Raw genomic sequence first — 58,515 nt, 5'->3', positions numbered from 1 at the left:
AAAATTAAAACATTTAGTAGATTCATAAACTATCCTGGATTTTTTCCAAACTTGGACAGATGCTTCTTACACTTACAAGATAGTATAGAGAGGAATATTATTATTGATTTTTTTCCTCAATTTTGTTTATGAACAGCAAAAGTAGGCCATATACCGGGTTCCGGGGAACACTTACGATTTTTTCTGTGATCTAACTTCAGTTTGCTTCAACCAAATGTTACAAAACTTATACACAATAATTTTAACCACAAAACCAAGATCAAGTTTGAATTAAGGTGACGTCATTTTACTGTTATGGTTAGGGTTACAGGTATGCCCAGTAACAAATTGAAAAAAATAAAATCACAGGCCCTAGATATGGCATGGGCATATAAAGAAATTAATAGAGCTTATTGTATATTTGATTATTTTAGAACAACAGTTTAAGGTTGCAATAAAAAATATCAAAATTTTATATGACAAACATATGAAAAAAAGTGATTTTTGATAATTGCTAAAAAGAAAATGGTTTAGTTAAAACATCAAAGCTGTGATTAAATACATATTTGAAATAATACACACATCTATAACCTATTTGAAATAATACACATCTTGTAATTTTAACAAGAAAGGATAATTTTATTCAAATAAATATCACCCAATGTTAATCCGTTTAGAAGGAAGTTCAAATCTGTGTTCACCCTGTTGAATTATTATAATTGTTTATTTTGTATACAATTTATACTGTAAAGATTACAAATCAAGATAGATAAGTTAAAACAAACACATTTAAATTTCTATAACACAAGGAAATAAGGTAAAGCGGAAACATAATATAGTGTTTTATTTATAAAGTAGCACAATAACTACTCACAAAAAAAAGATTCTAGTGTTGAGGTTGCATTTTATCTAGATTGGTATAAAGTCGAAACAATCGGATTGCTACTAAATACAATTTAACAAAAAATCTGAATTCTGCAAATGCATGTAAATAAATAAAAAGAAAAATTGTATTTGATAACTTTATTAATATTGATTACTAGTACTGATACCTAAACAAGAAAAAATGTCATTGTTGTGAATATGAACAGGACAGAAAAATATGTACCATAAAATTGTTATTGAAATTCACATTTAAGTGTGTAGTTGTTGTGATTGCTATCAGTTTTAGAGAAACAATTGACAAGTTTGAGTGAAACATGTTTTGTGGATCTTCTTCCTTGCAGTTGATAACATTTAGTTTTTTCTTTTAAAATAGGCATGAACAGTTCATAGAAATTGAGGTTGTTTTTATAAAACCCATATTTGTACTTTGACATGTTAAACAAAATATCTTGGTTAGAGTGAAAATACAACTACGCATGTCAGTTTGAAAGTAAATAAATTTTTCACAGCCCATAGAATCAGTGAGGTTTTCAGTAATTCAATAAACTTTTATTCAAATTATGTTTTTCAGAATTTGTGTAAACGATATGATGCAGACATGAAAGTTTTGATATGTTTAAAGTACTCAAAGAATTGATGTATGATAATGGTAATACTAGACTATGTAAGTATAACATTTAAATTTATTAACCTTTAATAAAGTCATATTAAACGAGTGACTTGTGAAAAATAATGTTTATCCAATTATTGAACCAATGCATGTATATATCATAAACTTCTAAGTCTTCTGTGCACGATTTTTGTGATGTATGTTCTTGCAATATCGAGAGTTAGATAGTCAGCACTTCGGTGTTGACATGAATATCAATTATATGGTCATTTTTATAAATTTTCTGTTTACAAAACTTTGAATGTTTCGAAAAACTAAGGATATTTTACCCCAGGAGTAGATTACCTTAGCCGTATTTGGCACAACTTTTTGGAATTTTGGGTCCTCAATGCTCTTCCACTTTGTATTTATTTGGCTTTTTAACTATTTTGATCTGAGCGTCACTGATGAGTCTTATGTAGACGAAACGCGCGTCTGGCGTATAGAATTATAATCCTGGTACTTTTGATAACTATTTAGATCACTTCCTTCTTTTATTAGTTTTTCTCTTATTTTCTGTGATTTAATGGTAAATACTATTTGGTCTCGCAACATTTCTTCTTTTTGTTGATAGTCACAATCATTAATTAATATTCTTAAATTGGTAACAAACTGTTCGAAAGTCTCTACGTCCGACTGCTTTCTTGTTGTGAATTTGTACCTTGCATATAATTTATTTGATTAGGGCTTTATATAGTTTTCGAACTTCTCTTAATGAGTCCTTAAAACTTTTGCCTCTGCAACTTGTAAATACCACGTGGAGTAAATATCCCGGCCTTTATTTCCAACCCATATCATGAGGTAGTTACATTTCGTTTCCTCGTTCTTTGCTTTAAGTAGTCCTTCGAACATAAACTGCACGTGTTGTTTGAACGTTTTCCATGCTGTCGGTAAGTCACCATTTTCTTAGTCCAATTTGGGCGTTGATCCTATTGTGGATTCCATCTTAAATTCCTTTTTACAGAAGCTTGACAATTGGCACAACTTTTTATATTGCGTATCGAAGTGTTCTAGATGGATAGTCCTCCTCTCCCGATGATTTACAATGGATTAATCTGACACCATGTTATGTATGGCTTATTAAACAGACAAGTTCAGTTCCAGATCTAGTTTAAATTCTAACTTCATAATGACGTGTACATATATGAATCAGAGGCTCTAACCGAGTATAAATAGAATACAGACTTAGCACACCTGACAATTTTTTTCATTTTTTACGCCAAAATATCGTATAATCGTCATTTTCTCTCTCTCTCTCTCTCTCTCTCTCTCTCTCTCTCTCTCTCTCTCTCTCTCTCTCTGTCTGTTATGAAGTGAAAAATATGGCAGCTCATTAATTGTCGTGTTTTGAAGCATTAGTTTACGATTAGTAAACAATCAACAAAGAAGCATGGATATTGAGCACGTGTATAACATGTACAATTAGATAATAGTTTATTAAAATGACAGATCCATGCGTATTGCGATCACCGGATTTTTACGAGAAGGGTCACGCTTAGGTCACTTTGAATACGGAAAATATATAGGCGAATTGCTTCCTGGAAGCAAACAATTAAAAAGGTAAACTTCTTCTAAATGTGGACAGATTTTCTTCAGAAAAAAGTATATGTACATAAGTTTTATATTGACAACTATCCATTTTGTTATAAAAAAAACATATGCATCATTTTTTTTAATATGAGGTTTCATATGACTTTAATAAATGTCATATGATTGGAACTAAACTAATTTTTATCTAAAACTATTTCATGAATAAAAAATATATGGCTGTAGATTTTGAGAAAGAGGTCTGAGTTCTTTAGTTAACCTGTATAATGATTAACATTTCAGGTTAGTGTTCTCTTCTGGCTAAAATGTCTATGACGTAGATAATTTGTATAATGATGACTGACAAATCATACTTATTTATGTTGACATTATTGACAAATCATATATTTTGTATATTTATATTTGTTATAATCAAAATAGCAATGTAACATGAATTTTGATGTGATTTAATTTGAAATTGTTTGTACTTTGTTATTTTCTGTAACGTTTAGTTCCCTATTTTGACCTTTAAAATCTGCTTAATAGACTTTAGAAAAATACAAGTTTCTACTATCACATTAAAACAAAACGCTTCATAGTATCTTGATTTTAAAGTATTTAAATTATTTTCTTTCAGTTTACAACTACTTCAGTATTTTCCATAGTCATTATATTTCTTTGGATTATTTCCCTTTCATCAGCTGATTACAATTTGGTGAATGGTGAAACAGGAAAGTAGTAAGTTCCTTGTATTACTAATCGACTACACACTTTGTCAAAGTACAATAGATCCTCTTCCAAGTACCGAAAACATGTGAAAAATATTATACTACTAGAGCGTAAACAAAAATAATGTGGAAAAAATTGTTAATATATCCGCTTAAAGTTGAAGATCTGGCTATAGCTGAAGGAAGCTAACACAAAGTTTTTACAAAAATAAATAGGAAGTAATTCGTTCATGTACAGGTTAAAGTAAGCATACAAAGAGTTGTAACAAGGGCTTATGCAGTTGAAATAGAATAGCTGACACAACACCGCAATAAAATTAATACAAAAATAAAAAATATATAAATAAAATAATATCAGTTGTTTAGGTTTAAAGAGCTCATACAGGTAAACTAGTGTTTTATTTTCTAATCCAGGTTCACTGGGGTAAAGCTGATGACCGTAACTGCATTCACGGTCATCCCAAGATGTCGGATGAAAAATTAGGTCAGTTTCTGTATTGTCTGTTAGAGTGTTTCTATATCATTTTCTTTACAAATCATACATTGAAACGATGTAAATTTATAAAAGAATCACTCGAAAATTACTAATTACTTCCGACAAATGTGCATGAAACGGGAAATTCGATTTGAAAAAATCGTTAAGATGACCGTAAATCATAATTAAAATATTTTCAAGATGACCGTAACATAAAACAAGGATGACCGTGATTGGTAAAAAGATGACCGTAACTTGTAAAGGATGACCGTAATTTGTAAAGACTGACTGTAATTTATATAGGACGACCGTAACTTCAATAGGATGACCATCAATTCTAAGAAATATCCGTATTGTATTAAGGTTTTTTGTTGAGTTTGTCGATCTCAATAGGGCTCGGTTAGCGGATATAAATATGTTTCATAAATTTCTTTTTTTAAACTATAATATAATTGGCCATATTTAGGATTTATAACAATGATAGTAAATTGCATATTTCTCGTAAACAATGAAATATTTAATTGATATCGACGTTAAAATTTTAACACACATTGACAGCGATACGACGAAAATTTGAAGAAACATGAATGTGTCCCTAGTACACGGATGCCTCATCTACACTATGATTTTCTATGTTTAGTGGACTATGAAAATGGGATAAAACTGTAATTTGGCATTAGAATTAAAAAGATCATACCATAGGGAAAAATGTGTACTAAGTTTCAATTTTATTTAACTTGAAGCTGGACAAACGGACAAACAAACAGACGAACGGACGAACGTATGCACAGACCAGAAAAACATAATGCCCATAAATGGAGCATTAAAAACATTAATAATACATACGAATATTTGGTAATCGAGCCCATGTGTATGGTTCCAGAGGAAGCAGATTAAAATCTTAATTTGTCTTGATATATGCACACGGAAACACTTTTGAAATAGAACAAAAGAATCGAAGCTCTGTGTTTATCGAGAAAGCGATAAATGTTAACTGTAATGTTTGATATAGTAACAAAATTTTAAAAAGTTAATAGAAAAAAATAAAACGACAATTTTCTTATTTTAAAAACACCATTTGCATAAGTTTTCAATGTATCTATTACATAGTAATGCAAAGCAATAAGATATCAAGTCGACGACATGGTTCTTATCGGGGCCTTTTGTAGCTGACTATGCGGTATGGGCTTTGCTCATTGTTGAAGGCCTTACGGTTACCTATAGTTGTTAATGTTTGTGTCATTTTGGTCTTTTCTGGATAGTTGTCTCATTGGCAATAATACCACATCTTCTTTTTATATATAGTATCTATAAGTTGAATGTAGAAAATGCATAACCTCAGATTTTTTTTTATCACGGACGGAGAACATATCAATCTTTTAGTTCAAAAATTTTCGTGTCTGCCCTTCCATTATGTGAATCAAGAAAAAATTCCCCAACACAGGTAACGATTGTATCGAAAAGAGAAAAATCGAGTGCACCTTTTTATGTTAGGGCATGTTTGGGGTGTATATTTTGTCTTTAAAACGTACAAAGCAAGAGTATTTTATATAGCATGTCGCTTCAGTTTCTATCATTATTATATATCAAAGCTACAGGTTGACTTTATAACGTAAAAAAATGACAGTACGAAAAGATGAAATATATGGGTCAAGTGAGACACCTATCTAATGAATCACAACAGAGTAGGTGTGTTAATAGCTGTTTTTTCTAAAAGTACTTGACGACAGTCTTTTAATTTGGATGATGAAAATGGATATCTTCGAAAAAATTTGATTTTCTTGTGTGTGATAACTAGGGTTTATAATCTTCAACCACTGAAAATGTTTAGTCTGCGCTTCCACGAAATATTTAATAAGAATTTTTTTAAATGCTTAAGAATTTTCAAAAATTCCATCTGACATCCGAACAGACAATATTTTTAAGTTGAATCAATGCAGACAAGATCATTAACTAATGCTCATGAGCTAGTAGATACATTTGTCTTTTAAAATATAACTGACATATAACGATCGATCGTAATGGTGCTATGTTGATAAATTTATCAGTTTTCAAGGGCAAAATTGGCAGAGCGTCATCCCTACAATGGCTTCCATTTCTACGTTCTACGATAATTTTAACGTCGATATCAATTAAATATTTCATTGTTTACGAGAAATATGCAATTTACTATCATTGTTATAAATCCTAAATATGGCCAATTATATTATAGTTTAAAAAAAGAAATTTATGAAACATATTTATATCCGCTAACCGAGCCCTATTGAGATCGACAAACTCAACAAAAAACCTTAATACAATACGGATATTTCTTAGAATTGATGGTCATCCTATTGAAGTTACGGTCGTCCTATATAAATTACAGTCAGTCTTTACAAATTACGGTCATCCTTTACAAGTTACGGTCATCTTTTTACCAATCACGGTCATCCTTGTTTTATGTTACGGTCATCTTGAAAATATTTTAATTATGATTTACGGTCATCTTAACGATTTTTTCAAATCGAATTTCCCGTTTCATGCACATTTGTCGGAAGTAATTAGTAATTTTCGAGTGATTCTTTTATAAATTTACATCGTTTCAATGTATGATTTGTAAAGAAAATGATATAGAAACACTTTAACAGACAATACAGAAACTGACCTAATTTTTCATCCGACATCTTGGGATGACCGTGAATGCAGTTACGGTCATCAGCTTTACCCCAGTGAGGTTGTCGTCAGTATTAAAAACAATAATTCCAGACTATTGAGGCATAAATGCATATGTTGACATCCCTATACTAGATACATATATACATACATAAATTTAGTTTTTACATCCAATTTCTGACCTTAGATCACCTTCGAAATGTACTTGTTCATGTTTTATTCATAAGACATGTACCGCGATGGAATGAGTGAAATTTATTACTAAAAACATTTGTCAATAATTTCAAGGTCATTTATGTTCTATTTGTTCAATTTTAGACGATCAGGTACTTATTAAGTTTCCTGTTGAATTCATTGTATAGACTCTTAATTATGCATATATTAATTTTATCTGTATACATAGATGATATAACATGTGAAAAGCTAAAAATATATATGAATTCCAAAGGTTTTTTTTATTTGGACTATATATAATAATGAAAGGAGATGCAGGGTTTAATATATATCTCTTTTTATTTAACTAATTGATAATCTTTCAAATTAATAAAGAAATTCACTTAATCGTATAATAACAATTATGATAACATTCTTTGATTTTTACCACAAATATATTTCCTACACAGCTACAATGTACGACCAGAACAAAGGATGGACAACAACATATGATATGCGTTCTACCCTTTAGACAGTCTTTAACTTTTTATACCTATTCTGCTTAGTCTTACTAAGCAAGTCCTGTTTCAACAGAAATAGGTGTACTGTTCAAAAATCACTAAAAAGGTTTGAAAATGAAATAACAGACAGACCGTCGTAATGTGTGTCTAACTATAACTTCTCAATATGAACCTAAAAGAAATCCGTTTGTTAATCATTTGAATATATATTGAACTTTTACCAGCAAATCCAAAACAAATTAATCCCCACTAGTACTTATAATCGAGAGTAAATAGTTAAGATGACTTTTTTTGTATTCTCTTTTAATCATAGAAGCACGGTTAGGAAAATGCAAGTTAATTTTCATTTGTTAGATGTGTATTAGCTTTTATTTTTGTCATTTGATTAAGTACCTTCGGTATAAATTTTCCTTGGAGTTTGTTATTTTTGTTATTTTACTTAATGTCATTCAAAAGATGAAAATTGCAAGTAAACTAGTTGTAAGAAACATTATTTCAATGAAAGATATAGTAGTAAAGGAATAAGGAACTAGTGAAACCAAATTTTTACTCTATATTAAAAAAAATGAAAGTGAATTATTATTTTTTTAAATACTTACTCAATGCCTGGATTTCGATGAGATTGATCTGTACAGTTATTTTAGATTTCACACAGAATTAACTGATGATTTACTGTTTTTGTAAGTTTATTGGTTAAAATATCTCCAATTGGTTTTGTAGTCGTTGGTTTGACACAGCAGCCCAGATCCATAGAGTATGCTGTTATTGTCCTATTGGTTGATATATATCTTTGATTTATTGTATAGTCGTTGGTTTGACACAGCAGCCCAGATCCATAGAGTATGTTGTTATTGTCCTATTGGTTGATATATATCTTTGATTTATTGTGTAGTCGTTGGTTTGACACAGCAGCACAGATCCATAGAGTATGTTGTTATTGTCCTATTGGTTGATATCTATCTTTGATTTATTGTATAGTCGTTGGTTTGACACAGCAGCACAGATCCATAGAGTATGCTGTTATTGTCCTATTGGTTGATATATATCTTTGATTTATTGTATAGTCGTTGGTTTGACACAGCAGCACAGATCCATAGAGTATGCTGTTATTGTCCTATTGGTTGATATATATCTTTGATTTATTGTGTAGTCGTTGGTTTGACACAGCAGCACAGATCCATAGAGTATGTTGTTATTGTCCTATTGGTTGATATATATCTTTGATTTATTGTGTAGTCGTTGGTTTGACACAGCAGCACAGATCCATAGAGTATGTTGTTATTGTCCTATTGGTTGATATCTATCTTTGATTTATTGTGTAGTCGTTGGTTTGACACAGCAGCACAGATCCATAGAGTATGTTGTTATTGTCCTATTGGTTGATATATATCTTTGATTTATTGTGTAGTCGTTGGTTTGACACAGCAGCACAGATCCATAGAGTATGTTGTTATTGTCCTATTGGTTGATATATATCTTTGATTTATTGTGTAGTCGTTGGTTTGACACAGCAGCCCAGATCCATAGAGTATGTTGTTATTGTCCTATTGGTTGATATATATCTTTGATTTATTGTGTAGTCGTTGGTTTGACACAGCAGCACAGATCCATAGAGTATGTTGTTATTGTCCTATTGGTTGATATATATCTTTGATTTATTGTGTAGTCGTTGGTTTGACACAGCAGCCCAGATCCATAGAGTATGTTGTTATTGTCCTATTGGTTGATATATATCTTTGATTTATTGTATAGTCGTTGGTTTGACACAGCAGCCCAGATCCATAGAGTATGCTGTTATTGTCCTATTGGTTGATATATATCTTTGATTTATTGTGTAGTCGTTGGTTTGACACAGCAGCCCAGATCCATAGAGTATGTTGTTATTGTCCTAATGGTTGATATCTATCTTTGATTTATTGTATAGTCGTTGGTTTGACACAGCAGCACAGATCCATAGAGTATGTTGTTATTGTCCTAATGGTTGATATCTATCTTTGATTTATTGTATAGTCGTTGGTTTGACACAGCAGCACAGATCCATAGAGTATGTTGTTATTGTCCTATTGGTTGATATATATCTTTGATTTATTGTGTAGTCGTTGGTTTGACACAGCAGCACAGATCCATAGAGTATGCTGTTATTGTCCTATTGGTTGATATATATCTTTGATTTATTGTATAGTCGTTGGTTTGACACAGCAGCACAGATCCATAGAGTATGTTGTTATTGTCCTATTGGTTGATATATATCTTTGATTTATTGTGTAGTCGTTGGTTTGACACAGCAGCACAGATCCATAGAGTATGTTGTTATTGTCCTATTGGTTGATATATATCTTTGATTTATTGTGTAGTCGTTGGTTTGACACAGCAGCACAGATCCATAGAGTATGTTGTTATTGTCCTATTGGTTGATATATATCTTTGATTTATTGTGTAGTCGTTGGTTTGACACAGCAGCACAGATCCATAGAGTATGTTGTTATTGTCCTATTGGTTGATATCTATCTTTGATTTATTGTGTAGTCGTTGGTTTGACACAGCAGCACAGATCCATAGAGTATGTTGTTATTGTCCTATTGGTTGATATCTATCTTTGATTTATTGTATAGTCGTTGGTTTGACACAGCAGCCCAGATCCATAGAGTATGTTGTTATTGTCCTATTGGTTGATATCTATCTTTGATTTATTGTGTAGTCGTTGGTTTGACACAGCAGCACAGATCCATAGAGTATGCTGTTATTGTCCTATTGGTTGATATATATCTTTGATTTATTGTGTAGTCGTTGGTTTGACACAGCAGCACAGATCCATAGAGTATGTTGTTATTGTCCTATTGGTTGATATATATCTTTGATTTATTGTGTAGTCGTTGGTTTGACACAGCAGCACAGATCCATAGAGTATGTTGTTATTGTCCTATTGGTTGATATATATCTTTGATTTATTGTATAGTCGTTGGTTTGACACAGCAGCCCAGATCCATAGAGTATGCTGTTATTGTCCTATTGGTTGATATATATCTTTGATTTATTGTGTAGTCGTTGGTTTGACACAGCAGCACAGATCCATAGAGTATGTTGTTATTGTCCTAATGGTTGATATATATCTTTGATTTATTGTGTAGTCGTTGGTTTGACACAGCAGCACAGATCCATAGAGTATGCTGTTATTGTCCTATTGGTTGATATATATCTTTGATTTATTGTATAGTCGTTGGTTTGACACAGCAGCACAGATCCATAGAGTATGCTGTTATTGTCCTATTGGTTGATATATATCTTTGATTTATTGTGTAGTCGTTGGTTTGACACAGCAGCACAGATCCATAGAGTATGTTGTTATTGTCCTAATGGTTGATATATATCTTTGATTTATTGTATAGTCGTTGGTTTGACACAGCAGCACAGATCCATAGAGTATGTTGTTATTATCCTATTGGTTGATATATATCTTTGATTTATTGTGTAGTCGTTGGTTTGACACAGCAGCACAGATCCATAGAGTATGTTGTTATTGTCCTATTGGTTGATATATATCTTTGATTTATTGTATAGTCGTTGGTTTGACACAGCAGCACAGATCCATAGAGTATGTTGTTATTGTCCTATTGGTTGATATATATCTTTGATTTATTGTATAGTCGTTGGTTTGACACAGCAGCACAGATCCATAGAGTATGTTGTTATTGTCCTATTGGTTGATATATATCTTTGATTTATTGTATAGTCGTTGGTTTGACACAGCAGCACAGATCCATAGAGTATGCTGTTATTGTCCTATTGGTTGATATATATCTTTGATTTATTGTGTAGTCGTTGGTTTGACACAGCAGCACATATCCATAGAGTATGCTGTTATTGTCCTATTGGTTGATATCTATCTTTGATTTATTGTGTAGTCGTTGGTTTGACACAGCAGCACAGATCCATAGAGTATGTTGTTATTGTCCTATTGGTTGATATCTATCTTTGATTTATTGTATAGTCGTTGGTTTGACACAGCAGCACAGATCCATAGAGTATGCTGTTATTGTCCTAATGGTTGATATATATCTTTGATTTATTGTGTAGTCGTTGGTTTGACACAGCAGCACAGATCCATAGAGTATGTTGTTATTGTCCTATTGGTTGATATCTATCTTTGATTTATTGTATAGTCGTTGGTTTGACACAGCAGCACAGATCCATAGAGTATGTTGTTATTGTCCTATTGGTTGATATATATCTTTGATTTATTGTGTAGTCGTTGGTTTGACACAGCAGCACAGATCCATAGAGTATGCTGTTATTGTCCTATTGGTTGATATATATCTTTGATTTATTGTATAGTCGTTGGTTTGACACAGCAGCCCAGATCCATAGAGTATGTTGTTATTGTCCTATTGGTTGATATCTATCTTTGATTTATTGTGTAGTCGTTGGTTTGACACAGCAGCACAGATCCATAGAGTATGTTGTTATTGTCCTATTGGTTGATATATATCTTTGATTTATTGTGTAGTCGTTGGTTTGACACAGCAGCACAGATCCATAGAGTATGCTGTTATTGTCCTATTGGTTGATATCTATCTTTGATTTATTGTGTAGTCGTTGGTTTGACACAGCAGCACAGATCCATAGAGTATGTTGTTATTGTCCTATTGGTTGATATATATCTTTGATTTATTGTATAGTCGTTGGTTTGACACAGCAGCCCATATCCATAGAGTATGTTGTTATTGTCCTATTGGTTGATATATATCTTTGATTTATTGTGTAGTCGTTGGTTTGACACAGCAGCACAGATCCATAGAGTATGTTGTTATTGTCCTATTGGTTGATATATATCTTTGATTTATTGTATAGTCGTTGGTTTGACACAGCAGCACAGATCCATAGAGTATGTTGTTATTGTCCTATTGGTTGATATATATCTTTGATTTATTGTGTAGTCGTTGGTTTGACACAGCAGCACAGATCCATAGAGTATGTTGTTATTGTCCTATTGGTTGATATCTATCTTTGATTTATTGTATAGTCGTTGGTTTGACACAGCAGCACAGATCCATAGAGTATGCTGTTATTGTCCTATTGGTTGATATCTATCTTTGATTTATTGTGTAGTCGTTGGTTTGACACAGCAGCCCAGATCCATAGAGTATGTTGTTATTGTCCTATTGGTTGATATATATCTTTGATTTATTGTGTAGTCGTTGGTTTGACACAGCAGCACAGATCCATAGAGTATGCTGTTATTGTCCTAATGGTTGATATATATCTTTGATTTATTGTGTAGTCGTTGGTTTGACACAGCAGCACAGATCCATAGAGTATGTTGTTATTGTCCTATTGGTTGATATATATCTTTGATTTATTGTATAGTCGTTGGTTTGACACAGCAGCACAGATCCATAGAGTATGTTGTTATTGTCCTATTGGTTGATATATATCTTTGATTTATTGTGTAGTCGTTGGTTTGACACAGCAGCACAGATCCATAGAGTATGTTGTTATTGTCCTATTGGTTGATATATATCTTTGATTTATTGTGTAGTCGTTGGTTTGACACAGCAGCACAGATCCATAGAGTATGTTGTTATTGTCCTATTGGTTGATATATATCTTTGATTTATTGTGTAGTCGTTGGTTTGACACAGCAGCACAGATCCATAGAGTATGCTGTTATTGTACTATTGGTTGATATATATCTTTGATTTATTGTATAGTCGTTGGTTTGACACAGCAGCACAGATCCATAGAGTATGCTGTTATTGTCCTATTGGTTGATATATATCTTTGATTTATTGTATAGTCGTTGGTTTGACACAGCAGCACAGATCCATAGAGTATGCTGTTATTGTCCTATTGGTTGATATCTATCTTTGATTTATTGTGTAGTCGTTGGTTTGACACAGCAGCACAGATCCATAGAGTATGTTGTTATTGTCCTATTGGTTGATATATATCTTTGATTTATTGTGTAGTCGTTGGTTTGACACAGCAGCACAGATCCATAGAGTATGTTGTTATTGTCCTATTGGTTGATATATATCTTTGATTTATTGTGTAGTCGTTGGTTTGACACAGCAGCACAGATCCATAGAGTATGCTGTTATTGTCCTAATGGTTGATATATATCTTTGATTTATTGTATAGTCGTTGGTTTGACACAGCAGCACAGATCCATAGAGTATGCTGTTATTGTCCTATTGGTTGATATATATCTTTGATTTATTGTGTAGTCGTTGGTTTGACACAGCATCACAGATCCATAGAGTATGTTGTTATTGTCCTATTGGTTGATATATATCTTTGATTTATTGTATAGTCGTTGGTTTGACACAGCAGCACAGATCCATAGAGTATGCTGTTATTGTCCTATTGGTTGATATATATCTTTGATTTATTGTATAGTCGTTGGTTTGACACAGCAGCACAGATCCATAGAGTATGCTGTTATTGTCCTATTGGTTGATATATATCTTTGATTTATTGTGTAGTCGTTGGTTTGACACAGCAGCACAGATCCATAGAGTATGTTGTTATTGTCCTATTGGTTGATATATATCTTTGATTTATTGTGTAGTCGTTGGTTTGACACAGCAGCACAGATCCATAGAGTATGTTGTTATTGTCCTATTGGTTGATATATATCTTTGATTTATTGTGTAGTCGTTGGTTTGACACAGCAGCCCAGATCCATAGAGTATGTTGTTATTGTCCTATTGGTTGATATATATCTTTGATTTATTGTGTAGTCGTTGGTTTGACACAGCAGCCCAGATCCATAGAGTATGTTGTTCTTGTCCTATTGGTTGATATATATCTTTGATTTATTGTGTAGTCGTTGGTTTGACACAGCAGCCCAGATCCATAGAGTATGTTGTTATTGTCCTATTGGTTGATATATATCTTTGATTTATTGTGTAGTCGTTGGTTTGACACAGCAGCACAGATCCATAGAGTATGTTGTTATTGTCCTATTGGTTGATATATATCTTTGATTTATTGTGTAGTCGTTGGTTTGACACAGCAGCCCAGATCCATAGAGTATGTTGTTATTGTCCTATTGGTTGATATATATCTTTGATTTATTGTGTAGTCGTTGGTTTGACACAGCAGCACAGATCCATAGAGTATGTTGTTATTGTCCTATTGGTTGATATCTATCTTTGATTTATTGTGTAGTCGTTGGTTTGACACAGCAGCACAGATCCATAGAGTATGCTGTTATTGTCCTATTGGTTGATATATATCTTTGATTTATTGTATAGTCGTTGGTTTGACACAGCAGCACAGATCCATAGAGTATGTTGTTATTGTCCTATTGGTTGATATATATCTTTGATTTATTGTGTAGTAGTTGGTTTGACACAGCAGCCCAGATCCATAGAGTATGCTGTTATTGTCCTATTGGTTGATATATATCTTTGATTTATTGTATAGTCGTTGGTTTGACACAGCAGCCCAGATCCATAGAGTATGCTGTTATTGTCCTATTGGTTGATATATATCTTTGATTTATTGTGTAGTCGTTGGTTTGACACAGCAGCACAGATCCATAGAGTATGTTGTTATTGTCCTATTGGTTGATATATATCTTTGATTTATTGTGTAGTCGTTGGTTTGACACAGCAGCACAGATCCATAGAGTATGCTGTTATTGTCCTATTGGTTGATATATATCTTTGATTTATTGTATAGTCGTTGGTTTGACACAGCAGCACAGATCCATAGAGTATGCTGTTATTGTCCTATTGGTTGATATATATCTTTGATTTATTGTGTAGTCGTTGGTTTGACACAGCAGCACAGATCCATAGAGTGTGTTGTTATTGTCCTATTGGTTGATATCTATCTTTGATTTATTGTGTAGTCGTTGGTTTGACACAGCAGCACAGATCCATAGAGTATGCTGTTATTGTCCTATTGGTTGATATCTATCTTTGATTTATTGTGTAGTCGTTGGTTTGACACAGCAGCACAGATCCATAGAGTATGCTGTTATTGTCCTATTGGTTGATATATATCTTTGATTTATTGTGTAGTCGTTGGTTTGACACAGCATCACAGATCCATAGAGTATGTTGTTATTGTCCTATTGGTTGATATATATCTTTGATTTATTGTATAGTCGTTGGTTTGACACAGCAGCACAGATCCATAGAGTATGCTGTTATTGTCCTATTGGTTGATATATATCTTTGATTTATTGTATAGTCGTTGGTTTGACACAGCAGCACAGATCCATAGAGTATGCTGTTATTGTCCTATTGGTTGATATATATCTTTGATTTATTGTGTAGTCGTTGGTTTGACACAGCAGCACAGATCCATAGAGTATGTTGTTATTGTCCTATTGGTTGATATATATCTTTGATTTATTGTGTAGTCGTTGGTTTGACACAGCAGCACAGATCCATAGAGTATGCTGTTATTGTCCTATTGGTTGATATATATCTTTGATTTATTGTGTAGTCGTTGGTTTGACACAGCAGCCCAGATCCATAGAGTATGTTGTTATTGTCCTATTGGTTGATATATATCTTTGATTTATTGTGTAGTCGTTGGTTTGACACAGCAGCCCAGATCCATAGAGTATGTTGTTATTGTCCTATTGGTTGATATATATCTTTGATTTATTGTGTAGTCGTTGGTTTGACACAGCAGCCCAGATCCATAGAGTATGTTGTTATTGTCCTATTGGTTGATATATATCTTTGATTTATTGTGTAGTCGTTGGTTTGACACAGCAGCACAGATCCATAGAGTATGTTGTTATTGTCCTATTGGTTGATATATATCTTTGATTTATTGTGTAGTCGTTGGTTTGACACAGCAGCCCAGATCCATAGAGTATGTTGTTATTGTCCTATTGGTTGATATATATCTTTGATTTATTGTGTAGTCGTTGGTTTGACACAGCAGCACAGATCCATAGAGTATGTTGTTATTGTCCTATTGGTTGATATCTATCTTTGATTTATTGTGTAGTCGTTGGTTTGACACAGCAGCACAGATCCGTAGAGTATGCTGTTATTGTCCTATTGGTTGATATATATCTTTGATTTATTGTATAGTCGTTGGTTTGACACAGCAGCACAGATCCATAGAGTATGTTGTTATTGTCCTATTGGTTGATATATATCTTTGATTTATTGTGTAGTAGTTGGTTTGACACAGCAGCCCAGATCCATAGAGTATGCTGTTATTGTCCTATTGGTTGATATATATCTTTGATTTATTGTATAGTCGTTGGTTTGACACAGCAGCCCAGATCCATAGAGTATGCTGTTATTGTCCTATTGGTTGATATATATCTTTGATTTATTGTGTAGTCGTTGGTTTGACACAGCAGCACAGATCCATAGAGTATGTTGTTATTGTCCTATTGGTTGATATATATCTTTGATTTATTGTGTAGTCGTTGGTTTGACACAGCAGCACAGATCCATAGAGTATGCTGTTATTGTCCTATTGGTTGATATATATCTTTGATTTATTGTATAGTCGTTGGTTTGACACAGCAGCACAGATCCATAGAGTATGCTGTTATTGTCCTATTGGTTGATATATATCTTTGATTTATTGTGTAGTCGTTGGTTTGACACAGCAGCACAGATCCATAGAGTGTGTTGTTATTGTCCTATTGGTTGATATCTATCTTTGATTTATTGTGTAGTCGTTGGTTTGACACAGCAGCACATATCCATAGAGTATGCTGTTATTGTCCTATTGGTTGATATCTATCTTTGATTTATTGTGTAGTCGTTGGTTTGACACAGCAGCACAGATCCATAGAGTATGTTGTTATTGTCCTATTGGTTGATATATATCTTTGATTTATTGTGTAGTCGTTGGTTTGACACAGCAGCACAGATCCATAGAGTATGTTGTTATTGTCCTATTGGTTGATATATATCTTTGATTTATTGTGTAGTCGTTGGTTTGACACAGCAGCACAGATCCATAGAGTATGTTGTTATTGTCCTATTGGTTGATATATATCTTTGATTTATTGTATAGTCGTTGGTTTGACACAGCAGCACAGATCCATAGAGTATGCTGTTATTGTCCTATTGGTTGATATATATCTTTGATTTATTGTATAGTCGTTGGTTTGACACAGCAGCACAGATCCATAGAGTATGCTGTTATTGTCCTATTGGTTGATATATATCTTTGATTTATTGTGTAGTCGTTGGTTTGACACAGCAGCACAGATCCATAGAGTATGTTGTTATTGTCCTATTGGTTGATATATATCTTTGATTTATTGTATAGTCGTTGGTTTGACACAGCAGCACAGATCCATAGAGTATGCTGTTATTGTCCTATTGGTTGATATATATCTTTGATTTATTGTATAGTCGTTGGTTTGACACAGCAGCACAGATCCATAGAGTATGTTGTTATTGTCCTATTGGTTGATATATATCTTTGATTTATTGTGTAGTCGTTGGTTTGACACAGCAGCACAGATCCATAGAGTATGCTGTTATTGTCCTAATGGTTGATATCTATCTTTGATTTATTGTATAGTCGTTGGTTTGACACAGCAGCACAGATCCATAGAGTATGCTGTTATTGTCCTATTGGTTGATATATATCTTTGATTTATTGTGTAGTCGTTGGTTTGACACAGCAGCACAGATCCATAGAGTATGCTGTTATTGTCCTATTGGTTGATATATATCTTTGATTTATTGTGTAGTCGTTGGTTTGACACAGCATCCCAGATCCATAGAGTATGTTGTTATTGTCCTATTGGTTGATATATATCTTTGATTTATTGTGTAGTCGTTGGTTTGACACAGCAGCACAGATCCATAGAGTATGCTGTTATTGTCCTATTGGTTAGTATATCTCCTATTGGTTTTGTAGTCGTTGGTTTGACACAGCAGCACAGATCCATAGAGTATGTTGTTATTGTCCTATTGGTTGATATCTATCTTTGATTTATTGTATAGTCGTTGGTTTGACACAGCAGCACAGATCCATAGAGTATGTTGTTATTGTCCTATTGGTTGATATATATCTTTGATTTATTGTATAGTCGTTGGTTTGACACAGCAGCCCATATCCATAGAGTATGCTGTTATTGTCCTATTGGTTGATATATATCTTTGATTTATTGTGTAGTCGTTGGTTTGACACAGCAGCACAGATCCATAGAGTATGTTGTTATTGTCCTATTGGTTGATATATATCTTTGATTTATTGTGTAGTCGTTGGTTTGACACAGCAGCACAGATCCATAGAGTATGCTGTTATTGTCCTATTGGTTGATATATATCTTTGATTTATTGTATAGTCGTTGGTTTGACACAGCAGCACAGATCCATAGAGTATGCTGTTATTGTCCTATTGGTTGATATATATCTTTGATTTATTGTATAGTCGTTGGTTTGACACAGCAGCACAGATCCATAGAGTATGCTGTTATTGTCCTATTGGTTGATATATATCTTTGATTTATTGTATAGTCGTTGGTTTGACACAGCAGCACAGATCCATAGAGTATGCTGTTATTGTCCTATTGATTGATATATATCTTTGATTTATTGTATAGTCGTTGGTTTGACACAGCAGCACAGATCCATAGAGTATGCTGTTATTGTCCTATTGGTTGATATATATCTTTGATTTATTGTGTAGTCGTTGGTTTGACACAGCAGCACAGATCCATAGAGTATGTTGTTATTGTCCTATTGGTTGATATATATCTTTGATTTATTGTATAGTCGTTGGTTTGACACAGCAGCACAGATCCATAGAGTATGCTGTTATTGTCCTATTGGTTGATATATATCTTTGATTTATTGTATAGTCGTTGGTTTGACACAGCAGCACAGATCCATAGAGTATGCTGTTATTGTCCTATTGGTTGATATCTATCTTTGATTTATTGTGTAGTCGTTGGTTTGACACAGCAGCCCAGATCCATAGAGTATGTTGTTATTGTCCTATTGGTTGATATATATCTTTGATTTATTGTGTAGTCGTTGGTTTGACACAGCAGCACAGATCCATAGAGTATGTTGTTATTGTCCTATTGGTTGATATATATCTTTGATTTATTGTGTAGTCGTTGGTTTGACACAGCAGCACAGATCCATAGAGTATGTTGTTATTGTCCTATTGGTTGATATATATCTTTGATTTATTGTGTAGTCGTTGGTTTGACACAGCAGCACAGATCCATAGAGTATGTTGTTATTGTCCTATTGGTTGATATCTATCTTTGATTTATTGTGTAGTCGTTGGTTTGACACAGCAGCACAGATCCATAGAGTATGCTGTTATTGTCCTATTGGTTGATATCTATCTTTGATTTATTGTATAGTCGTTGGTTTGACACAGCAGCACAGATCCATAGAGTATGTTGTTATTGTCCTATTGGTTGATATATATCTTTGATTTATTGTGTAGTAGTTGGTTTGACACAGCAGCCCAGATCCATAGAGTATGCTGTTATTGTCCTATTGGTTGATATATATCTTTGATTTATTGTGTAGTAGTTGGTTTGACACAGCAGCCCAGATCCATAGAGTATGCTGTTATTGTCCTATTGGTTGATATATATCTTTGATTTATTGTATAGTCGTTGGTTTGACACAGCAGCCCAGATCCATAGAGTATGTTGTTATTGTCCTATTGGTTGATATATATCTTTGATTTATTGTGTAGTCGTTGGTTTGACACAGCAGCCCAGATCCATAGAGTATGTTGTTATTGTCCTATTGGTTGATATCTATCTTTGATTTATTGTATAGTCGTTGGTTTGACACAGCAGCCCAGATCCATAGAGTATGTTGTTATTGTCCTATTGGTTGATATCTATCTTTGATTTATTGTATAGTCGTTGGTTTGACACAGCAGCCCAGATCCATAGAGTATGCTGTTATTGTCCTATTGGTTGATATCTATCTTTGATTTATTGTATAGTCGTTGGTTTGACACAGCAGCCCAGATCCATAGAGTATGCTGTTATTGTCCTATTGGTTGATATATATCTTTGATTTATTGTATAGTCGTTGGTTTGACACAGCAGCACAGATCCATAGAGTATGTTGTTATTGTCCTATTGGTTGATATATATCTTTGATTTATTGTATAGTCGTTGGTTTGACACAGCAGCACAGATCCATAGAGTATGCTGTTATTGTCCTATTGGTTGATATATATCTTTGATTTATTGTATAGTCGTTGGTTTGACACAGCAGCACAGATCCATAGAGTATGCTGTTATTGTCCTATTGGTTGATATATATCTTTGATTTATTGTGTAGTCGTTGGTTTGACACAGCATCCCAGATCCATAGAGTATGTTGTTATTGTCCTATTGGTTGATATATATCTTTGATTTATTGTGTAGTCGTTGGTTTGACACAGCAGCACAGATCCATAGAGTATGCTGTTATTGTCCTATTGGTTAGTATATCTCCTATTGGTTTTGTAGTCGTTGGTTTGACACAGCAGCACAGATCCATAGAGTATGTTGTTATTGTCCTATTGGTTGATATCTATCTTTGATTTATTGTATAGTCGTTGGTTTGACACAGCAGCACAGATCCATAGAGTATGTTGTTATTGTCCTATTGGTTGATATATATCTTTGATTTATTGTATAGTCGTTGGTTTGACACAGCAGCCCATATCCATAGAGTATGCTGTTATTGTCCTATTGGTTGATATATATCTTTGATTTATTGTGTAGTCGTTGGTTTGACACAGCAGCACAGATCCATAGAGTATGTTGTTATTGTCCTATTGGTTGATATATATCTTTGATTTATTGTGTAGTCGTTGGTTTGACACAGCAGCACAGATCCATAGAGTATGCTGTTATTGTCGTATTGGTTGATATATATCTTTGATTTATTGTATAGTCGTTGGTTTGACACAGCAGCACAGATCCATAGAGTATGCTGTTATTGTCCTATTGGTTGATATATATCTTTGATTTATTGTATAGTCGTTGGTTTGACACAGCAGCACAGATCCATAGAGTATGCTGTTATTGTCCTATTGGTTGATATATATCTTTGATTTATTGTATAGTCGTTGGTTTGACACAGCAGCACAGATCCATAGAGTATGCTGTTATTGTCCTATTGGTTGATATATATCTTTGATTTATTGTATAGTCGTTGGTTTGACACAGCAGCACAGATCCATAGAGTATGCTGTTATTGTCCTATTGGTTGATATATATCTTTGATTTATTGTGTAGTCGTTGGTTTGACACAGCAGCACAGATCCATAGAGTATGTTGTTATTGTCCTATTGGTTGATATATATCTTTGATTTATTGTATAGTCGTTGGTTTGACACAGCAGCACAGATCCATAGAGTATGCTGTTATTGTCCTATTGGTTGATATATATCTTTGATTTATTGTGTAGTCGTTGGTTTGACACAGCATCACAGATCCATAGAGTATGTTGTTATTGTCCTATTGGTTGATATATATCTTTGATTTATTGTATAGTCGTTGGTTTGACACAGCAGCACAGATCCATAGAGTATGCTGTTATTGTCCTATTGGTTGATATCTATCTTTGATTTATTGTGTAGTCGTTGGTTTGACACAGCAGCCCAGATCCATAGAGTATGTTGTTATTGTCCTATTGGTTGATATATATCTTTGATTTATTGTGTAGTCGTTGGTTTGACACAGCAGCACAGATCCATAGAGTATGTTGTTATTGTCCTATTGGTTGATATATATCTTTGATTTATTGTGTAGTCGTTGGTTTGACACAGCAGCCCAGATCCATAGAGTATGTTGTTATTGTCCTATTGGTTGATATATATCTTTGATTTATTGTGTAGTCGTTGGTTTGACACAGCAGCACAGATCCATAGAGTATGTTGTTATTGTCCTATTGGTTGATATCTATCTTTGATTTATTGTGTAGTCGTTGGTTTGACACAGCAGCACAGATCCATAGAGTATGCTGTTATTGTCCTATTGGTTGATATATATCTTTGATTTATTGTATAGTCGTTGGTTTGACACAGCAGCACAGATCCATAGAGTATGTTGTTATTGTCCTATTGGTTGATATATATCTTTGATTTATTTTGTAGTAGTTGGTTTGACACAGCAGCCCAGATCCATAGAGTATGCTGTTATTGTCCTATTGGTTGATATATATCTTTGATTTATTGTATAGTCGTTGGTTTGACACAGCAGCACAAATCCATAGAGTATGCTGTTATTGTCCTATTGGTTGATATATATCTTTGATTTATTGTATAGTCGTTGGTTTGACACAGCAGCACAGATCCATAGAGTATGTTGTTATTGTCCTATTGGTTGATATATATCTTTGATTTATTGTGTAGTCGTTGGTTTGACACAGCAGCACAGATCCATAGAGTATGCTGTTATTGTCCTATTGGTTGATATATATCTTTGATTTATTGTATAGTCGTTGGTTTGACACAGCAGCACAGATCCATAGAGTATGTTGTTATTGTCCTATTGGTTGATATATATCTTTGATTTATTGTGTAGTCGTTGGTTTGACACAGCAGCCCATATCCATAGAGTATGCTGTTATTGTCCTAATGGTTGATATATATCTTTGATTTATTGTATAGTCGTTGGTTTGACACAGCAGCACAGATCCATAGAGTATGTTGTTATTGTCCTATTGGTTGATATATATCTTTGATTTATTGTGTAGTCGTTGGTTTGACACAGCAGCACAGATCCATAGAGTATGTTGTTATTGTCCTATTGGTTGATATCTATCTTTGATTTATTGTGTAGTCGTTGGTTTGACACAGCAGCCCAGATCCATAGAGTATGTTGTTATTGTCCTATTGGTTGATATATATCTTTGATTTATTGTGTAGTCGTTGGTTTGACACAGCAGCACAGATCCATAGAGTATGTTGTTATTGTCCTATTGGTTGATATCTATCTTTGATTTATTGTATAGTCGTTGGTTTGACACAGCAGCACAGATCCATAGAGTATGCTGTTATTGTCCTATTGGTTGATATATATCTTTGATTTATTGTATAGTCGTTGGTTTGACACAGCAGCACAGATCCATAGAGTATGCTGTTATTGTCCTATTGGTTGATATATATCTTTGATTTATTGTGTAGTCGTTGGTTTGACACAGCAGCACAGATCCATAGAGTATGCTGTTATTGTCCTATTGGTTGATATATATCTTTGATTTATTGTGTAGTCGTTGGTTTGACACAGCAGCACAGATCCATAGAGTATGTTGTTATTGTCCTATTGGTTGATATATATCTTTGATTTATTGTGTAGTCGTTGGTTTGACACAGCAGCACAGATCCATAGAGTATGTTGTTATTGTCCTATTGGTTGATATATATCTTTGATTTATTGTGTAGTCGTTGGTTTGACACAGCAGCACAGATCCATAGAGTATGTTGTTATTGTCCTATTGGTTGATATCTATCTTTGATTTATTGTGTAGTCGTTGGTTTGACACAGCAGCACAGATCCATAGAGTATGTTGTTATTGTCCTATTGGTTGATATATATCTTTGATTTATTGTGTAGTCGTTGGTTTGACACAGCAGCACAGATCCATAGAGTATGTTGTTATTGTCCTATTGGTTGATATATATCTTTGATTTATTGTGTAGTCGTTGGTTTGACACAGCAGCCCAGATCCATAGAGTATGTTGTTATTGTCCTATTGGTTGATATATATCTTTGATTTATTGTGTAGTCGTTGGTTTGACACAGCAGCACAGATCCATAGAGTATGTTGTTATTGTCCTATTGGTTGATATATATCTTTGATTTATTGTGTAGTCGTTGGTTTGACACAGCAGCACAGATCCATAGAGTATGTTGTTATTGTCCTATTGGTTAGTATATCTCCTATTGGTTTTGTAGTCGTTGGTTTGACACAGCAGCACAGATCCATAGAGTATGTTGTTATTGTCCTATTGGTTGATATCTATCTTTGATTTATTGTGTAGTCGTTGGTTTGACACAGCATCACAGATCCATAGAGTATGCTGTTATTGTCCTATTGGTTGATATATATCTTTGATTTATTGTATAGTCGTTGGTTTGACACAGCAGCACAGATCCATAGAGTATGCTGTTATTGTCCTATTGGTTGATATATATCTTTGATTTATTGTATAGTCGTTGGTTTGACACAGCAGCACAGATCCATAGAGTATGCTGTTATTGTCCTAATGGTTGATATATATCTTTGATTTATTGTGTAGTCGTTGGTTTGACACAGCAGCACAGATCCATAGAGTATGCTGTTATTGTCCTATTGGTTGATATATATCTTTGATTTATTGTGTAGTCGTTGGTTTGACACAGCAGCCCAGATCCATAGAGTATGCTGTTATTGTCCTATTGGTTGATATATATCTTTGATTTATTGTGTAGTCGTTGGTTTGACACAGCAGCACAGATCCATAGAGTATGTTGTTATTGTCCTATTGGTTGATATATATCTTTGATTTATTGTGTAGTCGTTGGTTTGACACAGCAGCCCAGATCCATAGAGTATGTTGTTATTGTCCTATTGGTTGATATATATCTTTGATTTATTGTGTAGTCGTTGGTTTGACACAGCAGCACAGATCCATAGAGTATGTTGTTATTGTCCTATTGGTTGATATCTATCTTTGATTTATTGTGTAGTCGTTGGTTTGACACAGCAGCACAGATCCATAGAGTATGTTGTTATTGTCCTATTGGTTGATATCTATCTTTGATTTATTGTGTAGTCGTTGGTTTGACACAGCAGCACAGATCCATAGAGTATGCTGTTATTGTCCTATTGGTTGATATATATCTTTGATTTATTGTATAGTCGTTGGTTTGACACAGCAGCACAGATCCATAGAGTATGTTGTTATTGTCCTATTGGTTGATATCTATCTTTGATTTATTGTATAGTCGTTGGTTTGACACAGCAGCCCAGATCCATAGAGTATGTTGTTATTGTCCTATTGGTTGATATCTATCTTTGATTTATTGTATAGTCGTTGGTTTGACACAGCAGCCCAGATCCATAGAGTATGTTGTTATTGTCCTATTGGTTGATATATATCTTTGATTTATTGTGTAGTCGTTGGTTTGACACAGCAGCACAGATCCATAGAGTATGTTGTTATTGTCCTATTGGTTGATATATATCTTTGATTTATTGTATAGTCGTTGGTTTGACACAGCAGCACAGATCCATAGAGTATGCTGTTATTGTCCTATTGGTTGATATATATCTTTGATTTATTGTATAGTCGTTGGTTTGACACAGCAGCACAGATCCATAGAGTATGCTGTTATTGTCCTATTGGTTGATATATATCTTTGATTTATTGTGTAGTCGTTGGTTTGACACAGCATCCCAGATCCATAGAGTATGTTGTTATTGTCCTATTGGTTGATATATATCTTTGATTTATTGTGTAGTCGTTGGTTTGACACAGCAGCACAGATCCATAGAGTATGCTGTTATTGTCCTATTGGTTAGTATATCTCCTATTGGTTTTGTAGTCGTTGGTTTGACACAGCAGCACAGATCCATAGAGTATGTTGTTATTGTCCTATTGGTTGATATCTATCTTTGATTTATTGTATAGTCGTTGGTTTGACACAGCAGCACAGATCCATAGAGTATGTTGTTATTGTCCTATTGGTTGATATATATCTTTGATTTATTGTATAGTCGTTGGTTTGACACAGCAGCCCATATCCATAGAGTATGCTGTTATTGTCCTATTGGTTGATATATATCTTTGATTTATTGTGTAGTCGTTGGTTTGACACAGCAGCACAGATCCATAGAGTATGTTGTTATTGTCCTATTGGTTGATATATATCTTTGATTTATTGTGTAGTCGTTGGTTTGACACAGCAGCACAGATCCATAGAGTATGCTGTTATTGTCCTATTGGTTGATATATATCTTTGATTTATTGTATAGTCGTTGGTTTGACACAGCAGCACAGATCCATAGAGTATGCTGTTATTGTCCTATTGGTTGATATATATCTTTGATTTATTGTGTAGTCGTTGGTTTGACACAGCAGCCCAGATCCATAGAGTATGTTGTTATTGTCCTATTGGTTGATATATATCTTTGATTTATTGTGTAGTCGTTGGTTTGACACAGCAGCACAGATCCATAGAGTATGTTGTTATTGTCCTATTGGTTGATATATATCTTTGATTTATTGTGTAGTCGTTGGTTTGACACAGCAGCCCAGATCCATAGAGTATGTTGTTATTGTCCTATTGGTTGATATATATCTTTGATTTATTGTATAGTCGTTGGTTTGACACAGCAGCACAGATCCATAGAGTATGCTGTTATTGTCCTAATGGTTGATATATATCTTTGATTTAGTGTGTAGTCGTTGGTTTGACACAGCAGCACAGATCCATAGAGTATGCTGTTATTGTCCTATTGGTTGATATATATCTTTGATTTATTGTGTAGTCGTTGGTTTGACACAGCAGCACAGATCCATAGAGTATGTTGTTATTGTCCTATTGGTTGATATATATCTTTGATTTATTGTGTAGTCGTTGGTTTGACACAGCAGCACAGATCCATAGAGTATGTTGTTATTGTCCTAATGGTTGATATATATCTTTGATTTATTGTGTAGTCGTTGGTTTGACACAGCAGCACAGATCCATAGAGTATGTTGTTATTGTCCTATTGGTTGATATATATCTTTGATTTATTGTGTAGTCGTTGGTTTGACACAGCAGCACAGATCCATAGAGTATGTTGTTATTGTCCTATTGGTTGATATATATCTTTGATTTATTGTATAGTCGTTGGTTTGACACAGCAGCACAGATCCATAGAGTATGCTGTTATTGTCCTATTGGTTGATATATATCTTTGATTTATTGTATAGTCGTTGGTTTGACACAGCAGCACAGATCCATAGAGTATGCTGTTATTGTCCTAATGGTTGATATATATCTTTGATTTAGTGTGTAGTCGTTGGTTTGACACAGCAGCACAGATCCATAGAGTATGCTGTTATTGTCCTATTGGTTGATATATATCTTTGATTTATTGTGTAGTCGTTGGTTTGACACAGCAGCACAGATCCATAGAGTATGTTGTTATTGTCCTATTGGTTGATATATATCTTTGATTTATTGTGTAGTCGTTGGTTTGACACAGCAGCACAGATCCATAGAGTATGTTGTTATTGTCCTAATGGTTGATATATATCTTTGATTTATTGTGTAGTCGTTGGTTTGACACAGCAGCACAGATCCATAGAGTATGTTGTTATTGTCCTATTGGTTGATATATATCTTTGATTTATTGTGTAGTCGTTGGTTTGACACAGCAGCACAGATCCATAGAGTATGTTGTTATTGTCCTATTGGTTGATATATATCTTTGATTTATTGTATAGTCGTTGGTTTGACACAGCAGCACAGATCCATAGAGTATGTTGTTATTGTCCTATTGGTTGATATATATCTTTGATTTATTGTGTAGTCGTTGGTTTGACACAGCAGCACAGATCCATAGAGTATGTTGTTATTGTCCTATTGGTTGATATATATCTTTGATTTATTGTGTAGTCGTTGGTTTGACACAGCAGCACAGATCCATAGAGTATGTTGTTATTGTCCTATTGGTTGATATATATCTTTGATTTATTGTATAGTCGTTGGTTTGACACAGCAGCACAGATCCATAGAGTATGCTGTTATTGTCCTATTGGTTGATATATATCTTTGATTTATTGTATAGTCGTTGGTTTGACACAGCAGCACAGATCCATAGAGTATGTTGTTATTGTCCTATTGGTTGATATATATCTTTGATTTATTGTGTAGTCGTTGGTTTGACACAGCAGCACAGATCCATAGAGTATGCTGTTATTGTCCTATTGGTTGATATATATCTTTGATTTATTGTATAGTCGTTGGTTTGACACAGCAGCACAGATCCATAGAGTATGTTGTTATTGTCCTATTGGTTGATATCTATCTTTGATTTATTGTGTAGTCGTTGGTTTGACACAGCAGCCCAGATCCATAGAGTATGTTGTTATTGTCCTATTGGTTGATATATATCTTTGATTTATTGTGTAGTCGTTGGTTTGACACAGCAGCACAGATCCATAGAGTATGCTGTTATTGTCCTATTGGTTGATATATATCTTTGATTTATTGTATAGTCGTTGGTTTGACACAGCAGCACAGATCCATAGAGTATGTTGTTATTGTCCTATTGGTTGATATATATCTTTGATTTATTGTGTAGTCGTTGGTTTGACACAGCAGCCCAGATCCATAGAGTATGTTGTTATTGTCCTATTGGTTGATATATATCTTTGATTTATTGTATAGTCGTTGGTTTTACACAGCAGCACAGATCCATAGAGTATGCTGTTATTGTCCTAATGGTTGATATATATCTTTGATTTAGTGTGTAGTCGTTGGTTTGACACAGCAGCACAGATCCATAGAGTATGCTGTTATTGTCCTATTGGTTGATATATATCTTTGATTTATTGTGTAGTCGTTGGTTTGACACAGCAGCACAGATCCATAGAGTATGTTGTTATTGTCCTATTGGTTGATATATATCTTTGATTTATTGTGTAGTCGTTGGTTTGACACAGCAGCACAGATCCATAGAGTATGTTGTTATTGTCCTAATGGTTGATATATATCTTTGATTTATTGTGTAGTCGTTGGTTTGACACAGCAGCACAGATCCATAGAGTATGTTGTTATTGTCCTATTGGTTGATATATATCTTTGATTTATTGTGTAGTCGTTGGTTTGACACAGCAGCACAGATCCATAGAGTATGTTGTTATTGTCCTATTGGTTGATATATATCTTTGATTTATTGTATAGTCGTTGGTTTGACACAGCAGCACAGATCCATAGAGTATGTTGTTATTGTCCTATTGGTTGATATATATCTTTGATTTATTGTGTAGTCGTTGGTTTGACACAGCAGCACAGATCCATAGAGTATGTTGTTATTGTCCTATTGGTTGATATATATCTTTGATTTATTGTGTAGTCGTTGGTTTGACACAGCAGCACAGATCCATAGAGTATGTTGTTATTGTCCTATTGGTTGATATATATCTTTGATTTATTGTATAGTCGTTGGTTTGACACAGCAGCACAGATCCATAGAGTATGCTGTTATTGTCCTATTGGTTGATATATATCTTTGATTTATTGTATAGTCGTTGGTTTGACACAGCAGCACAGATCCATAGAGTATGTTGTTATTGTCCTATTGGTTGATATATATCTTTGATTTATTGTGTAGTCGTTGGTTTGACACAGCAGCACAGATCCATAGAGTATGCTGTTATTGTCCTATTGGTTGATATATATCTTTGATTTATTGTATAGTCGTTGGTTTGACACAGCAGCACAGATCCATAGAGTATGTTGTTATTGTCGTATTGGTTGATATCTATCTTTGATTTATTGTGTAGTCGTTGGTTTGACACAGCAGCCCAGATCCATAGAGTATGTTGTTATTGTCCTATTGGTTGATATCTATCTTTGATTTATTGTGTAGTCGTTGGTTTGACACAGCAGCCCAGATCCATAGAGTATGTTGTTATTGTCCTATTGGTTGATATATATCTTTGATTTATTGTGTAGTCGTTGGTTTGACACAGCAGCACAGATCCATAGAGTATGCTGTTATTGTCCTATTGGTTGATATATATCTTTGATTTATTGTATAGTCGTTGGTTTGACACAGCATCCCAGATCCATAGAGTATGTTGTTATTGTCCTATTGGTTGATATATATCTTTGATTTATTGTGTAGTCGTTGGTTTGACACAGCAGCACAGATCCATAGAGTATGTTGTTATTGTCCTATTGGTTGATATATATCTTTGATTTATTGTGTAGTCGTTGGTTTGACACAGCAGCCCAGATCCATAGAGTATGTTGTTATTGTCCTATTGGTTGATATATATCTTTGATTTATTGTGTAGTCGTTGGTTTGACACAGCAGCCCATATCCATAGAGTATGCTGTTATTGTCCTATTGGTTAGTATATCTCCTATTGGTTTTGTAGTCGTTGGTTTGACACAGCAGCACAGATCCATAGAGTATGTTGTTATTGTCCTATTGGTTGATATCTATCTTTGATTTATTGTGTAGTCGTTGGTTTGACACAGCAGCACAGATCCATAGAGTATGCTGTTATTGTCCTATTGGTTGATATCTATCTTTGATTTATTGTATAGTCGTTGGTTTGACACAGCAGCACAGATCCATAGAGTATGTTGTTATTGTCCTATTGGTTGATATATATCTTTGATTTATTGTATAGTCGTTGGTTTGACACAGCAGCACAGATCCATAGAGTATGCTGTTATTGTCCTAATGAAGCATTATCGAATGGAGAAACAGGTTATGCTTTTCAAATGTATGACGATAAAGATGTTGATTTTTGTAATCCAACACAAGATGAAATAAACCAGACAGGAAAGAACCCTTCCTGTATATGTGAACACAAGATGGGACTGAAACCGGAGTTTGTAGGTAAATGCTAATGATCAAGATTACTTCAAATATAAGGTTTAATGTTTTCACCAGATCTATTTTCAGAATTTCAGTTTCAAGTTGATTGGCTTATTCAAATCAAACTTATAATTTCATGTAAATGTATGATTGTAGTGAACATAAGATTCAATGTTTAAAAGGGTCATTACCTGTCAAATTAATGTATACCGATTTGACTCCAATTCTCATATTTGATTATAACAGACTTAAACGCAAATCCAAATTATTGATAGTCTATAACAAACAGTTTACTATGTATGGACTCGATAATATTGATGAGCATTTTGTGTGTTTAATGTATTCCTGAGGTAGAAAACCCTTAGTATTAAAAACTTTTTGTTAACAGTTAATTTATTATTATGAACATATCAATGATAATTCAAGTCAGCACACAAGTGTTTTCCATGGGTTCTTGATTATTTCGGCTTATTTTTTTAATTGGGATTTTAGTCCAGTAGTTTCGATATATCAACATCTGTATTAGATGAGCAACTTTTTCAACCATTTGATATTAAATATTAAACAAGATTTTAAAACAATTAAATTAAAAAAAAAATCTAATTATGTTTCTTAGGATGTGTCCTGCCAAATAATAGCCATGTTAGTCAGGTAGAATGGACATGTGATAATGTATTCAGATCCCTCAATGTTAGCGTTTATACAACATGTATGCCTAGGTGTTCTAAAAACAGCATGATTCTAGTTAATCCTGGTGCTCAGTCATACAGGTGTGGAGAAAACAAAACATGGGACAACCAACCAACATCTGTTTACTGTCAAGACAAAATTGAAGGTATAAAGTTATAAAAAAAATATGATATTGATAAGATGGTTAAGGTTAAATAATTGTGATTCATGACATTGTAGATGTTCATATAAGATAACTAGACCTACAGAAGTACTGTATTTGATATTTTGCCAGAAGATAGGAGTATATAGTCTAGCCAAACTAAGTTTTAACCTCAAACTAATTGCAACAGAAAATGTTTGTGTTCTAATCCAAAGCATTAGGCCCCAAATATACACAAAAAAGTGCCATAAAATCTAACTTAAGGAAAACTCAAAATCAGCATTTTCAATTTCTTATGGAAATTGACATTGTCACAAATGAGTCTTTTTTGTCAGTTTTTGGTTGATTTGATTGGACCTTTAACTGTGTATATTTGGGGTATAATGCCAAAGATTAAAATTTAATAACATTCTGTTGCGATTACTTCAAGGTTAGGGTCAAATTTATGCTTGATTGACTTGACTAATAACATAGAACCCTATGTTTTTTTTTCTTTTTAAATATTACAACAACGATGGACTCATGAGGGCTTCAGTAATGACCATTGGAACGTATTGTCAACTTTTGTCTCAAAAATTAAGGGTAACTAATAACCTTGGCCTTTCACCTTAACTGTTTTCAAATTCCACAAATCATCAAAATTAAATAGAAATGAATGAATGCTAGAGGAGTTTTTAGGGAATATACTTATGCGGACTTTGTTTGGGAGACTTCAAACTGTCATCCTATCACAAACATTTCTTGTTCTTTTTGCATTATCCATTCCAACAGACACTTTTCATGGCTGCTTGATTATTTTGGTTTATTTGTGCTATTATATGTTATTTCAGTCGGGTAATTTTATAAATATCTTCAACAGATTAGCAGTTTTTTTATTATATATTTAGTACAATTTAAGATTTTCAAGCATTCAGATATACAACAATGTCGATTTTTCAGAATGTGTCCTGCCAAATAAAAGTCATGTAGAATGGACCTGTAACAATGTATTCGCATCCCTCAATGTTAGTAGTGTTACTATTAATACAACATGTATGCCTAGGTGTTCTAAAGACAGTATGGTTCTAGTTAATCCCGTTGCTCTGTCATACAGGTGTGGAGAGAACAAAACATGGAATAACCAACCAGAATTTGTTAACTGTCTAGACAAAACCGAAGGTATAAACTTATTACAGAAAGATGTATATGATATGTAGAAACATTTCTTGAATGATATTGATGAAATTGTTATGGTCGAATAGTTTTGATTCATAATTTTGCCAATGGACATATAATAACACTTGGTCAACAGAGGTAGGTGATAAAGCCATTATTGTGCATACTTGGTACTTGGTCATTTATATTTTTCGCATTTTCATTTTATCTTTAAAGATACTTTGAACAAACTTGGCAGAATCGATGAAGAAGGAAGAAAATCTACAAACACATATCGTTTCTTTTCATTCCGATGGTATAAAGCTAGGCGACAACTTCTGATCAAATAATATTATAACATCTATTAAACTTCAAGGCGACTTGAAGGCAGTGATAACTGGAAGACCTTTTACAAACTATCCTCATTAAATGTTGATTGGTCTGCCAATCTGTCTCAATGTCAACTCGATTTAGTTTTAAATATGCAATTTTATGAATATTTTATATTTTTAACTTTATCGCATGTTTTTTGTTATCTTTGAAGTTACCGTAAGAATGTGGCAATAAACTCATCATAGATACCAGGCTTAAATCATGTACTCCAGACGCGAGTTTCATTTACAAAATACGTATCAGTGACCTTCGAATAAAAAAAAAATACGAAGCAAAAAGTCAAATAAAACTTTGTCATCGGTTACTTAAATCCGAAAAAATTATAAGAAAAATATCGATAAAAAAATCATTCTTAAAGGGGAATTAAACATGTTATATCTATTATCTTTACAGATGTCACACAGAGTTGGGTATATATGGTGATTGTGATTATTCCGTCTTCATTTATTATTGCCATTATATTATTAATAACTTGCATGCAGAGGTTATGGCATCATTTTTGTTTACAGCGTAAGACACAGGTTTATTAATATTTTACCACCCAGGTTTTTAATCGTTTCTTTATATGAAAGACATCATCTAAATTTGCCGAATTCACATGTTTGTCAATCTATTTTCATTTTTTGACAAATTGTCGATACTGACTTTTAGATTTCTTTGGTTGATGTTTGTTAAATTGTTAGTTGCTTGAGATATCAAATGCACACATTTCCAATGATTTTGATTGAAGATAAACAATTTGAAAAACTTCTGACCTTTTGTTTGCAAATTGCCATTTATGTATGACAAGCAACTAAAGCCAAAGAATACCAGACACTCTGATGCTTATCTGATAGCAGCCTCTTAAATATTTGATCAACATTGTATATATTAGATGACCTAGCTGCGTCATGTCTTGTATAAAGGTATATCGTGAAGTTTTTTCTGTCATATATCTATTGTCATTGTCGTAATGTATAGGTTAAGCTACTGCTTTAAATAACTTTTTAATGCACAGGGGAGAAGGTTTCATTTCTCGGCTAGTTCGTATCTTACATATATAATATAATCAATCAGTGGTGTAAGGTTACATAATTAACTGGCAATGGTCATCTGACTTCCATCTCGTTTTCCTGGTTCATTGATAACTTAATTTTTCCAGTAGATGCATTTTCTCAGGTGTAAATTGTCTTTGATCCATAGTTTAACTGTTATGTGTTGCTTGTAATGGGTGTGCATATTCGATTTTAAAACAAACAAAAAGGTCAATCAAGATATAAAATACCCTAAACATAGTTTTTGCTATTTATGCCATAGGCATATAGATTTTATCAAAACTCAAATCACTTATTTAAGCATATTTAAAAATACAAAGTTTCGGACAAACAATGAACTCTTGCATCAATAAACTACTTTCATTTAGGAGGTAAATATCTAAAGTACAACACAATAAATCGACTGTCTGTTATATAAATGGCAAAAGAAACCAGAATCAAGTAAAACTTGCTTGAACGTAACAGTTACGGGACACTTTATTATTAAATACAGAACAAAAAAACAAGTAACTTTTTACTGGTTTAACTTCATTTGTTTGTTTTAAAAAATCGAAAATGTACGGATTAAAAATATATCCATAAAATGATTTTGAAATCCATAATATATTTTATTAGTATTCATAATTTAAAATATGTTACGGAAGTAATTAACAAAAGTATTAGAGCATACATTTTCAAAGAATCCAATAAGGTATATTGAATAATCATGGCAACTTAAAATTGAAAATTTCATCTTTGACAAAAGCTTCGTAAGAACTAAGCTTTTTAAATAATGCTAATGGTATTCAACCTTAGTAAATATGCAAACTTGCAGATTGTGTTTATAGGTAACATTATTTTGTAGTGAAAAACAAATTCTGCAGTTCAAGTGAAAACTGTTCATCAATCGGAATGGAAATGCTTCCAATATCTATAGAGTCTAAGGTTAACGGACAGACTAATGGTTATATGATATGTGAAACACAATTATCTAAGAATATCAGTGATGCATGTTCAACCAGAATAGACACAATTAGTTATGAAAACAAGGGAAGTGCAAGTGTTACAAATATCGATGAAGATGAGGAAAGGCATTATATTCCTGATTGTTTGACAATTGATCAAATGAATCCTTGGGTGGCTAGATTGGAGAAGGACATTACCAAAGAGACACGGTTGACACTGACTAGTACACAGTTGCCACTGATGAGTAATAATGATGGTATATATATATATATATCACTGTTTTAATACGACTGTAATAATGCTGAACCCCCTTAGTAACATCATATGACAATTTAGGGTTGATATTACTGGTGATTATTAATAAAATCTGTTTAAGATAAGAAAAAAACAAAAAACAAAAAAACAAAAAAAATAAAAACAAAAAATTACTTTTATGTATTATATCATTTGAATATTTGATGGTGAATTGATAATGAAAACTTAAATGTATCAACTGATAAGTTGAGTTGAAATTGTTTAAATTTAATATAACTTTTTTTTATAATTTTAATATAAAAGTAACTCAAAAGGACAACTTTTGTACATAACAAAATATTCATACATTCACAGAGTTTATTTTATAAATATGTACTCTAAAAGTTTACATATGACTGTACATTATGATAAGGAACATAGGATTTCATGCCAACATAGGACGGGGTGTATGCACTTGTTTTACTAATATGAGATAATGGATGACGATACAAGTTTTAAAATTATCATGTACAAACAGATGTTTTGAAGTTATCTTTTTATTTCTTTTTAGAAGCCTATGTAATCAGTGCAGACTAGAATCATAATTCTGTATATTTTGTTTTCTGAATGCATTACAGACCAGATTTTGTACAGAATTGTTTCTAATTGTTATTCACATATTTATATCTGTAGATACAAAGCCTAAACTGCCATCATTTGTAAAAGTAAGTGGAATAAAAGAAAGATACAGAGATGGGAAAATTTATTACAGTGTCATTAGAGGTAATACCAAATGTACATGATCTGCAACTGATTGTTCAATTGATTTTTTTAGTCAAATTTGGACAAAGTCAAGAATTGCTACATGTCTATTTCTTATTATTTGTTTCAATTTTGCCTTATGTTACTACTATACCTAGGATATTACCATTATAGTGACATCTCCAAAGGGAAATCAGTATACTAGTACTGGTAAGTATCAGAAAACATATAAATTGGTAAGAAAGAAAGTAAAGAAAGGTAATTGTAGAAAGTCTAGACAAAGCCTTATTCATGTAATATGACGAATCTGAATTGAATCTGTATGATAGTAGTTTTAAAATACCCTTATATAATTACGAAGATAAATGCCTCATTGTTTTTGTCACTACGGTAGAGGTCATTTCCAAACGAAAGCAGTTATTCAAATACTGCTATTTTGTTCGACTTTTACCAAACTTGGTTTTCATAATATTCCTGTAAATGGGAAAATTCTCCATTGATTTTAAGGGTTTTCTTTAATTATATGAAATGTGGACATTTGATTTGTTTCCAAATGATATCTTTTGAACCGTCTGTCAAACCTTTCCCTTACTCATCTTAAGAATATATGTAAGACAGAATTAAGAACAAGACCCTTATTAATTTTGGGTCAGTTGGTTCATGTTCTAAATCAATGTCTTTAAACATAATTTGAGACGAAGAAAAAATGTCTTTGAGCTATAAACCAGGTCAAAGATCACGAAATCAATTAATAGAATGAGATTGTGGATTTTGTTTTGGGACAAGTACAGTGTGGTATACTGTGGAGTGTAGATCCCACTTTCAAAATACTTGACATGAAAATGTGTCTAATAATAAACCCAAAATAACTTTAATATGGCATCAACTTAGATTTACTTTTAATAAGAGTTCGAAATGCATTGATCAAAAAGAACTTTTAGAGGGACTGAAAAAAAAAACTCAACTTATTCAAGTTTCAACTAAACAAGGTTTGACTGTACTTTCAGAAACTACAACTCTCAAATGCTAACTACTGGATTATGATTTTAATTGTATAATGTGGATGATTTTTGCAGGTAGTGAGATTGTTATAGTATCTAAAACAGTAGAAACAGATTCAGACTTCATTATAGATAGAGAATATGATGAACATAAACTTAATTATTATAAGATAAGATCAGCCAGCAAAAAAAATGAGGGTGTTTATAATTGGGAATTAAAAGACAATAATAAACAAGGGAAACTAACAGGAAGTTTTAACATTACAATTTGTGGTAAGTTTAATTTATCTACACGAAAACATGACGTAGCTGTTCTAAGAACTCGGTAGTTCGTCAACGTTTCTCTATATAAATATCGTCAGGTGTGCTCGACTTCAATCATAATTGAATAGGGTTGTCAGTGTTCCCGATGAGGGTCGGTGGTTCTTCTTTCATTCACTGATAAAAACTGACTGCCTCGAAATAGCATAATAGTGGGGCAAATGGCATTAAATACAATTTAATCAAAAATGAAAAAAGACACCAATGAAAATTACTAAACCAACAGTATAGACTATACAAAATATTTATCAAATATTTTATTAAGAAGAGGAGACAGTCAATTTCTGAATTGTTTACAGGAAAGATTGTTTTGTTCTGCCTGTGCCGAATGTAGTAAAAGGCAACACATGTGGATGTCCTACCCTGGCACATTTGTGTGTGTTCCAAATCCATAATTCAGTGGTAGTTGTTTGCTGATGTTTATTATGTTTTTTTTCGTATATCATTTTGAACAAAATTTATGCTGTCAGTTTCCATGCTTCAATTGCTTATTCTTATCGACTTATGATTATTTGCAAACGGAATACCGCTGCAGCCTATATTCACATGTTTAACCTATAACTGATCTCTGCTACAAAGTTATTTTATTTAAACTCATACCATATATTCTTTTATTAATGGTAATATGGTAAAGACAGCTACAGTGTGAACTATTTGTATAAAGCATTATATTTCAGATCGTACAAAACTTTGATAACTGTCATTTCCTATTGTCATTTATAAAAATTTGAATTTCTCAGATAAAATAAGACCAGAGCCCGTCGGTGGCAGTAATATGTCCTTTTCGTTCATCAGTTTAGATATTGATTCGATGGACACAGTTGAAAAAAAAGTAATGAATGGTGAGTTATATTATATGTTACAGGCTAAATATTCGAATAAGTTCAACATGACGATGGCCAAGAAACTTTATCAGTACATTCATCGATCATCAATAAAGGAAACAGTAGTATACCGCTGTTCGAAACTCATAAATCGATTGTGGAAAAGCAAATCCGGGTTACAAACTAAAACTGAGGGAGATGCATCAAATATAAGAGGAGAACAACGACAAAACATTAAATGTAACAAACACAGAAACGAACTATAATATAACTATAGCCATTTTCCTGACTTGGTCAGAGACACTTTAAGAAACAAATGGTGGGTTGAACCTGGTTTAATGGCATGTCAAACCTCCCGCTTTTATGGCAATGTTAAATATAACAATAAAATGACAACACTATATGACAGGACTACAAGACAAATAAATGGTAGAACATAAAATTGAGAATGGTAATGGGGAATATGTCAAAGAGACACCAACCTGACCAAAGAGCTGACAACAGCCAAAGGCCACCAATGGGTCTTCAACTCAGCGGGAAAATCCCGCACACGAAGGTGGTCCTCAGCTAAATAAAATTATGTACCAGTTCAGTGAAAATGGACGTCACACTTAACTCCAAAACATATATATAAATGAACTAAAATTAAAAAAACTTTCAAGACTTACAAAGGCCAGAGGCTCCTGACTTGGGACGGGCGCAAACATGCAACGGGGTCAAACATTTTTTGTGACATCTCAACTCTCCCTTATACCTCTAGCCAATGTAGAATAAAGAAAAACATAGAAATATGCACAGTAAAACTCAGTTTAAAAGAAGTCCTAGTCCGATGTAAGAATAGGTAACAAAAGAAACTAAGCAAAATGACAATGTTACATAAATTAACAAAGGAATACTAGCAGTTACTATTTGTTTATACTGACTTCATCCGCTTGAATACCAGTTCACCTTGGCTTGCTCGCTTGATATTATTGCTTACAATGGCAGTATCTAAAACAAAAAGCCACTATTCAATGTGATAGATTAATTATATATATTATGGACAACTTTATAACATTATATTTTGATCTCCATTGCAGATGGTTGTCCAGATAGCCCATCTCTACAATGTCTTCCTGAGATCAATAGTCCGTCTTCCTCGATTAGATTGAATAGATTAGAAAGTTCTGAAAGATATCATGCTATTTCTGACAATAGCTGTAATGGTGCAAAAAGTTCAAAGGGACAAGACGAAATAACTGAGATTAAAATAGGTAATTTATAATATGGACATTAATTTGGAGTTTTTCCCAGCATCAAATGTAATTTTCTCTTGATAATGATGAGCATTTTTGAAGAAATGGTGATATTTTGAAAGATAAGCGCTGTTTGAAAATGTTTAATTGCTTAAGTTTTAATTCTGCTTTTGACTTTTTTAAGGTGTTTAGTCTCGCTTTCGACTCAGTATGCAAGTCCGAGGTATAACTATACGACTATGGCAGCGGCAACTCCTGTCAACACCTTTCTGTCAATAGGAAAATGTCCCCCTGACCTCTACCTAATTTATTGAATCCGTGATCAAGGTTAAAGTTTGTGATTGGGTCCGTTTCTAAAATACTGTAATTGTAGGTTACCTATATTTGATGTCAGGGCCGTAACTGGGGTTCGAATTCAGGGGAGGCAGGGGTTTGGGGGCTGCCGATTGAGGCGCCCAAGATAGGGGGTTTTGGGGCGCAGCCCCCCCCCCCCCCCCCCCCCCCGCCGATTTTTTTTTCTCTCAGTCAATGGCTAAAAATGACCCGTTTTAATTCGATTTCCTTACTTTAAGAAACGTCAGTTTTGCTTGAACCTGGAAGCAATTTTTATGCAAAAACAAGCTGAGATTGCTGTTCGGGGTGAGCCAAGGCTCCGTCTTGAAGGCCGTACTTTGACCTATAATTATTAACTTAAAATTCATCGTGGCCGCCGATTTTTTCTCTCTTAGTAAAATGGCTAAAAATAACCCGTTTTCCTTCGATTTCCTGACCGTGACTGTAAGAAACATCAGTATTGCTGGATCCTGGGATCTGTATTTAAAGATTTTTTTTTTGCTAAAGAAATAAAACTGGTAAGTTTAATAAAGAACATATAAAGCAAGATGATCCGAGAACACAATTATTTCGTAGTGCATTTCTTTTAGAACATAAATGAAAATAAAAAAAATCCCACCTGCGCTTTTATTTCTCAAAGAAACTTTTACAGTGTGTTGTACTACTTTTGGGACAAATTATATCAAAATTATAGAAAACTTCATCGGCTCTAACTCAAAATATGGACAATTTTATGTTTAGGGCGTCTTGAAATCTTTTGACAGCTTCCGAAGTGCTAATTTTCAACCTTTTTCAGCTGGACCAAATCACTACTTTCCTTTAAAATTCAGGACCCAAATTTTTTTACAGTGTAGTTTCACCCCCCTACTTGCAATTTGAGGCATTAAACATGGAGAAATAAATTTGGAAGGGGTATAAAAATTAATGGCAAGTAACCCACTGTCAACACTAGGAACAACGAAAATCAAGGGACGACAATTGTGGTCTCGGACCAGATTAAAGAACGCAAGATTTTTTTTTATCGAGGACCTTGAATTTCAATATTGTTGAAAGCTGAACAGACATGTTAATAACTACAACCAGGTACTTTCTATGCTAGTTTATACTTAGTATAGAAAGTCCCTGCTACAACAAATGGGAGGCATTGACCATAATGTTCTCGCACGATCGGGAGACGTTAAAAAACGACCCAACAGCTGATTCAGCCGGTAATGAATTTCCGATATCTTAAAAGATTCACAATACAAAGGTAACTTCCTCTGCTTAATTGAGCCCCTAAATAAATGTGAATAGTTATGTTTTATTCAAAATTGTCGAAAGCAAAGTTTCGTATGTGTTCTCGTAGGAATACTGAATAACAGACGGACGGCCACGAAAAAAATAAATAAAATAAATACTGAAACGGTTCACTTTCGATCAAAAATCCGGAAAATGACAGACATATCACGTATCATGATAACAATGTTAAAACTGTAAACTAGTGTTGTTTGTAATATAAATTCAAGTTCTTCGTGTATATATTGTCAATATTTCATTTCATTACTTCAAAAAAAATTTGGTGTAGAAAATTCAGGGGAGGCAGTTGCCTCCCCTGCCTCATAGGTAGTTACGGCCCTGGATGTATTGAATGATTGTAAGGGGAATATGTTTATCAAGCAGGTTTCAGTTGACCTAAACCTTATCTTCATGGTTTATCTGGTCAATGTTTAGTTTTCGTGTTTTTCAAGTACAATTGTTTGAAAAATTGTAGGGTGTACACTTTGGTCTAGCCGGTATCATCTGACCTTGACCTCATTTACATGGTTCATTGGTCAATGTTAAGTTGTTTTTTTTTTAGTGGTTTGCTCTGTTTCTCAAATACTTAAAGCAAGATGTCGGCTATATTTTGTGTATAGAGTAATAAAATGGAGTATCTGGCCTAGACCTATTTTTTCTGGTTCATTGGTCAATGAGTTTTCGTAATATGTCGGTTTTTCAGATACTATAATCAACAAGTAAACTTTATTTGGTGTATGAAATGATTGTAAAGTGTACATATCTGTTTGTTGGTTCATCTGTCAATGATCTTATTATTATAAACTTAACATGATTTCATTTCAGAATCAATAATGGAGAAATGTAACAGATGTAATCAACAATTAAAAAATGCTTTGGATGATTTTACTTCTTCAAAATATTTGAATAATATGTGTCATATGCTGGACCCTAATACACAATATGATTCACAATGCTGGGTTGGATTTGTGAAATTTTATAGAATAATAGAGGGATACAGAATAGACAATATAAAGTAAGCACGTGATAAGATTTGTCACATGATTTTGTCAACTTTGTTTGGGAGTTTGTATGCATCAGTTAATTCAATAGAAGAGTATTGTGTTTATATTTGTTTGCTTGATTTAGTGTGCTAATAACAGAAATGACACAGACATGATATCAAAATTTAACTTCACCACAAGATATCTCAGGAAGTGGTCATTGCATAGAGGCTAATGGTAGCAATATAAGAATGCTACACCACAACACTATTTAACATAACCATTATACGGATAAATTTTGGAGCCAATTGAATAATTGTACAACTGACAGAGGGCGACTATATATAATTTATACCCTGTATTCGATTTATGGGACGTATTATAGTATACCACTATCTGTCTGTCCATTTGTCAGTTGGTCAACACTTTATATAATATCTCAACTTTGATTTCATTAATTCTCAGGTATTTTAACCCAAAATTATCAATAAGTAAAGAAAGCTTTCTTTCTGTTTTAGTTTTTTTTTCATGTCTTCTGTTTTATATAGTTACCAGACTTGAATTCTCAGAGTAAGGATATTAAATACCAGCAACCAATCATCATATTTTTAATACACAAGGACAAAATTATGTTCTTCCTTCTGCTTTAACACAAGACTAGCTATGTAAATATAATATTGCCGATTAATATTTTATGATATATATTTCTAAAGGTATCACAAGAAAGGAAACCCAGAAGATGGTCACATGATGTATATTCTCCACCAATATCTACCTCCACATGACTTCAGAATAGGACATTTGGTATATTATTTCTCACAGGAAGATTCACGAAGAGAAGATGTCCTATTAGAGATTAAGAAGTTTCACAAGAACTGTTCTTTCTGTGATATGTTTATAAATACGACTAAATGTTAATTTGATTGAAATGTAATTATTTTGTCCTCATTTCATTAGATAAACATTTTTTGTCCTATTGATTGCATTTTCAAAACTTTGAAGGCATAATTTCATTGGGTGACAATGATCAAGAACGGAAACAAACGGAAGTAGAACAAAACCTTTTAGGAATTTTTATTCTCAATCCTCTTCAATTTCGTACTTTATTTTGGCCTTTTTAACTTGTTTGTATTCGAGCCTCACTGATAAATCTTTTGTAGACGAAACGCGCGACTGGCGTAAATACAAAATTTAATCCTGGTACCTACAACAACTGGGTCGATGCCACTGCTGGTGGAGTTTTAATTCCCTGAGGGTATCACCAGCCCAGAAGTCAGCATTTATGTGTTGACATGAATTTTCATTGATATGGTCATTTTTATAAATTAACTGTTTACAAAACCTTTGAATTTAGAAATACTAAGGCTTTTTTTACCTCAGGAATAGATTACCTTAGTTGTCTTTGGTAAAACTTTTAGGAATTTTGGTCCTCGGTGCTCTTCAGCCTCGTACTTTATTTGACCTCTTAAACTGTTTTGGATTCGAGCGTCACTGATGAGTCTTTTGAAGACGAAACGCACGTCTGACGTTAATACAAAATTTAATCCTGGAATCTATGATGATTTTATGTCATATCATATAGTTGCTGATGTTTTTATGTAAATTATACATATGTTTTGCATGAGCGTTCCTGGTGAGAGTGAATACAGAAAAGTACGTCGGGCGCACGAAATTTCTGAAATGTTATATTCTTGGAATATCAACTAGACAACTCAGAATTCACAAAACGATTGCTATTCTTGAATTTGTTATTGGAACCAAAGTAGACAAAGTTCGTAGGAAGTAGAAATGTGTTTCGACCTAGAACAAGAAAGAGCCGTATGCATACATATTGTAACCAACTATACCAAGAGATGTGGTATATTTATTAGAAACAAAATGAACATTTTGAGAAGAACATTGTTATAAACATAATCTCACATAAAAGATAACTTAATCGATCATTCAAAAGTGTAAACACTGTTATCGATGATCACTAAAAATTCTATAACGTACCCTTATAGATACAGCTTCTGGTGTACCTGTTAAATACATGTAATACACTAAGGCGGCATGAATCAGATGCGAATACTTAAAAATTCGGAAAATCTGTAAGAGTATATAAGATCTATAGAGCATCACACCATTTGAATGACCAGCCTAGATAAAAAAAAAAACCTTGTCTTGTCTTTGTTCAAAAGTACTCGGATTGGAACAAAAAAATCTCTGAATCTGACATGATCAAGATACTTTATTTCCTGCAATCAATGACAACAAATTCGTTACGTATTGAGGACGTGATTTTCCAAAAACGATCGCCATTTATTTCAATTGGAATCAACGGTGATCTTCTTCTTGTCGACTTTTTTCTTTATCCATATGAGGCTGGTTTCATACTGGAGCTTCTTAGAAAGATTGTGAAGAAACAAGCATTATCTTCCACGTTCCGCTATATATACATGATGTCCTCGAACTACATAATTAAAAGCTTATTGACTTTGTAAATCGATCTATCCAATCGAACCTTTAATTAGGGGATACAACAGATACAGTTATAAGAACAAACATTTACGTCAAAAGAGATGATTACAACTTCTCAATATTTAATTTTTCCATTTCTATGTAGCAATATTCCTGAAGCACTTATATATGGAAGCAACATTCCTGCACCGCCTACATATGGAGTATAATATCACAGTTGGTGCGATATTTCAGAGCTTGCATTTCCTACCGCGATTTCCTTGCTATACAGATGCTGCTAGCTGAACAACTAAATAAAGAGTTCCAAGTGGTGAAATTGAAATCATCACTTCGAATATTTGACGGACTCATGAACGGCTAGTAAACGTACGGTCGAATTCTATTAAAAGATCTAAAGAATTGTTTGTAGATTACACCGTTTATTATAATGAGTGTGACTTATCGAATAAGACTTATCATCAGGTTTGTACTTTCAACAGCAACACGTCGGTGTCATATGTGGAGCATGATCTGCTCACCACTCTGGGTTATCTACCAGTTTTGATGGGGTTCGTGTTTCCCAGTCTTTTGTTATATATGTTGTGTTTTTGTGTGCTGTTGTTTGCTGCTGTTTGCTTTTTTTGCCATTGGATTGTCAGTTTGTTTTCGTCTTATTAGTATGATTGTCCTTGTAGTATATTTCGCCGTACGTATACAAATGCAAATAATTTTATTAAACCAATCGAGGTGTTCTCTGAAGAAATAATAAAAAGAAACCCTAACAAACTAACAAACTAACAAACTAACACGACAAGGAAATAAAAAAAAGCATGGATTCCGAAAAAATACATCAACATAGCTTCAAGCATTGCATTAATATTTACGGTTTAAAAAATATTCATACGTATATATAATTTAAAGCTTCTGTTTTTTCTTTGTACGTATACTTGACTTTTGTTTTAGTTGTTGTCAAAAATAATTTTGAAATAATGTCTAACATCGCAGCATGATCCTTGTAAGCCAATTTTTTATGGAAATTAATAATCTTCTTCTTTAAACATAAAAACAATCTTCCAAATAAATAGTGTAAGTGTAATATGATTAAACAATTCAGTGTACAACATAACTCTTGACCTATTTTTAATCAGGAAATGAAAAAAAAAGTTCTCCTATAAAAGTACATTACAAGGGAAAACCCTTGTATTCTATATATTTGGACTAAGCAACGTTGTATTCAAGGTTATGAATTTTCCTCCTTTCTTATAGACTTCTTGGGACTGACCATGTTAATGTCGCTACATACGGGTTTTCTTTTAAAATTGTGAATAACCCATTGTCCATAGAAGTGGTTTATCTGTTTCTATTTCAACAGATTCAGTCTGATCAGACTCATAAGTGTTTGATGTACTAATCAATTCACCAAACTTAAGACGTTGTTTATTTAGATTCCATTTAAGACCGGTAGTAAAAACAGATTCACATGGTTCTCCCATGGGTACCAAGCCGCACCAGTCCTCTCGAAAAGAAGATTTAACTGATATTTTGTATGATCCTTCTTTTAGAAGCACAGCAAGGTTATTCTCTGACATTAGATAAATTGGTATTGAGAAGTCAAAATGAAATAATGTGTCAATATTGGCAAAAATTTGATCAAGTCGTCCACCAAAAGCACCTAACACAATAACACAGCTTGCATTCATTTTAAGAAGTTTCATCTTCTCTGCAAGTAATTGTAAAGCTTTTGTAAAGTCTGTATAATTCTGATCAGGTGTTGATACTATTTCCACACCTTTAGTTTCAAAGAATTCCTTAACCCCTGGCCTCATTGAATCAAAGTCGCCAGAAATTAAATCGGGGAGATAACTTTCGTCATTCTTCGATAAATGATCATACAGTTCATTGGTACCACCATCTACCGAAAGCTTGTACACAGATTTATTCCATAGAAACTTAATTAGTTTCAGGTCGGGATTAAGAGGTCTGTTCAGCATAACAATGATGCATTTAGAATTGTTAGACTCCAGTATTCGTAAAGGTTCAAGCAGTTGTGCCATTTTCCCAAGCCAGTCTGAAATGATAAAATAACAGCAAGATACACATTTGTAGTATCTACAATTACGATTAATTTATACTTGAAAAAAGATGTAAGTCTTAAAATTGGTTCTTAGGCTAAACTGCTTTGTATTGTAAAATAAAAATATGATTATACAGGCAAGTGTATTTCCAACCTAAATGAAGCATGATGTCGGTTTTGTAGCAAAAGGAATGATCTATCAAAATTATTGACAGAAGTCCTTTCCATATTTTGTCATGCTGATTGCATAAAGATATTGGTCCATCTGCGGCATGTAAGTACTGTGTACGTCATGTACGTAATATTGCGAAACTGATGACCTACAATCATTTTGGGCATACAAAAGAGAAGTCCTAGAAACTGCATTTGTAGACATATGGGCGTTTTTCAATAACAACGCGAATTCTTGTCCCAGCCACTTAAAAAATAATGTGTTTGATCTTTACAAGTATTTTTTTGTGCAGTCAGTACATTGAATTAGATTTAACATTTTTAAGCAAAGAAACATACTGTTTTAGAGGGCTTAATAAGATATTGATTCCTGAATGGTTCAAAATCACAAAAATGGCATGTCCCTAGACCCCCTGTTCAAAATTCATACTCTAAAATATTGTAAAAAAGGTAAGTAATATAAGTTCTTTAAGTATTCAATAGTATTTGTACAGCCAGTATATTTTGATTAACATTTTTTTACAAAGGATTTTCAATCTTATACATGTAAGGTTTGTCCCTGACATTCCTTACAAAATGTCCATTACAAAACGAAGTCATTAAATTTTGCTACTAAACAGTGTTATCAAATCAATGTTTGCAAGATATATACACATTAGGGTCTTAAAAAAGAAGTGATGCTTTTAAAACGGCAGTTAAATTGTTGGCAAAAAAAAATTGAGCACATCAAATGGACCAGAGTGATACCGTATTTTTGTTAATGTCCACTACGAAAAGAGTCATATCCCCTTCAGTATCTGTTTTTTTAATTATGAAAAAAAATATCAGTGTACAGCTTAGTACGTGCTTTGGTGAATAGAACCATTCTTGTTAATATTGCAATATAGGGATTGTGGGGAAAAAATATAATAATAATATGTGAATATGTCCACTACGAAACGGTCACCTACGAAACAAGTATGGGTGAAAAACATTTCGTAGTGGACACTACCACTACCATGCAGTCGTTTTTTACTGGTTTTTTTTTTTACTATTTTTTTTTTTTTAAATATATTCGTGCAAAACAAATAACAAGGGTTAGTTTCATGTAATTTTTTTCAGTATGTTTTATCAACATAGGATATTAGGGTTGATGTCAACTATGAAACTTTTTGTCCACTACGAAACGGTTGTGTCAACTACAAAACTCATCAAAATGTCCACTACGTAACATGAGTTGAACCTTCATATCTGAAGTGCTGTCTAATCTTTATCGATAAAAAATGGTTCTTCAAATGTCCCCTACGAAACAGTCCATGAATTATGAAAATAATATCATTTTAAAGAGTATTTAAGATTGCACTTTTTATTTACAAACAGGTCTATAATAGAGGTATTCAAAATAACTCTTGAAATAAAATTTTAGACAAGTTGATTTTCCATTTTTTTTTTTTATGTCTGAAATTCACACTTTTATTGAAAAACGCCAACATATATTGCAATATACATTATGATCAGACTATTTGAAGATCTTTAGAAATGGAATCACACGGGTTTACTTAACTTTAAAAAAAACAATCTTCACTTTATACCTTAAAAATTAAACAAACAAAAAATACATAATCGAAGAAAGCAATTCAGTTAATATTAAGAAGTATCTCTTCATCTTTATATCTTTACATTAAAGAAACTGTATTACTATTGACGGCTATAAGTTACATGTTCATTGAATACACATATTCTCTAGCCTTAATGTAACTCTATTGTAATCTATGACCCCCTTGGGCCCGCCTCTGAGATTCAAGCCAAAAGCCTATAATCCATTAATTGTTTTTGATTGCCGTCTACATCAAAAAGAAGATGTGGTATTGAAACAACTCTTCGCAAGAGACCAGACGACACAAAAATGAACAACTATAGGTTCCCGTACGGCCTTCAACAATGAACAAAGCCCAAACCGCATAGTCAGCTAAAAAATAACACAGAAATGACAAATGTAAAACAATTCATAAGAGAAAACTGACAGCCTAATTTTTGCAAAAAATAGTGAACACAAAAATATATATGGGTCATTTTCAAAAAATGTCGAATTTTGAAATTGAAAAATTTATTAAAAGTTACTTATTCAAACAACCCTCTACATAAGCAAATCAAAACAAACAGTACTTTAAGAACAACATATTAAAAGATGCAATCTTAATGATATCATACAAGAATGTCTTGAAACATTTTTTGTTCGGTGGTACAATATTTTGTCTATCCTGTTACCATTTTCAAAAGAAATTTTGGGTTATTAAGGAAAGGTTTAGATAAAAAGTTAAGCTTGTTTTACGTTACCAATTAGATGGTTTTCAAGAGAATAAACTTCTATATATATTCATTCTGTAAAATAATAGATTATTTGCCAATTTTCTAGGTTGTACTGAAAAATGGCTCTTAAAATTGGTTTTCAAAGGTTGTAAAAATTACCACCAGTAATGCAAGTCTAAGATAGCAATTTATATTGTTCGGCCTTTTTTCACCCTTTCAAATAAACCCAACATCAAGTAAATCCCTCATAAGTTAATTTACTTTTCTCTTTATTTCGTTGGTAACAGGAACGTACGTTTCTGATATATCACTATATAAAAGTCTATCCTGTTACCTTTTTGTCTATCCTGTTACCGATATCAGTATTGCACCTGAAAATGCTTAATTGGGAAGATTAAGACGTTATAACCTTAAGGTGAGTTCAAACAATGAAATATTTCATTCGTTTTCCACCTACATGTTAAGATAAAAAATTTAACGACGTTTTTGTCTATAATTGTCTATCCTGTTACTGTAACCATAGCAACCATAGTAACAGGATAGACATAACAGGATAGACAAATTTCTTCGTTTTTGATTGCTGTTGTGAAATAACTACTCCCTTTGGTGAAGTGATTATGGTTTTCTATTGTGAATTTGGTTTCCAACACGTTATTGCACTTTTTACAACCATACTGCTAGTGTAATTAATCAAAATGGTTGGTAACAGCATAGACATGAAAAAAAGTACGCTCTATTTTTTTCACTAAATGTCTTGAAATTTCTTTTCTCTACACTGTCGTTCAAGAAACGAGGCGTTTTAAATGTAAAGATTACTTTGCATTTTTGAAATCAACACTGACTGATTCAATATTCATAGGGAGAATAATTTAACGACTGATTTAAGTAGCGGTAACAGGATAGACATGAACCTCCTGTACGCTGATTGAATTTAGTTTGTAGATAATCTGTTACATACAATGATAAAGAAGCTACCTTTTTTCGTTAGAATTATAATTAACGTTCTTAAAAAGTCCCTTTTGCAGATATCAAGGCGATCAGAAAATCGGAAAAAAATCATTTGAAATGTGTTTTTCTGACAATGTACGCACACAAATACCCCCAAAATCGGACTTAAATGCAGTTTAATCTTATCAAAATAGATGTAAGGTGTGTTTATTATTAATGTTCTGAATCACAAATCCGACAAGCTTTCATTTAAACCATTACAACTGAAATTTCCATTAGAAATAAAAAATTTAGCATGGGTGTACTGAAAATTCGACATTTTTTGAAAATGACCCATATAACCACTGATTACAAGCTCCTGGCTTTAGAATTTGGCGGGATTGAACATGTTAGCGGGCACCTAACCCACCCCTAACCGTACATTGATTGTCGTATGGTAAACATTTTCTAAAATGCTATCAAATTAGATATTCGGACGTGTGTATCTGTATGCTCATATTTGCATCTGTCGAGTTAATGTATTTCTACCAATTCAACTTTCGTATTCATAAAGATTTTTTTTTACATGTACAAAATACCTCCAAAAGTGTTTCGACAATACAACGGATATTATGGGTTGCTGTCTGCATGTTATGGTGGTAAATTATTAATTTTTTAAACATGCATATTGGTTATAATCATATCAAAGCATTATTTCATACACGCAAAATTCATTGACAAACGCAATATTGTGTCAACGAAGCGTACAGTATAAAAAGGTGTAATGACAACGAAGAGTACACAACATGAAAATAAAGACACTTTAAAACGTGTATTTTTTTTTGTTTCTAGACACAACACAAACATACGACCTTTATAAGTTTGTAAATTTTAACTATGAAATTTTCAAAAATGTATGTTATAAAAACTATGAGGTACAACAAGAAACATTAAGTTTTGAATATTTAAAAATACCAAGCACGTTTAAATATCATTGATATCGTCGTGCGTTATTTGATGTTTGTATATAAAAATTCCACATATTTGAAAAAACCTTTTAGTAACTAATGAGTATTATGGCAAAGAATATATTGGAGCAAAATATCCGAAGAATAGATATTGGATTTTCTTTAAAAGTATTAATTTCTTACTGTCTGAACTCAGTGTTACACGATGTGTTCGATTCGAACGCGTCAACGTCCGGTTTCATCTGTATCGGGGTTATACAGGGTGATTTTGATATATTTTGTAATTTTTTCTGTCATGGTTTCTCACATCACTGCATATTGATAAAATTTCCTTGAAAAATATATATACACATAAAAACTTGGGCTTTACTTTTTTGTCTAGTGCCAACTGGACTGACCATATAAGAGATATTTATACTAAAGCCATCAAGCGCATTAAAATATATATATATATATATACTGATCCATTAAACAAAAATTGACATAGCTTTACCAAAGAACTCTATTTTGCCTTTATTAGACCATAGATATAATAGTCATCTATGATTAGATCCATTTTTGAGTTTGGGAACATTATTTTAGGATAACTGTAAAAAAAGGTGTTTTTGAAGAGTATATTTACACCATGTCTGAAAATACCATTATAGCAGGAACATGATTTATATATTAACGTTAAATCTGGGAACAGTATATCTAACATATATGTTCCTGGTTAATATATGTGGTGGTGTTTAACGACCTTGACTGGCTATACAGCCCTCGCACGGTCGGATTCCTGGTTAAATATACTGTTTCCAGATTATATAGACAGTTGTCCCGGTTTTCATAAATGTCGTAAATTGACACTCATACATCACAGGCACTTGTCTCAGAAAAAAATTTCCCATATACCTTAATATAACACGTGTTATATAAAGGTATAAGAGGGGAAAAAAATTCTGAGACGAGTGCCTGTGTCATACATGTATGCAAATAAATAAAAAAATAAAATAAAGGCAAAGCAAAGCATTGAAGCAAAACTTGAGCCCTATTCAACACATAAACTAATCCCTACCTTCTTAAAGGTTCTCATCAGCTGTGACCTCTATAACACATGTTATGATTATGATATATATGTGATGGACGTATTGTTTTAGTATTTAAAGAACAAGTGGAAACTATTGGCAATTTGGGCCGAGTTTAAAAAGTACGAGTTTGTACACATTTGGTACGAATTTGTCAGTTCAATATGTCTTTGATGTAAACAAACAGGAGAAGAACAACACATGCCAGTGTAAACAAAGAAGAAAATGTGTAACAATTTAAAGATGACATTTTTTCCATGCGGCTAAGTACTAAACTCTTAAAATATTCATTATGGGCTGTGTACTAGGATCAAAGAAACACGGTGTGTAAATTATTTATAATACATGTAATAAGGATGTTGACTGTTGTTATGTAAATGAGTCCTTAAGTTTTAACAGATAGTTTAATATTTTACCTGACAGTAAAGTCCAAGACACACGTTCTTATGTCTCCATCACATGTGTAAAATATGTTTATCCTGTTCTAGATTCAGTACTGATATATATCATTATAGAGTTATTTAGTCGTTTCTGTCTCCCTACAAATCTCCTCTTCAAGGAGCACCTTCCTTTAAATTTTAAGAGATCTTTTAAAAATAAATACTGTTGAATATTAGTTAAAACATCCAATAGCAAACGTTGATATTCTACATCAATATAGGAATCAGTTAGATCAAACTATATTCCTTTAATGTTAGTTAAAGCAAATTCCCATGTACAGGGATATTCAGTGACTCCCTTCTATTACAGATCCAACAGTACCTAGATGTGCAGGAAATAATTATCCTAGAAATCCAGCTTATGCCAACCAACCACAAATGAATCCAGGTAAGACTTCAATAAGTATTAATAAGATATGATGCAAAATGCAGAAGATACCATACATTAATTTTGCTATCTTTTTTACTCAAATTCATAGTTCATGTTGTTGTTATTTATTAAAAGAAATCTAGAAATACAAAAGGAAAAATGTACATTAAGTCACAAAATTTTAGTCTCAAGTGATGAAATTTTAGTCTTGATTTTTGCATCTATATATATGTACAATGTATACCGATCTCCCTTTTACACTTACCTTTATACAATGCCTTTTATTCATTCAAAGATTTTTCATGGCAGGTGCGGATCCAGCCATTTTAAAAAGGGGGGTTCCCAACCCAGAGTAAAGGGGGGGTTCCAACTATATGCTCCCATTCAAATGCATTGATCGGCCAAAAAAAGGGGGGGTTTCAACCCCCGGAACCCCCCTTGGATCCGCCACTGCATGGACAAATTGTATCTTTTACCTATATATTCATTGTTTTTCCTGTATTTTGTTGCTTTGCCACTGAGAGGAAAACAAAATTCATCAAAGATACCTGTCTTACCTTTACAATTTGGTTTGCCAGACTGGCTTTTCAGCTACACAATACTTATTAGTTGTGTCACATCAAAAGAGTTTGAAGACCAAATAAAATCATTAGAAACCAAACATTCCTAAGAAATTGCTCAAACTACAGGTACATAGAAGGTAAACAATTTACACATGTTAAATTCTGTTACAGCTGGACCAGTTAATGTACCTGTAGGTATGCATGGTGGCAGGGATCACATGGGAGAAGTTATTGTTGCTGGTAAGATATTATTGAAAATATTTACACAACATAGATATTTTATACGGATTCCATACACAACAATCCCTCTTGTGCAATAATTATTAAAAGTGATGTTTAATGTTCCAAGGAAATGCATCATGCAGAAGGTTTGATTCCAATAATGCGTAGGAATTTTTTTTTTAAATATAAGAAAAGCTCTATTTTATAACTCAGGTAATTTCCTGGTTTTAGTATCAGAATGTAAATTATGAGAATTGAATAGACTTTTAAATAATTTTACAAGAATGTGAAAACATTCACTGTGCACATAATTTACTATAAAAACTAGACTATGATGAAATGTGCTTGGTTCAACATGTTCAATGCCTTTTAATCCTAATAAACAAAAAAAATATTATTTTCTACAAACATGACCAAATAAAATACATAGAAAAAAATAGTCTAGTTTCTACTCTAAGTGAGACAACTCTGATGAACTTTTGTATAACTTTAAATCACTGGAATTTAAAAGATAGGCAACCACAGTAATTTGAGTAAGTACAATCATTGAAAATTGAGATAAATGCCCTTAAAATTTTTAGAATAAAGAAATCAAGGACAACCTTTCCTGACAATTAGACATGGGATATACGTCAGTTAGAGACTAATAAAAAACTAAAAAAAACGTACTCTAAATATCATGAATTTGAAGAATAGACAGATGTCTGTCCAACAGGTCAAACTTGAACTGGTATAGACTAAAAATAAATGTCTTGAATAAAGGAGTAGGTTCAGTAAGACCCCTTTTTGGCCCCAAAATATAGCAGTTTTAGAAAATTGTGAAAATGTAATCGTTAAGATATTTATTGAAAAGTAGAATGCTTCTGCTTCATAAATATGGGCTGTTTTTGACAATGCAATGCACATATATCGGGTACTAGCATCCTTAAGTCATGCTAAGTTGCTGAAATCTTCACAATCTTAGCATTTTAGTTAAATTTTAGACGGTTTCCGTCTTAAATGAAAGTGGCTGCATTGAATTCGTGTTCATTCATAATATTGAAATGTAAGTTGTATTTGATGATAATATATAATATATATAAAGGTTGAGGATGAACAAGGATGCGGCCACTTTCATTTTTGACAAAAACCATCTGAAAAGTGACGATTTTTGGCATATTTGATAGATTTTTCATATTTAAGCTTGAATAGGAGCGTTTTTAATGACTTAATCAGTTAAAATCTTTCACATTAACTAATTGAATCAATTGAAATAGACACTTGAGTGTTTAAAAAGTGTATGAAATCTTTCGTTAGATGAACTTGAAAATTGAGGCCAAAATCGGCCCTTATCGGTCCGGACCTACTCCTTTAAAAGAGATCATGAATAATCTGCAATTAATGCCAAAGTTTGGAAATGTAAAAAAAATCTTAAGATATAATAAGAGACAAATGGCTTTGTTATGGTATAAAGGTAATAGCCTGTTTAAAAGAAATAATTTTGTCTATTTTCAGGAGCCTTGTTGGGCCATGGAGGTTATGGTGTAGGGGGATTAGGACCCACAATGCATAACCCTATATCTGGTGGCTATGGCGATATGTTCTAAACCTTGTTATTGCGTCATTTGATGTGATCATTTACATGTAAACAAAGGGTATAATTATATGATGTGTTCTTATTCAGGATTTAAAGCAATAAGGGTATATTTTTTCTAGCTTTTATTGATAAATGTAGATTTATTTTCTAGATCTGATGTTGCTTTTATGTGTTTTCAATGTTTTGATAGGATACACTTATGATTATGTTAAGGTAGATGGCATAATCTATAGTGTAAGCACAATTTTTATACTTTGTCTTAATTAAGTTTATATCATGCTGTATTATTTATAAAAATGTCTTAGTGTGGATCTCAAAGCTCTATTCAAGCTACAGGTTGTGCAAAACTGTCAGAACTTTATGCTTTGAACTATACTTGAAAAAACTACTGAATATTAATAGAAATAAATCTTAATAATAGAGGCTCAACTTTGGAACAGAATTTGTGAAAATATCTCTTAAAATAGGCTTTCATGATGGTTTACATGTAGCTATTTAAACTGCTAAAGTCAATTTGATGACATGTATATAACTGCTTAAATTTATGATATTTTGATTCTGCTTGATAGTAATTTTATTGTCAATCAAACCACATTTTCTTAACGTACAATGTATATTTAGACAATAAATATGAAAATTAGATTCATCTAATTCTTAGATTGTTTAAATTGTTAAATTTCCTATACACTTCTTTTTTTACTAAAATTATCTGAGTTATCTCTCCTTACATGAAAAAGGTTATAAAAATTGAAAAAAAACAAAAATTGTTATGTATTTGTAAAAACAGTCTTTATAATAGAAAAAAAACCCAAATGATATCCGAAAATATTACAAAACAATCACATTTTGTCTCAAGATAATCATATTTCATAAAAGATCTCGCTCGGGTGATTGTTTTTGAAATTAATATATTCTCATAACTTTCTCTTTTTTTAGTTCATCTTTTTTTGTATGTTTATTTATATTTTGTAGGCTCTTTGTCAGCAAAATTATATATTTTGTTAAATCATATTTTGTTTAACAGTTTAATCTTTGTAGTTACTTGTAAAGTTGTTAAATTATAAGATATTGTACATCACTGTTAGTACTTTCTAACTGTTATATATACTGTATATTTATCTGTTTTTATCTTTTTATAAAATTAATATCTCTTTAATTTGTTCTTTTTAATTTACTCAATAGAAAAGACCATTGCCTCATGTATTTCTTATCTTGCAAATATTGTTTATGAATCTTCATATAAAAGTTGAAATTATGCAAGTAAAATTTAAAAAAATGATTTTAGGTGAATAAAAGAAAATTTATGTGCCAGGATACTTATCTTGTACAATCTTTATTGCTCAATAGCTCAATATTAAGGCAGAACCAAATGAAACCAAAATGTGATACATGTTCCGTGGAAGGTCCTTATTTATAAATAGATTGTACTTTGTTACTGGTGAAAAAATCATGATTGCCAGTCTGAGAGGATTAATTTAAAATTTATTGGAAATTTTAGTTAGCTTTTCTTTTTAGAAACAAGTGGCTTGAAATGATAACAAAAAAATCAGAAATTTTCCTTATATAAGCTCGGAGTTATATAAGTTTAGGTACATGTATGGTTCTGAGTAAAGTCCAGTAGGGCATCAAGGCATTAAAAGAGAGACAACAAAGAAAGGGATCTCTAATATTAGACATGGTAAATTACGGGAATTGACAAACAGACTATTGGTACGATTATCACTGATCTCAAGAGCTATTGAACCATTTCATACCAAAGTCGACAGAAGTGTTTATATGTTATTACTTCGATTCTGAAAAGTATACTGGAATTGTTTTTTGGGCCATAAATCCAGGTGAGTTTTTCATGCTATTAGTGGCCTCTAGACCTTGTTCATATTAATAAAGCTGTAGTATTAAGGGATTTCTTGCTAAAATAAGATTATATAATTATAGTGTATTACAACTCCTTGATCTGCAATATGTAACTTCTAACAATGGCCAACATAACTATATTATTCAATATTGATTGAAATTAATAAATCAGTTTCTCATAAATATTTGATAGTGCTTTGATTATATTAAACCATTATAAATCTTAGAGATAAAAAACACAGTTCATAGAGGACACACTCTCTTGTAGAGAGTTGTCTCATTGAAAGTCATACCAACATCTTGTCATATCAGTATAATATATAGATTGTTATGAACTTTTTCAGTTTTGATGGGGGGTAGGATCTTTATTGGGTCTTAGGGATCTGGTGTTAAGTTCGGGATTGACTATTTCGGGATCCGGGAATTCTCATTTCGAATATCGGGATTTAAATATATTTAAATTCAGGACCTCGTGTTTTTAAGCCCGGGATATCGGGATCAGGACCCCTCCTACCCCCCCCCCCCCTAGTTTTATGTTTGAGCTATTATGGTTAAAAGTTTGTATTTAATCTGTAAGTCCATATCAAAAACATATATGTAACTTAACGTCAGAAATGAACAATAACAACCACTTACCGACAAGCTCCTGACTTCGGACAGGCACATAAAGAAGTTGACGGGGTTAAAAATATTTGTGAGTGCTCATCCCTCTCTTAATCTGTTATAACCGCTCAACATAAGAACAAACTGCAAAAATCAGTTGTAATTGTCTCATTGGCACATATATCACATCTTCCTATATCTAATAACCCGAAAGATTGACACAAGGCTTAAAACATAAAAAAATAGATATAAAGCATCGAAAGTTGCTGAACTCTAGTTCAAAGCCAATAACCACAAATAAATGTATTGCAAGCCTACATTTTATGCTTGGGCAATCTTTAGTGTGTTTTAACAAAAATCTTTTTATAATAAAACATCCACGATAGTAGCTGGTTTTCAATGCTCATCTTTATTTTGGATCATTTGGTTCAGAGAGTATGAAGTTATATATTTATCTTACGCTGAAGTGGCATTTTTGAAATTCGATCCTAATAGTAACTCTAGTTGGCCTTTCTTTACATCTTGTTTTCTGTCTTAAATGCACAGATAAATAATTGGTAT

General features: G+C 32.8%; 1 protein-coding gene and 1 pseudogene across 2 annotated transcripts; one reads left to right on the top strand and one right to left on the bottom strand.

Annotated features, from left to right (window-relative positions):
* Positions 1-30,820: 30,820 nt before the first annotated feature.
* LOC143085146 (uncharacterized) lies at positions 30,821-43,370 on the top strand. 2 transcript variants are annotated; one of them, XM_076261331.1, is made up of 11 exons: positions 30,821-31,109; positions 31,705-31,923; positions 32,860-33,078; positions 33,841-33,957; positions 35,326-35,682; positions 36,354-36,443; positions 37,499-37,696; positions 38,485-38,586; positions 39,648-39,821; positions 42,237-42,426; positions 43,108-43,370. In XM_076261331.1, exons 1-11 carry the CDS (start codon positions 30,848-30,850, stop codon positions 43,310-43,312), a joined length of 2,133 nt encoding a protein of 710 aa, XP_076117446.1. In that variant the 5' UTR covers positions 30,821-30,847; the 3' UTR covers positions 43,313-43,370. The 2 variants fall into 2 exon arrangements, with proteins under 2 accessions (XP_076117446.1, XP_076117447.1); XM_076261332.1 differs by lacking the exon at positions 33,841-33,957.
* A 2,579-nt stretch (positions 43,371-45,949) lies between these two features.
* LOC143085145 (thiamine pyrophosphokinase 1 pseudogene) lies at positions 45,950-52,859 on the bottom strand (annotated as a pseudogene).
* Between the last annotated feature and the right edge of the window lie 5,656 nt (positions 52,860-58,515).

This window comes from Mytilus galloprovincialis, chromosome 8 (genome assembly GCF_965363235.1).
Source record: "Mytilus galloprovincialis chromosome 8, xbMytGall1.hap1.1, whole genome shotgun sequence".
Classification (NCBI taxonomy): Eukaryota; Metazoa; Mollusca; class Bivalvia; order Mytilida; family Mytilidae; genus Mytilus; species Mytilus galloprovincialis.
The sequence above is the reverse complement of the archived record's forward strand: the minus strand, read 5'-3'. Positions and strand labels throughout refer to the sequence as shown.

What these genes read in the sequence shown, in the direction of transcription:
- LOC143085146 (XM_076261331.1), top strand. Translation starts at nt 30,848, where the DNA reads ATGTTGTTATTGTCCTATTGGTTGATATATATCTTTGATTTATTGTAT. An exon ending in GCATCATTTTTGTTTACAGC is followed by an intron (nt 33,958 to 35,325) that starts GTAAGACACAGG and finishes ATTATTTTGTAG; the next exon opens with TGAAAAACAAATTCTGCAGT. An exon ending in TTATTACAGTGTCATTAGAG is followed by an intron (nt 36,444 to 37,498) that starts GTAATACCAAAT and finishes TGATTTTTGCAG; the next exon opens with GTAGTGAGATTGTTATAGTA.